Source organism: Cibotium barometz, chromosome 60 (assembly GCF_041138505.1).
Source record: "Cibotium barometz isolate CiBa-2024 chromosome 60, ASM4113850v1, whole genome shotgun sequence".
Classification (NCBI taxonomy): Eukaryota; Viridiplantae; Streptophyta; class Polypodiopsida; order Cyatheales; family Cibotiaceae; genus Cibotium; species Cibotium barometz.
This window is the reverse complement of record NC_141105.1, coordinates 38,145,116-38,205,096: the sequence shown is the minus strand read 5'-3', so window position 1 is coordinate 38,205,096 and position 59,981 is coordinate 38,145,116. Positions and strand designations below refer to the sequence as shown.

The 59,981-nt window shown below is 40.2% G+C and overlaps 1 protein-coding gene and 1 pseudogene across 1 annotated transcript; one reads left to right on the top strand and one right to left on the bottom strand.

Moving 5' to 3' along the window:
* Positions 1–24,917: 24,917 nt before the first annotated feature.
* On the bottom strand, positions 24,918–27,781 carry LOC147605325 (uncharacterized). The gene is made up of 7 exons (XM_086794309.1): positions 27,336–27,781; positions 26,919–27,165; positions 26,655–26,833; positions 26,434–26,547; positions 25,847–26,177; positions 25,143–25,340; positions 24,918–25,013 (listed from the first exon to the last, which is right to left on the bottom strand). The coding sequence occupies exons 1-7, from the start codon at positions 27,779–27,781 to the stop codon at positions 24,918–24,920; spliced, it is 1,611 nt and encodes a 536-aa protein (XP_086650435.1).
* A 28,577-nt stretch (positions 27,782–56,358) lies between these two features.
* Positions 56,359–57,515, top strand: LOC147605324 (protein ANTAGONIST OF LIKE HETEROCHROMATIN PROTEIN 1-like; annotated as a pseudogene).
* Positions 57,516–59,981: the final 2,466 nt, after the last annotated feature.

Here is a 59,981-nt window from a genome sequence, read left to right as displayed (position 1 = left end):
CCTGAAGTAAAGTTCTTTTGTAAAAGCTTGGATCCAACTGGTAAAGCCACTAAACATACTCTCCATAGAAAGGCCTGAAACTTTAGTGGTAGGTTGGATTCCCAAATAAGCCTCCATCTCTTTCTCCAGGTTCCAGCTTTCCATTTTACCTTCCAAGCTTTTTTGCAGTATACCACATTCAAATCTGTTTTTCTCAATTCTATGTATAAGACTTTGGTTGAACCACCTCCAATCTTTGAGTCATCCAATGCAGTGGAAACCCAACCTTTCTGAAGCTCCCCCAAGATCTAATTGACTAAAGTTCTTTCTGTAGGCTTTAATCCAAATTCGGTGACTAGCTTGTCAAGTTCTTTCTAGCCAACTAGGGTCCACCAATCCTAGCAATCTGCTAGAATTCTTAGCCCTTTGCTGTTCAAATTCTTTGCCACATTGATGTCTATCAAGGCTCAAGGTGGGTTGAAGTTGTGGGACCACCAAATTCCAAGGTTAAAGAAGGAGTTGCCTATGACTCTTTTGCACAACCATCCCACTGTAATAGATATAATATCTCTTTCCATTTTCCATAAAGAAACCTACAAAGTGAGGAATTTGTGATCTTAAGGGGAGTAGAGGAAAACAACTTGTTTCTCTAGTTGAGTCCCATCCACATCCCTCTCTGATATTATACAGGAGAATCTTCAACAATCTCTCTAAACATTCTGGCCTAGACTTCTTCTTGAGATAAGCATTTGGGTAAGAACAAAGCAATCTTGGCAAAAGTGTGAGTGGGAAGATGCAGAATACCCAAGCCCCCATCAACTTTAGGTAAGCTTGTTTTTTCCCATGCTAACCAAGCAGGTACCTTCTTTGCATTGAATTTATTCTTCCAAAGGAAGTCCCTAATGGGGCTCATAATCCTCTTCCATTAATCTTTTCCAAAGTTAACCACTAGAGCCAAGAACATGATGTAAGCATTCAGAACTGTGTTGTAGATAGCAAGTCTATCATGGAGGGGATTCTCACTCCTTCCCACTTCTTGAGTTTCACGAGAAATCTTTCAATGGCCCACTCAGAGAGTTGTTTATTAGTGAAATCCACACCAAAGGGTACTCCTAGATGTCTGACAATCTAACCCCTCCTAATCACCTCACACCCCCATCTATGTATATCAAAGTCATTGTCCTCTATTAGGCTGATTATCTTAGTTTTTTGGATATTACACTTGGACCCACAGGCATCAACAAACTCTTGAACAATAGATAAGGCTTGTCTCATGTTATCCCCATTAGCTCTAAGGAAAAGCAGAGAGTAGCAAAACATTGGGTGATGAGTTGCTCCCCATTTTTAAACTTAAGACTAGTAACCCAGCCTTTCTCATTGGCCTCTTCTAGGGAAACTATTAGGGGATGGGAGGCAATGGCAAAAAGAAGAGGGGCTAAGGGGCATCCTTGTCTAACAGATCTTCTAATTAAAACACCCCCAACTATCCTACCATTTAGAAGAAGACTAGAGTAGCCTCCTAGAGACAGAGTGAATATGCAAGAAGCAATCCTGGGGCCAAATCCCAATTTCTCCATGACTCTTGCCACATAAGACCAATGAATCCCATCATAAGCTTTTTCCAAATCTAGCTGAAGCATAATGCATTTTTTATTAGTTCTTATAGCTATATCTCTCCCTACCATTGCAGCCAGAATGTTATCATAAGTGGATCTGCCCTTTATAAACCCATGTTGTTTCCTAGATATCACCTTATGAATCATTGGGGTAATCCTTAAGGCTATGAATTTAGCCAGGATTTTATATACCACTGTTAAGAGGGTAATGGGTCTCTAATGATTAAACCTACAGCAAACAACTTGTTTAGGAATGAGTTTCACCACCCCCTCCTTCAAGTCTTTATCCAAAATCCCATAGCTAAAAGCATGGCTGCACATTTTCCAAATTATATCCTTCATAGAGGGCCAAAATGAGATGAAAAATTCTACAGAAAGACCATTCCACCCTGGAGGCTTTTCCTTGCCCAGTTTAGTAATAGCTTCCCAGCATTCATCCTGTTCTATATTCCTTTCCAGCCAATTGGTGTCTCCTGCATCTATACTTTGCTTAAGCAATCTAAGCATGTTTCTTTCTACCCTATATCTTGATCTAGAATCATATTCCTTGAGACTCAAAGCGGCACTTAGATAGTCTACCCATTTCCTGGTGGCCACTTCCTCTATATCCTAAATCACTAACCCATTTTCATCCCTAATTGTCACGTAGGCTGTAATGCCTGTGTGACCGACGGAGACCGGATGGCCATATCCGGGGTTCAATGGGAGAGGACGCCCATGCGGAGTCATGGGCGGCCAGGCTAGTGTGGACGGCAGGCCACACACTATATAGCCTGGGGGATGAGGGGCAATCCTCATTCTTCCTCTATGGCTGGGTGGTGAGCCAGAGGCCGTCCCCTCTTGTGGTAATGCCCGTAGCGGCGTTATGTTAATGTATGGATTCCAGCCGAGATCTCCGATGGCTGTAGGCCTAGAAAAGGAGAAGATTCAATCTGTCAAGGATTCCCTTGAAGATATGAATGATATGCTCAAAGCTGCACGCGAGAGCATTCGTAGCGCCAGGATCGCGCTAAAACATTTGTCGATAAAGGACGCAGACAAGTGACCTTTGCAGAAGGTGACTTTGTATTTTTAAAGGTTCCTGCGCAGTCAGCAACCATGAAAACGGGAAAGTGTGATAAACTTTCTCCTAGATATTGCGGTCCTTTCAAGGTCCTTAAGAAATTGGGGACGTAGCCTACAAACTTGAGTTACCGGAGAGTTCTAAAGTTCATCCTGTCTTCCATGTTAGTAAACTGAAGAAATCAGTTCACGGGTTAGAGAACGTAGTTTCTCTAGATATTTTGGTGAAATTAATCACTCCACCAAAGATACCACATGAACCAGAAAGGATTCTTGGGTATCGAGACAGACAAACCCGACATAGAGTGTACCAGGAGGTACTTGTTAAATGGACAGATAGGGATGAGGAAGTGGCAACCTGGGAACACCGTAGTGCAATTTCCAAAAGGTTTCCCCAGTTTGTTTTCGAGGACGAAAACACTTCTTAAGGGGGGGGTAATGTCACGTAGGCTGTAATGCCTGTGAACCGACGGCAGACCGGATGGCCATATCCGGGGTTCAGTGGGAGAGGATGCCCATGCGGAGTCATGGGCGGCCAGGCTAGTGTGGATGGCAGGCCACACACTATATAGCCTGGGGGATGAGGGGCAATCCTCATTCTTCCTCTATGGCTGGGTGGTGAGCCAGAGGCCGTCCCCTCTTGTGGTAATGCCCGTAGTAGCGGCGTTACGGGAATGTGACACTAATAATGCCAACTATCTCCCTATTGTCCCTCTCTAGGGTTAGCTTAAATAAATGTCTATCAGGTCTCTTGTTGGAGAAAAAGACATTCCTTTTGATAGCACCCAAACTGTACATTGCTAGTTTGTCATCCTCTTCTTTGAGGCTCAGTTGTTGACAACTTGTGTATAGGATGATTTCTTCATCTGAGAGTTTCCCCAGTTGTCTTTTCCTTTGAAGTGCTTCTAGTTGATCACTCCACCTTTTCCTCTTCTCTTTCCTCTCATAAGCTCTTAATTTTCCTATTCTCCTTATGACATCTTGCATTTCAATAGCAAAAGCCATCCAGGCTCCTTCCCCAATGCCTCTTCTCCTTAGTCTACTAATAGCTTCTTCAGTACATTTTATGAACAGTTCATCTTTCAATAAGGAGTTGTTTATCCTTAATTTCCTCGTTGGAAAATGGCAGTAGAAGAATTATATATCCTAATCTCTAAGGTATGAGGCACACAAACGGCTTGACTAAAAAAACTATAGCCATCCTGGAAGAAGAGCCGAAATATTGTAAGCTAAAGTATGCGTGTCCCAGATCATATCTCCATTCCCCAAGACTCTAACCATCTCCCAACTTTCCACTAAGTTCCCCCCATTTCTTTTTCTCTTGCCCCATTAGAATGGTGCTTCCTCCACATCTATCAGCTAGAGTCTCTACCATATTAAAATCCCCCATAAGAATCTTGGGACATTGCATGTTAAGCCCACAAAGCCAGTCCCATATCCTTCCCCTTTCTTTGTAATTATGAGCTCCATAGATATTAATAACCCAAAATCTCTCTCCACCAACCTGGAATTCTAGCGCTATACTATTGGGATGGTTAGCAATAAGGTAGGGCTTCATGGATTCCTTTATGATGGTCATAACCCCACTATATCCTTTATCAGTACCCCCATAATACACTACCCAATACTTAAATCTCTCCCTTCTATTCCCTTTTCCCCAAAAAGGTTATGCTCGTGGATGGCCAACAAGGACAACTTCCACTCTTTCACTGGACTCCAAAAAGTTACATTTTTCTTTTTATCATTAATGCCTTTTACATTCCATGTACATCCCCTTATCTTAGCCTTAATGATCATTGAACAGTTGTATGAACAGTTGTATCAGGGACCATCTCCACCTCTTGACTATCTTCTTGATCAGGATCAGGGTTCTGGACCCCATCTTCTCGGCAGTTTCTACTTGCCAGTTAAAATTTTCCATGGAAGAAGTTTCATTGTCCAACTGAATGGATTAGAATATATTAAGTGGCTGGGATTCTCGGGAGAGTTAACTATGCACTTCCCCTTTTCAGGAGATTTATTTTGTAGTCTTCTAGCTTATTCTTTGGTTGTTCTAAGGTTGGTTTTACTCTGGGTTTTTCAACCACTTTAGTCCAACCCTCTTCTGTATGCCTACTCCCTTATGGAGCCTATACCCCTTTCCCCTTGTCCTCTTTGGCCTTGCTAGCTTCCTTTTATGTATTATTTAGTCCCTTATCTCCCTCAAGGTCCATATCCTCCTTACTATCTTCCCTCATTATTTTTGGATTGAGGTTCACAGAATCTGGCTATGTGTCCGAGATCCCCACATTTAAAACAGGCTCTAGGAAAAGGATCAAACTTGAGGGCTAATTCAATTTTGCCAATATCCCCAAGATCTACCTCTAAGGATTTTGGAGTTTTGAAACTTGTTAGTGTTCCATGATATGCAAATACTGTTCGCTTGGCGGCCAGAATCCTCCACCTTAGGGATAAACAGAGGTGGGCCCAATGATTTTGCCAACTCCCCCAGAGCCAGATGGAGCCAGGGAGGGAGACCTACCAGCTCTACCCGGACAAGACATGCTTTTTTTAAATTGTGGTTTTTAAATTGTGGTTGACATAAAAAAAAGGGGATCAAATGGGATCGCATGAACCATCTTGGGGCCCATAAATAGAGGAGCTTTGGAGAAAATATAAAAACCAACCTATCTTTTAGAGAAAAGGACGTTAAAGAATCCTTTCCCTAGACAAAAAGTCTGAAGCACTATCTTTCATGCAGAACAAAAAGTCTGAAGCACTACCTTTCATGCAGAACATCATCTAGCCATTTTCCAAGTTCAGCTTTGGAAGGGGGCCTACCAAAACAAAACAAAATAATACTACAGAAGGAGAACAAATTCACCTGCTTCTTTATGAGGTCTACAGAGACCTTGGTACATACCATGGGAGCCGACGGTTGTACTAGCGAGGGGTGTAGTCTGCTTGTTACCTAGTCTGCCTGCAGTCTGCTTGTTACCTAGTCTGCCTGTAGTCTGCTTGTTACCTAGTCTGCCTGCAGTCTCTTCTTCTCTTGAGCCTCCTCAACTTTCTCGCAAGCCCTCTTCATTTCATCCAAGTCCTTAGCGACCCAATCGCCCCAACTTTGGGCATCTTGCTCCCCTCTGTTCCCCATACCGTGTATCCATTCTGCCATGCAAGCAATTAGACTCCCTCCATGTGCGACGTACGCTGCCCACGCACGCCACTACACCCACTTGAGTGCCGTCGGCCATGTACCCACAGCCCGTTACCATGCAATGATATTCGATCTTACGTCAGATCCTAGCTCTCTCTTCTCTCGCTGCCTGCATTGTAGCTTTAACACTAAAGCTTTTGTAAAAAATAAAAAAAGGAGTAAAACGGCTAGTACAACGCACATGGGCAAAGCAGTGAGAAGACAAGAAGCGGTAGCATGCATACGAAGAGCGAGAGGCAAGAAGCATGTAGGGAGAAAAAATAAACGATGAAATGGGAAAAAATTTGGAGTCCTTGAATATGAAATTTGTCAATGTGATAGCCTTAGCAATTCAGAGATTAGGGAGATGAAGCTCTTGGCCTGCTGATTTCATCCATACTGCTTGATCTTTGAGGGGTTAAAGATTGAGGAAGGTGGTTTTGTGCAAGAGGAAGAGTGGTTTCTGTTTAATGTTTAAACAATGGTGGTTTTTGAAAAAGGTGGCCTTAATCTCTAGCCCTTGATCTTATTCTTCATCCAATGGCCCATAACATTCCCATAAACTTTCCAACCTTTGCTCAAAGGTTTTTATGTCTTTCTTCTCTTTACCCTTTGGATTTTTGGTGAGCTCCCCTCTTTGTGTCCAAGCTCTTGTACCCTTGCTTGTCAGGCTTTTGTAGACCTTTCTTTTTCCCATGATAGTTCTCCTTTGATTTGTTGAAGCTTTAATAATTCCCGAAAATCAAACCTTGGCCTTCTTTGCACCAAATAAATTGCGTAAACCTTGATTTTTAAAATTTTCTTCAAAACTTCTTCTCCTTGAGTGGTCCCCAAAGCTTTGATACCACTATTAGGACCTTTAAGACCCTTGAAGAATAAACTCTAATTTCTCAATACCAAAATTAAAGCATAACATATATTTTTACAAATTAAAAGCATAAACCTTAATAAACCAAATTAAATAAATGAGATAGATAAAAAATAGAGTAGAGATCATCGTCGACACAAGATTGGGTTGAATTTATCCTAGATAAGTGTAGCCCTTGTACCACTCACCCATATTTATATGAATATGCCAAGTAGAAGGTAGCTCCAACTTATATGCATTATCATTGCTCTTTGCTATTATATTGAAAGGTCCATAAAATCTACGAGCTAACTTAACTACAAGGTTGGTCTCTAAAGATTTTAGTCTCCTTTTCTTAATACGAAGAAGTAGATCATTGCCTTCATTTGGTCAAAGTCTTTAACAAAGAAATCTGCAGCCTCTATAGAATGCGAAAGTCTAGTCGTATAGGAGTAGGCAAAGCCTTACCATAGACTATCTGAAATGGTGCTTTCTTAGTAGAGTGAGGACAATTATTATATGAAAATTGTAAAATATGCAAATATCTATCCCACTGCTTAGGCTGAGGTGAGACATAAGATCTAAGTAAATCAAGTATTGTGCTACTTGTTACTTCAGTTTGTCCATTAGATTCAGGGTGAAAAGTAGTAGAGAAATCAAGTTTTGTACCAAGATTATCAAACAATGTAGTTTAGAAATCAGTATAAAACTTTCTATCTCTATCTAAAACAATAATCTTTGGTAAACCATGATGTACAAACGCTTGTTTAATGAACATATGTGTAGCTTGATATGCAACCAATGTCTTTTTACAAGCAATAAAATAAGTATGCTTGCTAAATCTATTGATTATAGTCCAAATCATATCATTTTTATTAGAAGTCAAAGGAATTCCAGTTATAAAATCCATACTTATTTGTTCCTATGGTTCGTTTTAGGAATAGGCAAAGGCATAAGTAAACCAAACTTCTTTCCTTCATGACTCTTAATCTTTTGGCAAACAACATATTTAGAAATAAACTTAGCAGCATCTTTGTGCATAGTAGGCCAAAAGAAATCTTTGGCAACTATTTGCAAAGTAGATGATGCTCCTCTATGACTAACAAAATGAGGTTGATGAGATTCTTCAATAATAGTTTACCTAAATGGTTCAATAATGCATAATCTCTTTTAATAGAAAAGAAAACCATCATTAAAAGAATAATCAGAATGTGGTAACCAATCATTATCTTTCAATTTATCGTATGCATCAGAAAAATCAAAATCATTATCATATGTTTCCTTCATGTTATCCTTCAATAGCAGATATGTTATTAATGGTAGGTCTTTTACTCAAAGCATCAACCACAACATTTTCATATCCAGGGGTGTATTGGATAGGAGGATGAAAATTTTGAATAAAAAAATCCCACTTAATATGTCTCTGATATTAATGGTTGAGTGTTTAATAATTTGTTGATCAGTTGTTATTATGATAAACTCAGAACCCATAAGATAATGTTTCCAAATCTTTAATGCATGAACAATGACAATTAATTCTTTATCATAGGTACTGTATTTAAGTTCACTCCTACAGTAGGAACATAAACCAAGGAAAGATCTTAGTTTATGAATCCTTTGGTCTAGGTCATGATCTAATGGTCTCTATCTTTTTGGGATCGACTCGAATTCCTTCGATAGACACAATATTCTAAGGTATTCAATTTCTTTTTGAAATAATTCACTCTTGTCCAGATTGATATAGAGGTGATTTTGTTTTAAAAGATTGAATACGATTTTTAGATGTTTATTGTGCTCATCTTCATCTTTGCTAAAGACTAAGATGTCATCAAAGAAAACAACTACAAAATTTTGGTGCTTTAGGATTATATGGTTCATTATACAACTAAATGTAGGCATTGCATTAGTTTCATATGGCATTACTAAAAACTCAGAATGACCCATTCGTGTACGAAAAGAAGTCTTATAAACATTTCTTCAGCCATTCTGACTTAATGATAGTTGGAATTAAGGTCAATCTTTGAAAATATTTGGCTCCTCTCAACTTATCTAAGAGATGATCCACATGTGGAACATGATATCTATTATTGGCAGTGTTCTTATTTAAAGCTCGGTAGTCAAAACACATGCGAAACTTTCCATTCTTCTTTTTGACAAGAAGAACATGTCCTCCATATGGTGAACTACTAGGCCTAGTAAGTTTCTCATCTTTTATATTGGATCTCTTTTTGCTCTCGAAAATTGACTCTATAAGCCCTACAAGGAGAAATAATACCAGCAGGAATAATGTCTATCCTATGGTCTTCCGGTCTAGAATTATAGGTAATCTAGAGGGTAACTCATTCATAAAATAATCCAAAAATTATGAAATGAATGGTTGGTGCGAGGTATCCTTGGAAATTGGTTTAGAGGCAAAAACTGTAAGATTCCTCTCTCTAGCTTTTGAGGTGTAAAGGTGTAAAGATGTAAGAACCTCCCCTTCTTGTAATTATTTCCCTCTTTGAAATAGAAGAAAGATCTTGTTTTACCCTGTTTTGGCCTAGAGAGAGAAAATATCTAGAGAGAGATAATCTAAAATTGAGATATCTTTGGATATAAAAATCCTCCTAGTGTCTAAAATGGTTTCCCCTGAAACAGAAGTTCAAAATGAACTTTCTAATGTGCATTAGGAATTAATTGAAAATAGTATAAGGGACCTTAGCCTAAGGGTCTACATTTTCAGAAATTTTTGGATTATGGTTCAATTAAGGTTCCAACGGGCCAATTGGATTAATCCAAGTGTTGGGATGAGATAAATCCAAAGAATAAAAGAAAATACCCAAAAATGAGTAAATGCTCACATAAGATGAAGAGCTAACTGAGAACAAGGTTATTAGTTATAAATTATGAGATATTACTAAAAAATGAGATATTTTAGAATGATGATGCATTTTTGACACCTTGGTAAGGAAATGGGGACTCTTGAGGTAGGTGCCTCTTTCACATGTGTAGAAGGGTTTTTAATTCAAAAAAATTGTGATATTTTTATCTCTTCTCTCTCTTGGATCAAACCAAATCAAAGAGGGAGCCAAACTGGTCCAAATCTTGTCCAAATTGAGTCAAATTGAACCTGGAAAATTTTGAACCCAGTTGGACTCGGTTAGTGGCCTCCCTCACCTATAAATAGACCCTCAATCATTTGTAGCTATACTAAGCCATTATTATATTAAAATAATCATATTTTTTAATTATCTTTTAAATTTTCCTCTCTCTTGGGAGCTTGGAGCTCTCTCTCTCTCTCTCTCCAACAACTCTTGGAGTCTCTTCTCCTCTTGGTGGACCAATTGATTGGTCGGGGGCTTCACTGCTAATAGAGAATCAAGCCAAATTTGAAGGTAAAATCAAATTTTATGGTTTTTTTCCAATTTATCTCAATGACTTTCTTCTTCTCAACCCCTCTCAAGCTTGAGAAGCTTTCTAAATAATTTTTAAAATTCAAATCAAGCTTTTCCTTAAAGTCTTAATGGCCATCTTTATGGCTAAATCCCTTGAAAAAGGATGCTTCTCAATGATAGTCTCTTAATTCAAAGCTAAACTCTAGGCTTGATAAGCTAGAGATTAAGAAAATGGTATTTTTATGATTTTGTGTTAACAAAATAATGGTTATTTCTTTTAGATTATTTATAAGTAGTTAAAAACTACTTTGATCGATTCTAAATGAGAAATAGATTATCCTATTAATTTGGAAAAAGAGAAATAATGGAATTAGCTTAATCTAGTGGGATAATCATATTTAAGTTTATGATTATGGTTAAAATTATGATTTAAATTCATAGTTTGATTTTAAGCATAAAAGAGGAACTAATATCATATTTTCATTACAAGCTTTTATTCTTTAGAAAAAATTAAGAATTATCAGTAATAGCAGCAAAGTTATGATAAAATTTTTAGAAAATAATACATATCTTATTTTTATGCATGATGCTAAAAGAGGACTTCCTGCTATATTCTAGGATTGGACATCCTATGCAAAAAGAATGATTTTCATCATATTCATGAGAAATATTTTTTTGGTAATTATGCATAATTAATTGATTATGAGAAAAGAGTAAATTTTGGTAAATTTATTTTTATACAAAAAGAGGAATTTCCATGATATTTGAGATCCAAGTAATTAAATGGTAAAAGATGAATTTTTGATAAATTTATTTTTATGCAAAAAGAGAAATTTTTGGTAAATTTATTTTTATGCAAAAAGAGGAATTCCCATGATAATTGAGATCCAAGTAATTAAATGGTAAAAGAGAAATTTTTGGCATAATTCAAATTATGAGTATTTATCAAAAGTGGAATTTTGAGCATTATTAATTTTATTGGAAAATATGGGTAAAATTGATTTTTGTAAATCCCATGAATCTTTTACTCAAAAGAAGAATATTGAATATATTTCACTTCAGAAATTTGAGAAAGAATATGAAAATATCCATCGAGAAAAAGTACCTTTAACTAGGCTAAGCAATTGGCAGAAACTTAGAAAAGTTCTATCGGTATCGAAAGTAGAAAACGGTACTAAATGTGAATGCGATGTGATAAGATGTGAATGCGATGTGATAAGATGTGAGTGGATGTGATGAGATGTGGACGAGATGTGATGTAATGTAAATGGATGTGGATGTGATGAGATGTGGATGAGATGTGATGTGATGTAAATGGATGTGGATGTGATGAGATGTAAATGGATGTGGATGTGGATGTGATGAGATGTGGATGAGATGTGATGTGATGTAAATGGATGTGGATGTGGATGAGATGTGATGTGATGTAAATGGATGTAGATGTGGATGTGATAAGATGTGTATACGAAGATACCCACGCGTGCGTTAGGGAAGAAAAATGGAACAAGGTGTTAGAGTTGTTTTCTGAACTCGGGCATGGATCTGGTTGATTGTCCTTGTTGGTCCTCAACGGATGAGTCCATGGATCTTTTATATGGATCTGTTGGTTGATCTTGTTGATCTTGTTGATCTTGGTTGATCTTGTTGATCTTCAACGGAGAGACCATCTCGAGCGATAAGTGCCCATGTTTCCTACCATCTGCTCTCTATTGTTCCACCAACACATGGTAACAACAATTAAGAGAGCACGTAGAACAAGACAACACTACACAGGGTATGTGAACATAGAGTCCGGTTCCTCCCCCTGGCCCCCTACGGAGGGACTGCACTTTGTAACTTGTTTGATTTTGTGTTGCCTTCAAGGGATATACCCAAGCAAATCTGGAGTAGTCATTGATAAAGACTACAAAGTATTCATGTGTCCCAATCGATGGTGTCCGCATATGACCACACATTGTTGTGTACAAGCTGTAATTTCCAGATAGTCCTTGTTGATCCATCTCTTGGGAATGCATTTTTGTGCATTTTACCCAATATGCATGTGATCATATTGCCGGGTACTATGAGGTATGAACTATTGAAAAGGCCTCTGAGTGAACAGGTGGTGAGCGTTCTGGTTGCCAATGATGCTATAGATACACCGATGAAGGAATGATTAGAAATTAGAATTCAAGTTAGATATTTTAGAGGATTATGATCAGTGATACTATGGTTTCATTAAAAGATTGTTTTAAAGACAGCTGAATCTGTGAAACATGCAATTTGATATTGGAAGTGTAAGTGGTGTGACTATCTTGAAGTTTGCTTGAAGCGCTGGCTAGGGGGCCTGGGAACTCTTTTCTCGTCCCTGGTACCCGGGGCAAAACATAACCAAATTTCTAAATGAATCCTATCACTACAATGGTTTGTTGGCTAACCCATGGAAATGGATGGGATTATGCTGGACTTATGGATCCCTAAAATGAGACTCAATTCTGTTAAGTTACGATAGTTGAAGTAAATCCCGGATAACCCTTGTTTTATGAAAAAGAATCAATGGCTGTGCCTCTTGATGAGGAAAAAAGCGTTGGACTCTATGATCCAAGTGCAAGACTCTTCCTTGATCTGACCATGAGACTTATGGGTTCGGTCAGATCAGTTTTGTTAGTGATGACCTTGACTATGTTAGAATAAAATATCGTGGAGGAATCGCCTATGTCTGCTGGGCGACGGAAGTTTTTTCGGGTTCGATTTTGGAAGAACTGAGGGATTAGTCTCTTGTCTGGATATCCATGGGCGAGGCCCTGAGTGAGAAGCTCTTCCGCCCTCCTGCGCAAGAAGTGCTACTTTCGCTGCTAGTACCCCAGAATTTGTTGCACGGAGGGGACAGGGATCTTTCAACTGGTATTAGAGCGAATTGGCTAAAGTGGATCAACCGGAAGTAAGAAATGTCAAAAATTTATGTACCAGTAAAAGATTGTAATTGTGATGAAATTCATACAAATTGATATTCAGAATGAAGATTCATAAATTGGAAGTTGGCTCTTCAAATGGAAGTAGTACAATTGTATGGACCGTGACTACCCGTATACACCGTGGGTATAACTGCACTCTTTATTGACAATATATATGAGTAAATCTAAGACCTTGAAATTATAAGCAAAAATGCTATCCTGAGGATGAATTCGAATGCTGGTTGATATGATTTTTGAATTCTGGTTGAAAGAATATAAGTTGAACAAAGCCACAATGAGGATGAATGGGACGAATCCCAGTGATGATGTTAGTAACTGGAATGACGATTATGACTTCAGCAAATCACTATGAGATTAGTGGATTGTGCTGACAGATTGTTGCTATTTGACCTTTGACCCAGTGGATCTAATTAAGGAATGACAAATTGAGAACATGCATAACTGAAATTCCCATCATGGAGGAATGCTCAGATGGAATTTTCGATTTGATGGACCATTATTGTGATAAGAATATAAATGAATTATTCTCTGGTAATGAGTTATGTATGTTCTTCTTGTAGAAAGGATCTTTATCCTAGGATTCTGTGGGGGGTTGACCAATTTAAAGAACCCCATAATCAGTTGGATCTAAAGTCGGATTTGAATTATAAATAAAGTGGTCTTTTCACCTGAGTGTCTTGGTTAATTTGGAAAAAAGGGACTTAACAAGAATTTTCATATTGATAGGATCATGGATCGAGGTCATCGTGATAGAAATGTTAATCCCCAACTCGATGAACACCCAGACATGGAATGATCTCAAGATTTACCTAAGGAAGAGATTTTGTCCTCTTGGTTTTTTGGAAACCAGGATGAATGAATTCTTAGAGTTAACCTAGGGGAGCAGAACTATTGAAGTGTATCACCAAGCGTTCGCTCTCCTCCTCAAGTACTCGCCACCGTTGGATGAAGAACAGCTCATGGTCAGGTTCAGAATAAACCTTTCAATATCCTAGTGAAGAATGCCAAGCCAGTTTCTATGACCAAAGCAGTGCGGATGACGAAGGATTTTGCCAAGGCCTTTGATGTCAAGGTCCAGTACCATCATCTTTTAAAAGATTTCTAGCTCCGGAAGGTGATTCCAACTTTCCACCACCTAAGGGACAACAAGGTCAAACTTAGGATATGGGAAGTTCTAGAATGGAAGAAATGTCTTTTTCCCAGATTGCAATCACCTGGAATTCAACTCCAGAAGTTCCACCCTTGAACAAAGAAGTGAAATGCTATATATGTCAAGGATTTGGACATCAAAGTATGGATTGCCCAACTCCTTTTGGATCAAGGTCTTCACGGTAGGGAAGTCAGGGAGAGTAATCAGGTTCCTTTTCGTCAAAATTAGGGAAATACCAGATGTAGACCCTCTAACCAACCCTCAGTTTCAATCCAAAGCAATGTAAGACCTCCGCCTCAAAATAGAGAAAGTCAAAGAGAGATGTTCCCAAATCGACCGTCCACTTCCAAGGCAGTAACGCTGGAAGTCATTGAAGAGAAAGAAGATGAAAGAGATTATACTCCACCTGCGAGACGAGGACATCTCGCGTTTTTTAAGTGGGGTAGGATGTAAGATTCCTCCCTCTAGCTTTTGAGGTGTAAAGGTGTAAGAACCTCCCCTTCTGTTCTTGTAATTATTCCCCTCTCTGAAATAGAAGAAAGATCTTGTTTTACTCTGCTTTGGCCTAGAGAGAGATAATCCAAAATTAAGATATGTTTGGATATAAAAATCCTCCTAGTGTCTAAATGGTTTCCCCTGAAACATAAGTTCAAAATGAACTTTTTGATGTGCATTAGGAATTAATTGAAAATAGTATAAGGGACCTTAGCCTAAGGGTCTACATTTTCAGAAATTTTTGGATTATGGTTCAATAAGGTTCCAATGGGCCAATGTCCAATTAAGGTTCCAATTGGATTAATCCAAGTGTTGGGATGAGATAAATCCAAAGAATAAAAGAAAATACCCAAAAATGAGTAAATGCTCACATAAGATGAAGAGCTTACTGAACAAGGTTTATAAGTTATAAATTATGAGATATTACTAAAAAAAGAGATATTTTAGAATAATGATGCATTTTGGACACCTTGGTAAGGAAAGGGGGACTCTTGAGGTAGGCGCCTCTTTCACATGTGTGGAAGGGTTTTTAATTCAAAAAAATTATGATATTTTATCTCTCCTCTCTCTTGGATCAAACCAAATAAAAAAGGGAGCCAAACTGGTCCAAATCTTGTTCAAACTGAGTCAAACTGAACCTAGAAAATTCTAGAATCCAATTGGACTTGGTTAGTGGCCTCCCTCACTAAATAGAACCTTAGTCATTTGTAATTGAATATTGGAGCTATACTATGCCAGTATTATATTAAAATAATCATATTTTCTATTATCCTTTAAATTTTCCTCTCTCTTGGGAGCTCGGAGCTCTCTCTCTCTACAACAACTCTTGGAGTTGCTCTTCTCCTCTTGGTGGACCAAGTGATTGGTCGGGGGACTTCACTGCTAATAGAGAATCAAGCCAAACTTGGAGGTAAAATCAAATTTTATGGTTTTTTTCTAATTTATCTCAATGACTTTCTTCTTCTCAACCCCTCTCAAGCTTGAGAAGCTTTCTAAATAATTGTTTTAATTCAAATCAAGCTTTCCCTTAAAGTCTTAACACTTAATTAAGAGAAAGTTAATCTTTATGCTTATTTGTAATGCTTTTTTAAGTAAATCTCTCTCTCTAAAAGAATAGCCATCTTTATGGCTAAATCCCTTGAAAAAGGATGCTTCTCAATGATAGTCTCTTAATTCAAAGAGCTAAACTCTAGGCTTAATAAGCTAGAGATTAAGAAAATGGTATTTTTATGATTTTGTGTTAACAAAATAATGGTTATTTCTTTTAGATTATTTATAAGTAGTTAAAAACTACTTTGATTGATTCTAAATGAGAAATAGATTATCCTATCAATTTGGAAAATTCTCATGATATTTGAGATCCAAGTAATTAAATGGTAAAAGAGGATTTTTTGATAAATTTATTTTTATGCAAAAAGAGAAATTTTTGGTAAATTTATTTTTATGCAAAAAGAGGAATTTCCATGATAATTGAGATCCAAGTAATTAAATGGTAAAAGAAAATTTTTTGGCATAATTCAAATTTTGAGTATTTATCAAAAGTGAAATTTTGAGCATTATTAATTTTATTGAGAAATATGGGTAGAATTGATTTTTGTAAATCCCATGAATCTTTTACTCAAAAGAAGAATATTGAATATATTTCACTTGAGAAATTTAAGAAAGAATATGAAAATATCCATCGAGAAAAAGTACCTTTAACTAGGCTAAGCAATTGGCAGAAACTTAGAAAAGTCCTATCGGTATCGAAAGTAGAAAATGGTACTAAATGTGAATGCTATGTGAATAATATGTGAATGCGATGTAATAAGATGTGAATGCGATGTGATAAGATGTGAGTGGATGTGATGAGATGTGATGTGATGTAAATGGATGTGGATGTGCATGTGATGAGATGTGGATGAGATGTAAATGGATGTGGATGTGGATGTGATGAGATGTGAATAAGATGTAATGATATGTGAAAGGATATGATATGATGTAAATGGATGGGAATGAGATGTGAAAGGATGTGATGTGATGTAAATAGATGAGAATGAGATGTGATGTGATGTAAATAGATGAGAATGAGATGTGATGTGATAGATATGCATGTGAATGAATGTGGGATGTGAATGGGTGTGATGGATGTGATGAGATGTGGTAAGGTGTGAATGTGATGTAATGGATGTGATGTGATGTGGATCTGGTTAGATATGAATGGATGAGATATGATGTGGATAGATGAGATGTGATGTGATGTGGACTTGGGCAGATGTGAATGGACTTAAAGTAATGTAAATAGATGTGAACGTGATGTGATGATATGTGGATGTGATGTGGATCCGAATGAATGTAGATGGATGTGATGTGATATGACTGGATGAGATGCAATGTGGATATGTTGTGATGTGATGTGATCATGATAGATGTGATGAGATGTAATATGATGTGATTGGATGAGAATGGATGAAGGACGATGGGAATACATATGACTGGATGTGGAATAAGCAATGTGAATTGATGTGGAAGAATGTGGAATAACGAGAAATGATGTGGAACAATGTGGAAAGATGAGAGTTCGTTAGAAACTGTATTTATGAAACCTGTTTTTAAATGAATATTTTATGTCAAGAATGCTGGGAAAGCATTTCGACCATCTTGTGATGAGGTCATGGGTGGAGACTATCTTGTGATGAGGTCATGGAGACCTAAGTGATAAAGTTGCAACAGCTGACGGAGAGTCAATGGAGGACATCTCGCGTAGCAAGGTCGGCCGAGGTCTTGACCAGCCTCGGTTCGATTATTTAAATGGTGAGCTTTCAGTAAGTATGGTGGATGAGGAACCAAGGAAGCGGTCTATGAGTGAAGCGCTAGGTGACCTGCGAAGGAGCCTAGAGGGTGCTGACCATACGGTGCTCGCGCTTTGGGTCACCAAATATACCCACGCGTGCATCGGGGAAGAAAAATGGAACAAGGTGTTAGAGTTGTTTTCTGAACTCGGGCATGAATCTGGTTGATTGTCCTTGCTGGTCCTCAACGGATGAGTCCATGGCTCTTTTATATGGATCTGTTGGTTGATCTTGCTTTCAATGGAAAGTCCATCTGGATTTTCTTATGTGATCATATTGCCGGGTACTATAAGCTAGGAACAGTTAAAAAGGCCCCTAAGTGAACAGGTGGTGAGCGTTCTGGTTGCCAATGATGCTATAGGTACACTAATGAAAGAATGATTAGAAATTAGAATTCAAGCTAGATATTTTGGAGGATTATGATCAATGATATTATGGTTTCATTAAAAGATTGTTTTAAAGACAGTTGAATTTGTGAAACAGGCAATTTCATATTGGGTGTGTAAGTGGTGTGACTATCTTGAAGTTTGCTTGAAGCGCCAGCTAGGGGGCATGGGAACTCTTTTCCCTGGTACCGGGGCAAAACATAACCAAATTTCTAAATGGATTCTATCACTACAGTGGTTGGGCGGTTGACTAACCCATGGGATTGGATGGGGTTAGGCTAGACTGATGATGGATCCCTAAACAAAGACTTAATCTGTTAAGTTACGATAGTTGAAGTAAATCCTGAATAACCCTTGTTCTATGGAAAAGAATCAACGGATGTGCCTCTTGATGAGGAAAAAGCATTGGACTCTATGATCCAAGTGCAAGACTCTTCCTTGATCTGACCATGAGACTTATGGGCTCGATTGGATCATTTTGGTTAGTGATGACCTTGACTACGTTAGAATAAAATATCCTGGAGGAACGCCTATGTCTGCTGTGGGCTAGGGAAGTTTTTTCAGGTTCGGTTTTGGAAGAACCGAGGGATTAGTCTCTTGCCGGATATCCGTGGTGGGCGAGACCCTGAGTGAGAGGCTCTGCCTTGTGTAAGAAGTGCTACTTCCACTGCTAGCACCCCAGAATTCGTTGCGTGGAGGGAGCAGGGATCTTTAAAAAACCTCATTAAGCATGACTAGATATGTCTTTTCCTTTTTCCTCATGGCTCGCTTAGCTTGGGTATGGCTAAGGAGTGCAATTCACTAGATTCTCTTAATCCTTTTAATTATACATTCTCACCATTGAATACAAAATCTTGATATGATAGATGAATCATAATCAATATGAGGGTTATGCTCATGTCTCCATGGCATTCCAAGAATAACATCTTACGAATGCAAAGGTGTAACTAGGAAAGTACAGGGTTGAGAATATGGTGCAATGGATAAAACGATATCTTGCACTTCCTTTGTGCAATTATATTATGTTCCTTAAAAAGAAGTTTTGATTTTATATTTTAAAGGAGTAGCATTCAATTTAAGAGCATGTACAAGCTTTTCAGAAATAAAATCATGTGTACTACCATCATCATACAATATATTTACTTCCTTACCCTTAATTTGTCCTTTTGTTTTTAAAAAGCAGATAAGGTGAACTTGCTTTTCAACAATAGGTTTAGGCATACCTGGATTATCTGAGAGATCTTCGTTTTTGAAATTACCCTCTTGCTTGAGAGAGAAGTCACCGTCTTTGCGTCTTCTTCACCATCAATCATGTTGACTTGTGTGGATGACTTCTTCTTCTTCTCTGGGAAATTGGGTGTAATGTGTCCTTGTTGTTGACAATTGTAGCATGTCACCACTCGAGGTACAAAATCTTACTTTTTCTTTGTGTCATCATTCTTCTTGTTATTGTTGTTAGTGCCACGATTGTTATTGTTGTTTGAAAAAACTTGGTATCATTAGTGTACCTGTCAAATTTACTGAGGTTGGAACATGTTGATCTTTGCTCGAAGAGTACGCTTTAATCTAGCAATGAATTTGCATCTTTGTTCCTTTGTTCTCACTCGTTCAACGGCTTGGAGTTGAATGAGAACTTGCCAAAAATTTTCCACATAAAGTTGTATAGTTTCTTTGTCAAGTTGACGAAGCATTTCTATCCTCTTAGCCCGTTATTCATTTAATTGAGCTTAGCCCGTTATTCATTTAATTGAGCTTGAAGAGATAGAAGTTGCTATGAAACAGAAGGAGATTATGGGTTTGGTGTGATAAGGGATAGGGAGAGAAAAATAAAATTGTGAAAGCTTGATAATAATTAAGATAAGCAAATAAAGAATATGTGAAGAGTAGTACTTACGATCCTTGCTTCGAATTTGTTGTTGAAGTCATATGTTGTCTCAATTTTGTGGAGTAAGAATTCCCAACTTCAAGTGTCATGAAGCGCGTAAGTGGTATTTGAAGCTTTCGAGATCCATTTGTTGAAGTAGCCCAATGTACTTTGAGATGGTTGCCTTTGTCCCCAAAAATCAATTTTGGTGAAACCCACGTTTGTAGTACTAATCCAAAATATCAAATTTATGTCTTTGGTCTTTGGAAGCATTTGAATTTAGCTTGAAGAGATGCTTGAAGAGATGCTTTTGTTGAGGAATTGTAAAAGCTTGCAATATAAAGCTTTATAGCTTTAAAGCTTTTATTAGAAGCTTTTTATAGCTTTAATGACAAAAGCTTTATAATGTTAAAGCTTTATAATTTTAAAGCCTAAGCTTTTACAAAAGCTAGTAACAAAGCTAATATATTGGTAGCGTGTAGCACACGGCGCCTTTGAAAAAGAATTAGTGAAGGCAATTTGGACACAAAGCTAAAAAACGCGGCCGTGGGCAGCTATGGTGAGAATGGAGAGAGATTGAAAGGGCAGCACAACAAATAAAAAACGTAATTTTTGAATGGAGAACAGGTGGTAGCGCAGTGTAAAAGGGAAGATTTTTGAAATTATTCTCTTCTTTTTTTGAAAAATTAATGAGATTGGTTATGGGTCCTTGATTATGCAAATTACCTGTAGGATGAGCTTAGTAAAACCAAGATTAGGAGGTTGGAGCCCTTGCCATGTTGATCACATCTATACTTGAGGGATTGAGATTTGGAAAAGGTGGGTTTACAAAAGAGGGGTGGTTTTTGGTTTTTGTAGAAGTGATTTTTGAGAAAGTTGGTATTAAAATCTAGCCGTTTAACTTGAACTTGATCCAATGGTTCATAAGATTCCCATAAACCACACAAGCTTTGCCCAAAGGTTTTTATAACCTTCTTCACTTTATCCTTTGGATCTTTGATGATAACCTCTTTTTGTCCAAGCACTTGTATCCTAATTGCATCTTTTGCAGGCTTTTCCTCTTCCCACGATATTTTCCCTTGATTTGTTTGAAGCTTTAGGAATTCTAAAAAATTAAACCTTTAGCCTTCTTTTGCACCAAGTAAATTGCGTAAACCTTGATTGTTGAATTTTCCTTCAAAAATCCTTCTCCTAGAGTGGTCCCCAAAGCTCTGATACCACTATCAAGACCTTAAGACACTTGGAGAAGAAAACTCTATTTTCTCAACAAAAAAATTAGAGCATAACATATACTTGCACAAATTGAAAGCATTAACATTAAATAAATCAATTTAAATAAATAAGAGAGAGAGAGAGAGAGAGAGAGAGATTGCGTAGAAGTCACCGTCGACACAAGAGTGGGCTGAATCTCCTGAGAATCTCCCCTGGGTAGAGTGTTGCCCTTGTACCACTCTCCCATATTTATATGTATTAAAAAAAAACGCTTGCTTTTCAAATAGATAATTCCAAAAATAAAGCAAAAGAAAGTGCTTTTGAGTTTATGAGCTTGCAAGCTCTCCAAAAATATACCAAGCATTAATATAAAGTCTTAGGCTTACCAAAAGTATAAAATACTATTTGGTATGTATAAAGGTATGAGGCCTTAATCTTACAAAAATATAGATGCCTAAATAATTTTTTAAAGATGATGTAGTGAGAGCTAGTGGGATAGGTTTAGTGTCAAACAAAGCTGGGGAAGACTTAAGGGAAAGAAGGTAGGCTATCAATTTCCCAACTAATATACTATTAGGGTTGTTTTTTAGAAACAATCCAAATTTATGGCAATTCCTAAATTGGTGAATGGATATATAAATGAGATCCCAATTGAGGAAGAAATGGATGTGATGATGTACATTGGATAAATGGTGGCAATGAATGCAATGCAAACCTTTGGAAGAGAGATTCTTCTAATGGAACCTTGCCTATGAAGCACAAAACTATCCAATATCTAATGGTGGCTCTAGAAAAAAATGTCATCATGGAGGACTTGCATCAAGGCTAACATCCATTGGAAAGGCTTGATTTTGTCATAAATTAGATAACGAATCAAGGATCCACCAACTTAGTCTAATAAGAGTATACAATCGCATTAGTATTTAAAAAATAATGATGATTCCCATCATGATTTAGTGTCAAGAACGGTAATGGTGGGTAAGAACAATTTAGGTTAATCCACACACTTGGGTTTTTAAGCTAAGGGCTCTTTGGGACTTTGATTCTGAGTCAAACACCAAAGAAAGGACTGATGCAACATACATAGTAAGAGCACACAAATTGGTTGCATAAATTAGTACTAATCCATTCTATTACGGATGGTGAGATCTAAGTATAAAGAGATTCAAATTTCCATTCTTAGAAAAAAAGCAAATTAAAGAGAAGATTGTTGTGATGAAACATCAAAGAGAAGAGATAATTCATGAAATTGGATTTAATTGTGGTGTTTTATAGGGATGAGTACACCACATAACTACACAAGTTCCAAGTGTTGATTTAGTACATGAAGATTTGTTGCACTAATTGTGGTGTTGTTAGGGATGAAACAACAAAAAGAAGAGATAAATCATGAAATAGGGTTGCATTTAATTGTGGTGTTGTTAGGGATGAGTACATCGCAATTACACAAGTTCCAAGTGTTGATTACTTGTTTTTCCCTCTTTTAAAAGTTTTATAAACAAAAATTAATACTTGTTCTAGCATTAAGTCCCTAATTACTTATCATGCCCTTGTTGCTCACTAACCCTAATCTTATCTAAGCATCCATGCAAGAAAATTGAGAAGAAGAATGTTACCCTCATCAGGCACATTCATGTAGTGTCATTAGCTAAGGAGAAAATAGAATTGCACAAAACACATTAACCACCTAGCCATTCATTATCAACCTTTCGGTGCCCAAAATATGAACAGCAAGCCCCTTTTCACACCATGTCAACTTTGCCTGGCATATGAACCTATCCTTGAGGTCCCTTGCTAGCTCCCCTTTGGCTCCATGTGAACCCACCCTTGGTCTCCATTTTTCATGCTACATCACTTCAAGGTGTCATGTCATCTTTAGCCCTTCCATCTCATTATTTTGATTTAGAGATAACATGCCACTTTGCCTCAAAAACGTGACACATCACTCAACATTGGAGTTGAAATGTTGACTTTTTCTCCCCTTTGCCATGTCACCTCGCTTTAAAGGCTTTACATCATCTTTGGCATCACTTCGTTTTGCCTCATCCTCTACATCTTGAAACTTCACCTTCACCTTAGAGCCACAAAGTTGCTAGGTCAATCTCATCGCCCTCCTTCTATGTCTTTATACACCAAACCACCACCAAATCTACACTATTCTTTTGCTCATTGTTACGCCTTGCTCTAGCCACAAAGTTGCTAGGTCAATATCTCACTGCCCTCCAGAAGTGTCTAAACCACCAACCTTTTTTCATTGTTTTATATTATAGGCAAATACACAATCACGCCTGTTAAGTGGATATATATGTCAAGCACACTGACTAGTCTCACAGGAATTTTACCATGAGAGGAGAATGCCTGTTAATGATCATGAGAACTTAGTCTAATACTAGTGGGGGATTGTATACACTAAATGATTATTCTCCTGAGAGGAGGAATTTGGCCCGAGATTGGGCTTCGGCAGTCTGACCCTTCACTGTCTCCAATATCCTCATGTTCTCTCCAGTTACAGACTCCAACGTCTTCTTAGCTCCGGTTAATTCATCTCCTGCAGCTGCAGCTTCTCCATCTGCTACTTTTCGGCTCCGCCTTCAAAACATCTGGCCAGATATTGGGCACACCTGCTTCCATCTCAAACTCCTCTGGCAGCAAAGTGGTTGCACTGTCTGCGAAACCTTCTCCCACAAGGTGACCTGAGTAAGTTTGCTTTTCTTCTCCGGAGCCTTGGCCAACAGACTTAACTTCCTGATACTCCTTCTGATTGTGATGGTTGGTCCACTTGCCTGGCGGACTCGGACACCTGCTCTTGTACTGCTGGCCGAGACGATTCAGGCTGAACAGACCGCTCCGGTTGTCTGGTCGATTCAGAATCAACTGGGTCTGATTTTCCTCCTCTTCCGCCATGCTGCGAGCCCGGCTTGAAGATGCACCCGCCGGCTCCTAAACTGACTCCCGGATTCAATGCCAGCTCTTCTCTAAACAGCACCGTAAATAACTAGCCGAGACAGGTGTGCATGCATATTAGGCTTTGTCAGGCGTGCCACCTCCTTCCTGAAACGAGCCATAAAAACTTGGGTCCAAGCAACCGATCGGTCCTGGTCTGCCTTGAGCAACCACGACATAGCCTGTCTAGAGATATTAATTGTCTTGTTCTGCAACTACAGGGTCTCCAACAAGAATTTGTAGCAGGTAACCTTGACGGCCTCCGGGTGGTGATTAGCCACCCGGTACTCGCCTGAGACCCTATCACCGAACAGGTTATTGAGGGTCGACGCCTCTATTACCTGTACTTCCGTCCGACCCTGCAGAGGCAAGTAGAGCCGCATACTGACAAGGGCATCACTCAGTTCATATCTGTTTCTTCTAAGCTGCACCACGTCCCCCTTTTAATCTCAGAGGCCGCGAGGTGCACCGGGATAACATGCTAGGCAATTCTGGGCAAACGTTGTTAGTCGTACTATGTCCAGCCAACTTCATCTGTAGTGGAGAATGGCGAGAAAAGCTCAAAGTGCACCATAGCTTGTTGTAGGAGAAATGGCCTAGCAGGCGCGATAGGAAGCAAGAGCAAGAACCGAAAGGTGAGCTGTACAAATGACCACCAGGCTCCAGCACTTAATCTCGGCAAAAACGCACCTCACCGCCTTGCATCATGCAATTATGAAAATTCGTGCCCGACTCCCATAATTAGAGATACTATTGAGGGAGTAATGAGCTCGCGGCCCCATGTAGCCGCCACAATCCCTCCTCTCATGAGAATCTTCCAAAAATTTCGCCCAAATCATTTGTGCACAATCTACCGTTGGGTCCTCATCATCATGAAACGGCCAAGGCGCCCCGAGTACGGATGAAGTCGGTACTACCCATTGATCGGCTTAAAAAAATTTTCGCCTTTGCAGAGTGCCCAATAGAAAGGTTCTATCATAAAATTTATCCACAATCCAATAGGGTCTCGCCTAGTGGAGCTTCAGTTTCCTAGGGTAGTGGCCGAGCCGGGAACAGTAAAACTGCATCCTTCTTTTTAAATGCCCGGGATTTGGAATGGCGATCAACCCACTTCTTCCTCTTAGCCTGCACCACACCAAAAATGTAGGAGCTGACAAACCTGTCCTCCCCTAGCCTGAGCAGTTGTTCCCATCTATGGTCCAGGGACTCCTCCGGTCCCAACTTCTCCGTTACTGCAATTCAGAGACTCGGAACCAGAAACTCCATTGGAACAACGGCTTCCACCCCATACACCAATTTAAACGGGGTCCATCGCATTGCCACCTTGTGAGCTGTTCTGAAAGCCCATATTGCCGAATAGAGCTTCTCATCCCAGTCAGTACGGTTTTCATTAACCAGCTTCTTCAGAATCTTTTGCAGCACTTTGTTACTGGACTCCTCCTGGCCATTGGCCTGTGGATAGTAAACAGTCGAAGTGCCGAGTCACCAATTCCCTAATTACTGCATTCAGAAAATGCCCTCCTTGGTCATTGATTAGTTCCACTGGACAACCAAACCTGGTCATAATCATCTCATACATGAATTTTGCCATCGATTGAGCTGAATTGTCCTTCAGTGCTTGAGCTTCCACCCACTTGGTTCAGTAATTTATCGCCACCAAAATGTACCTGTTTCTTGTCCATCTGGCTGGTGGCTTGAATGGCCCCACAAAATCCAATCCCCATTTCATAAATGGTTCCAGAGGTAGCACTAGGTTGTGCGGCATTCAGTCCCTCTTAGTCGACCTCTAACAAACATCACATTGTCTTGCAAACTTGTATGCATCTCTGACCACTGTTAGCCACCACAATCCGGCTTGGAGGATCTTCCGTCCCGTGACATCCCCAGCAAAGTGACCACCACTCACGCCTTGATGCGTCTCCTAAAGTACTGCTTCTTGCTCATAAGGTGGCACACACCATTGTAGCACCTGATCCAGCCCAAGATGGCACAATTGGCCGATAATAACCCAAAAACCCCGACTTCAAATTGCCAGCCGCTTTCATTGATCCTGTGTTACATTGATCCTGTGTTAGACTGTCTCCTAGTAAACTTGTGTCTACAAACTGTAGCATCTCATCATACCAAGTTTGTGGGGGATCCGGAGCCACTGCCTCCAGCTCGAACAAATCAGCATCCGAAAAGTCATCATGAACACCATCCGGAGGTTCCCCATTCTCCAACGTGGAAAGGTAGTCCGCCACCACTGCATGTGTCGATCCCGGCGTATGGAAAGGTAGTCCGCCACCACTGCATGTGTCGATCCCGGCATATGGATGACTGTAAACTCAAACTCCTGCAGAATGAGCATCCACCGAGCCAGCTTCCTTGTCAAATTAGGTTTATTCACCAAATAGAGCAATGCAGAATGATCCACATGAAAGGTGAACTTGCTGCGCGAAACTTCATCACATAATAGATCATCCCCAAAGCTTCCCGCTCGGTCGTGGAGTAGTTCCGTTCTGCTTTGGACAATCTCCGATTGGCATAATACACTGGTCAGAACCACTTCGGCTCACCCTGCTGCATCAGCACACTCTCGATGGCTACATCTGAAGCATCCACGCGAACACATGAAAAGGTAGGTCCCAATTGGGTGGCTGAACTACCAGAGCTACTGCTAACATAAGTTTCAAGCATCAAAATGCCAAATCACACTGCTCCGTCCATGCCAGTGGTACCTTGTTGATCTGCTCATTGAGTGGAGCGGCCACATCCGCTAAGTACCGAAGCAGACGACTATGCCACTGAACCTGCCCCAAGAACCGGCTTAACTGCTTACTATTAACCGGAACCCCTGCCTTCCGAATGACTTCCACTTTTGTTCGATCCACTGCAATCCCTTCCCTTGAAACAATGTGTGCAAGCAGCATTCCACTTTCCACGGGCGGCGAATGCACATTTAGCTGGATTCAGGCACAAACGGGCTTCCCGACATTTGGTTAGACACAGCAGCAAGTGGTGCAAATGCACACACCTCTGTCCAAACACACTGAAGTCATCCAAAAAGGCCCTCATAAATGAAGTCAGATATTCTTCAAAAATTTCCTGCATCATCTGCTTAAAGGTGGTCGGGGCATTCTTCAAGCCGAATGTCATCACATTCGAAGTAAAAACCCCCCATTCAGTGATAAAAGCCATCTTCTCCCAGTCCTTCGGTGCCATATGGACCTGATTATACCCGTTGAATCCATCCAAAAAAGAATACATCTCATGTCCCACCCCACTGCATCCAATACTGCATCCGTAAATGGCAACAAGAATGGACCTGATTATACCCGCTGAATCCATCCAAAAAAGAATACAACTCATGTCCCACCCCACTGCATCCAATACTGCATTCGTAAATGGCAACAAGAACGGATCAGTAATGGTTGCTGAATTCAGCTTCCGGTAATCCACACATACCCCACTGCATCCAATACTGCATCCGTAAATGGCAACAAGAACGGATCGGTAATGGTTGCTGCATTCAGCTTCCGGTAATCCACACATACCCGCAACTTCTGATTCTTCTTCAGACCTATCAGTATGGGTGACAACCAAGTCGCCCGATCAATCAGATAGATGAATCCGATCTGAAGCAACTTATCCAACTCTTCCTTCACCCTCTTGGCGTAATTCGGATTCATTCGATATCGTTGTTGCTGGCGAACAAGAACAACATCCTCCTTGAGATTGATCCGGTGGTGCTGGTAAAACTGAGGATCAATTCCTTGCAGGTCCATATAACTCCAGGCAAACACATCCGCAAAGGAGACTAGTAACTCCTGCAGCAGCTGCAATCGAAATGTCAAATCTAGACGGGCACTAACTATGACCACCTTTGGTTCCTCCTCCGTGCCCAGATTCATATCCACCACCAATTCATCTTCTTTCACCCGCCTGAGACATCTGCAGTTCCCGCTCAAAGGCCTCCTCGGCTGCAATCACCCCTTGGATATCCGAAGTGTCTACTTCGCCAAGATCATCCTCACCACTGTCCGGGTCATCCCCTTGGCCTACACTTGGTTTTGTCCCCCGGACTTTAGATGCCTCCATTGACTGCTGCTTTGACCGATATTTATTCAGAATGGATACCGCATCCACTTCAAACAAACTCACTAAGTCTGTATTCTGACGGGTACTCTTCCTCTTCATCCAGATCCAGTCCTTCCACCATGTTGACACCTTGGATGGGCTGGTGTCGCCACCCTTTGTTTGGTTACCACTAACAACTTTAGTTTCTTCTTCCCCTTCTGAACCGTGATCACGTCGGAATGCCAATCCTGCTTTATTCGAGCGTGAGGCAGCCATGGGAGGCCTAATAGCATAGGGTAAGCCCCTTTTATATCCTCCATCCACAGTACTACCACCGCCACCTGGAATGAGAATCCAGAAACCTCCATAACAGACCTTGGATCGGGCCCAAGGGTTGCACCCTCCACTAGTTTGCCATCTTAACCGCCGCAAACAGTGTCGGCTCCCATGTCTTCAGACCACACATCATGTGGGATATAATGTTGACTCTGGACCCTCCGTCCAATAAAACCCCCGAAATAGGTTGACCTGCCAACTTCACATTGATCACCGGAACTGTGTCATCAAACAATGGGGCGTCCATATTAGAAGCGAAAACATCTGCCTCCGTGGAACGTACTTGTGCTTCCGGCTTATCCTCCCCTGTGCTTCCACCACCCTTGAGCAGCTGCTCCACTGACATGTGAATCAGCTGTCCCTTCAAATCCTCCCACAGATCATACCATCCTTAACAGCTTCCGGATCAGCTCTCCGAATCGGTGTCTCCTTCGGCTCCACCCGGACCGGTGGTACAACTGGATCAGGACCCCTCGTCTCCCCAGAGGACTCGAACTGCGGATGATCCTGAACCCATTCTGTGACCTGAGCCCGAATTCTATCCTTCTCCCGCCAATCCATTACTGGCTGTTTCCCTTTCTTGTTCCGAGGCCCCACTAGCCGTTGGCTGCATGGGCGATATTCCGAATGAGTGATAGCCATCACCGAAGTCTCCTTGGAGAGCTGCTTCTTGCCCCTTTCCTAGAGCCACAATTTCCACCACATTCACAGTCGGCTGCTTGGTTGAAGAGGAAGACTCGCCTGTTCCCTGGCTCTTCTCCTTCTCCGCATTATCGCGCTTCCACAGCTCACATTCTAACTTGCGGTGGCCCGAGGTTTCACAATAAAAGCAGACGATCTTCCATTCCGCTGACTGACCATCCGGTCTTGAGCCCATTGCAAAGCTCACCCTTGGGCGAAAGGGGCAGCGTGCCGGCTCACCGGAGCCATCGGCACCATTGGCACGGTAGCGGCCAGTGCCCCCACAACAGGTTGTGGAGCCCTTCGTCCATTGTATCTGCAAGCATTGGTTAAGTGCATCGCCGTTTGGCAAATCACACACCACAGATCATTCAAGTCACATTCCTCCGCTATATGGCCGTCATTCCGACACCGAGTACACCATGCGCCAGAGCGAAGCCGCTGAGAAGTCCCTGCAACCACTTTCGGGAGCCCGAGCACCGATCACTGACCCATCCTGGGCCAACTTTCCGACCTTCTTGCTTGCCTTCTTCCGCTCGTGGCGTCTTCCTTCCTCATCGTCTGACTCATCTCGCTGGTCTCTGATTCATCCGAATCCTGATCCTCCTCATCATTCGAGGAATCCGTCGAGTAAGACTTGGACTTGCTTTTACTCTTCTGCTTCATTGACTTAACAAGAACCCGCTTCGCACGAACAGCAGCCTCCACCAGATCTTCTAGGGTTGCCGCCGCCAAATCCACGGTAACAACTGCCCGCTTCACAGGTGTGCGAAGACCTTTAATAAAATAAGAATTGAGGATTTCCACCGCCGACCGATTTACCTGATATCCGGCTGCCTAGTACCTTCCAAAATTTAGCGGCCACTGTTAAATGCTTCTGATTCATCCGACCAACTTGTCCACACATGAACAGATCTGTCTTTTCCTCCCGATATTGGGCCAGGAAGGCATCACGCAAAGCATCATAAGTCGGGAAATGACCAGCCCGCGATTCAAACCGTCGCCTTCTTATTACAGAGGATTGGAACACGCCTTCTTCAACTATTGATCCACCGGGCCCGGAACATTTACCCAGCATGCACTATCAAACAAGAGAATGTGGGCATCGGCATCATCATCCGATGATCACCGTGAGAACTTCGGGTAGTTGACTGTCATGATGGTGGCAGGCTGGTTCACCGGCCCAAATTGAAGGCGACGCTATCCCAAGGGAATGTACCGATGAAAACGGAGCGGCGGTGGGGGTACCGGAGGGAAGGCCGGGGTGTTCGTCAGTGTTCCAGTGGTGTGTCGGTCAGTTGAGTGCAGAACAACTACCGCTTCCTCCCCTAGCTCTTCCAACCCCTCCCGTACCTCTTCATCATGGGGGTGGCTCCACCTCTACTTCCTCCCCTAGCTCTTCCAACCCCTCCCGTACCTCTTCATCATGGGGTGGCTCCACCTCTACTTCCTCTTCCATTGGTGCTACTGCCTCCGGTTGTAGGCGATCCGTTCCATCACCGTCCACCACTGAGGAACCACTAGAACTTGAAATATAACCAAACAGCACCGCATCCCGGTGTGCCGCATAGCATTGATGACGCTAGTCCCTTTCGGACACGAACCCATCCGGTCCACCGCCACACAAGGCTTATCCAGCCATCAAGAAACGTGTCTTAAACTTCGTCACCCTTCCAGTTCATCGTGGTCGTTAAAGTGTTAACGGCACACAGCTATTAATAGAAAAACATTATACTTAAAGAGATTTAGGAGACAATCACTCAGAACCTCGATCAAAGAATCACTCGTACTTAAAGAACACAGATAGATATATTAAGTCATCCTTATATAAACAACAGATGCCGAAGAGTTATAGGCGAAAGTTACAAAGGACACAACGCTTCAATGACAACGCTTCATATTCAGGCGCACAGAACAGTCGGAAGTTGGATAATTGGATGGGTGGATATCGAATGGGCGGATAGTATGGGTTCCGCCTAACAATGCCAACCACCAACTGCATCTTTCTAGCAGATACACATCCAAGGGACTAGATGTGAGTAAAGAAGGAGGTGATTGTAACTAGTTAATGCTATCCAGATGTTGACAAAAGATTATTAACTCTCAAAATACCTAGAACCCAAAAATTATAGTGGATGATGATAGTGCCACCAAGAATGCAAGAAGTTGTAGTGAAAGTGGTGTGTGTGTAAGATACAAAGCAATGGTATAAGGATTTAAGCTCATAGGGAATCATCTTATCGATGGAAAAGCTTTTGGGATACTTGTATACTACACAAGGTGCTAATAATGCAAAAGGTAGTGATGTAAGGTGGATTAAAAGGTCGCAAACCACTAAAGATAAGATCACAATACCTAAAAGACTAGAACCTAAGAAGCCAAATTCGCTTAGCTGTTCAAGATAGCAAGTGATTGTAATATTAAAAGCCCATGATGGCAATAGGGTATGCCGAATGATATGCCTAGGATAATACTTTACAAATTAGGTGTTAAAGAATAAATAATTAGAGGATATATTAAGGTTTAACTAGGTTATGGGTAGAAGAATCATAACTAACTTATGGGCATGTATAAATACTTTACAAATTAGGTGTTAAAGAATAAAGAATTAGAGGATATATTAAGGTTTAACTAGGTTATGGTGGGTAGAAGAATAATAACTAACTTAAAAATTAGGTGTTAAAGACTAAAGATTTAGAGGATATATTAAGGTTTAACTAGGTTATGGGTAGAAGAATCATAACTAACTTAAAAATTAGGTGTTAAAAGAATAAAGAATTAGAGGATATATTAAGGTTTAACTAGGTTATGGGTAGAAGAATCATAACTAACTTATGGGCATGTATATAAGGCGATTTATGTACACTCTAATGGACTTTTATATTCTTACATTAACTTTATGAGATCTTCTTCTCCTCTTTTATATTCTTACATTAACTTTATGAGATCTTCTTCTCCTCTTTTATATTCTTACGTTAACTTTGAGAGATCTTCTTCTCCTCTTTCCTTTTGTGTGCACTTTTTACTACTCTTTTTGTGAAATGCTCTCTTAGAATTTTTCATTTCATGGCACTTATCTTTCACTCATATGAGCTCTAAATTAGTGGTTTTGTACATGTTTATGGTATCACTTAAGTTTTGAGGTTTATCTGAGAGTGGAAAGATTACATAAGTTTCTCTTTAGTGGGTTAAGCAATCTATTTTCTTGAAAGTTTATAGTTCTCATATGAGCTCATTTGGTGGTTTTGCACATGTTTGTGGTGTCACTTGGGATTTTAGGTTTGTGTGAATGTGGGAAGCCTTACGTTTCTATGTAGTGGAGAAGTAATCTCTTACTAAAAATCCCATGCTAGAGTAAAGTGAAGCTTGATCATGATAAGGGAATGGAACTAGGAAGATGAGAGGGAGAGATGAGCATGATAGATGAAGAGAAGTTAGCTCATGGATGTGCTAAATTTTGAGAAGTTAGCTCATGGATGTGCTAAATTTTGAGAGGGTTTGTAGCTATCCCAATGGTAGGGAAATCTTTCAATGTGCTCTTTATTACATAGCTTTGGGAAGGAATAAGAAAAACCAATCATGACTCTTATGGGATAAGGAAGGAAGAGAGTGCATAAGGTTGAGTACAGTAGTCCAGACTTGGTCTACTTGGTCTCCTCCAGGCCACCGCCTCCTTTGGACTTCACCTCTTCTCACTTCACTTCATTGCCATGCCACCTTCACTACTGCATTGCCACCTTATCTCATGGCCACATCATCCTTATCATGACAATATCCTCACACCACATCACACCTCTCTTCATCTCATTTACCACATCTAATTACTCAAGCAAGGAAGAAATAAATGCTATGGAGCTTGGATCTTGGATTATCCTAAGGATAGCAGTAGAAAAAATCCAAGAACGTGGATTAGAGTAGGTAGGTAGAGAAGAAGGAGTGCAAAAGTAAGAGTAGGAGTACATAGAAAAGTCACCATGTATGGTACAAGATCTAAGTATGATAGCTAGAAGATGGTGGAGGAATGGGTTGAGCTAGTTAGTCCCCTCAAGTCTTATCCAACCCTCCACAATAGTGTAGCCACCGATGCAGCTAGTGAAACTATATTGTGTACCTATAACAATTAGGTTAACATCAAACCTTGGAAAGGACATTTGTGTATTAGATTAACATCACCTATAACATCACTCATATTTTTAGTTTTTTCACCTCTGTGGACCTCTTTATTTTACATCAATAACTACTATTTAACAAATACAATTATACAAATAGGAGAACTCTTGTCCCATCAAGTATCATCTTCCATCAAGTATAAATTATGAAGAAAGAACATTCATTTATGCATACCCAAGTTGTGAGCCTCTTTGGTGATAGTGGGAGGAAGTATTGAATTGGGGAGGAAGGTCAAGACATGACCTCTATTACATGTGGATCTACCTTGGGACCTAAGATCCTAGGGTAGACTTAGGATGACAACCCTCGCAGAAGAAAAACTCATTATAATGATTGAGCTTAATGATAAAAAGGTTTCCAATGGGGAGTTGAGTCATTTGATGGGTATGATTAGGCTTATAGCTTTTAGGGAAATTAAAGGTTTTGGAGAGGGTGAGAATAGTATGCTAGGCAAGTCTTTGCTGGGGTGCAAAGGAAGATGAGTTCAATGGTGTGGCAAATGTTGTGAAGAAAGAAGGTAAGTGATGGGGAAATTAATGAAGTCAAAGAAGTGATGTTGATGATATGTAGCATGGTGAAGAGAGTGATGTAGGAAAGAAGAGGTGAATGACTAAAAGAAGCATGGTAAGAAGTGTGTGTAAAAAATGAGGGTTTTCAAGCTAGATGTGGAGGAAAAAGATGGTAGAAGGGCTAGAGTAAGTGCAACACAGGTGGACAATGAGGAGAAAAAAAACCCAAAAATGTAGAAGAGGTGGACAAATGAGGAGCAATAAACCCCAAAAAGTGTAAGAGAAGGGATGGAGCTAATGATAAGTGTGAATATTTCAAATGTGTGGTGACACTTCCACCTATAAGGTGGTATCACTAGTAAAACCAAAGCATTTGGGAGGTTGGCAAGGATGCACTTGAGGTTTAGGATAATGGTGAGGTTCCACCTTGATGTCCACCAATGACACATAAGCCACATACAATACATAACATGGAGGAAGATTGGGTACCCTATGCTATGCTTTATGTGTTGTTAACCACAATAGTTAACATTACTCCTACTATTTTTTGATCAAAAGTGTGGTTGCACCTCATGTAACATGTATTTATGCAACACCGTGCTAAATGCTTCGTGTAAAAGATATGGGATGACTAAGCTAACGACATGTGTAATGTTGTCCATGAGCTAGAAAGCTTAAGTGTACATAGAGCTAGATAACTAGTTTTGGGTCCCCAATTATCAAATGGCACCCGGTCATTGTAAAAAGTGAGCTCTTGTATATAAGTGACTTGAAAGAAATATGAAAGGATATACAATCCCATTATCACATCTCTTCTCTCTTGCTCTCTTGTGTGGTGATGGTTGTGAGCTTGTTTGCAAGCATGCTTGCTTGTTTGATTATGGGTGTATGCTTTTAGGTGATGCTCCCCATCTCCTCTATATTCCCTTCTCGTCTCTCTCTCTCTCTCTCTCTCTCTCTCTCTCTCTCTCTCTCTCTCTCTCTCTCACCCTCCTTGCACACATGAAGGTATTGAGGTAGAGGTTGAGCTTTTCATAACTTCTTCCCCCTTTGTTCTCTACCTAGCACATGGAATTTTCACTAACCCTCATAGGATTGTTGGCTAAGGCATGGCATGCCCCCAAATTTAACCTTGCATATTTTCTTCTCTTCTTCTATCCTCATGCAAGGTGAGGTTTCATTTTGGTGAACATCTTTAGTGCCACTGCCAGGGATAGTACTTAGCTTAGGGTCCTCCACAATTTCTTCCTAAGCTAGAGGTCTATATTTTCTCGGATGGAATGCAAATCCACTGGTTGTATGAGCTTTGCATGAGTTTGTTTGTTTGATGCTTGTTCTATTTTGTTTCTCTTTGATCAATGGAGTTTGCAAAATGGAGCTTGAGGAGCAACAAGAGCTTCTAAGGCTACATCAAATATAGGAGTAACAAGTAGGTGCTCTATTTGTGCTATTGGTTCCATTGATTTTTTAGTTTTCCTTCAAGTAGATAGGAAAGTGCATATTAGCTTAATTGCATTATTAATCATAATATACTAGGTTAAACTATCCATTCGTTGCATCATTAAGTACCTTAGGACTAGCTTAATCTAGGCATAAAAAGAAGACCACAAAAAATTGTCACGAAGGTGGAAAATCAAGAAAAAAACATGCGTAACTCACTCTCAGGTTGCTTTTCAGAGAAGTGAACGCCTGTTCCTTCATAGATGTATGGATGTTCTCTTGTTAGCCATGCCCATTCACTTCCTGATTTAGAATTTTACCAAATTCACTCCATAAATAGGTATAATGGGCATTGAAAGATCATGACAGTTGCATAGCTAATTGTGTTAGGAGAATATTTGATGATGGTTGTCAAATATATGCCATTTTGGCGCTATTAAGACACCTGATTTGTCAGTCTGAGTGAACGTCCGTACCTTCATAGACGAACGTTCATTCCTCCCCGAGTGAACATTTGTTCCTGAACCAAGTCACGACCATTCCTCTATGAGAAAATGCTCATTTCCCATGCTACCCATGGGCGCACTCAATTCAAAATCGAACATTTGTTCCTATATGAGAGAATGACCATTCCTCGACCTATCTATGGCTACTCCTATCCCACTTATGAATGCCCGTTTCCCAGTCTGCCCACATCTGCCCACATCCATACTGAGTTGCTTACAAATGCATGTTCCCCTCCTAGTGAACACTCACCCGTACCTCCACAAATGAACGACCGTTCCTCTATGGAATGGTCGTTCCTCTGTCAACAAATGGCTGTAATCTAACTTCTAGAGGTCAAAAATATCTCTATTCTAGATCATAATTCTGCACCTTCATGCAACACATTCATGTACCTTGGTGCAAAACAATCCACTATTGGACGATAATAAACCCTCCTATGCATAATCTCTTACTAGATCCAACCCATCAGCCAACACTGCATAGAGCCAAACAATATTGGTCTTCAATAGCACCAGTGCGAGTGAAGAGCACTTGAGCATAGGATAAACCACCCTTGACTTAGAGGTTGGTGGATTGAGCATGTAGTGCATGGACAGACCATTGTCTCGAGATCAAGCACCACGATCACCTACATGTTCATAAAGGAGTCTTGTGCCTGAGACTGAGGAATCCTGGGAAACATGGAAACATGCAATCACAAGAACCTCATCCCCAGGAGAAGCATGGACTATCAACTAGAAAGAATCGTCACACCACCAATAGACCCAAGATTGGAGGTGAGGGTTGGGGCCAAATAACCTAGTCCAACTTGATGCAGTAGTTTGGGGAGCTATATCGACTACCGTGTCAGCAAGTTCATTTCAAGAACCTAGACCAATACCAAGCCTAGGTAGAGAACTAGCTAACCCACAGAAACTTTATACCAAGGAGAGAGACGCCACCCTGAGCAACCAACCAACACATAACAGCCATACTCTTTCTTAATCACATTCACTCAAGCTAACAAGCATACAAACTCATCAACACACTTCAATCATGCACACAAGTATGCACACTATAATCAAGCACTATAATCAAGCAAGCAAAAAAGGTAAGAGCACAAGAGAAGAAGAAATCTTTGCGCTTGAGAAATGATTCATTCTCCCCATTCACATTATCAAAAGCCGTACACACACACACACACACACACACACACACACACACACAAGGGCTTTGCTTGGTCGCCCAACTTAAGTAGGTGACCATTGCCTATCTCTACTCATATGTACAAAGCTTATTGGCTAGCTTTTATTACATCATTGGGCCCAAGGCCATATATAATGGGAAATGTTCCTAAGGCTAGAGGTAGGTATTTCAGATGTACAGCATGTGTGAACAACCCCCCCTTCCTAGCCATCCTTAAAAGCTATGAATGATGGGCTTTGTCGATTATAGTAACTTTGATTTATCTGCACAATGACCTCATCATCATGTGGAAGTGTTGCACTACCTTTAATCATAGGAGTGGTTTCCCATTGTTGTTTTGCGGGTGAACATGAAGTTATAGCCCAAGAGAATAAACTCAAAGGAGAACATCTTTTCAAAGTCACATCCAAAAGGCTTCCAAACATTGGGGATGCCATGCAAACATCCCATATATTTGCCTAAGTGTGAACATGAAGTTATAGCCCAAGAGAATGAACTCAAAGGAGAACATCTCTTCAAAAACTCGCATCCAAAAGGCTTCCAAAAACTGGATGCCATGCAAACATCCCATATATTTGCCTGAGTGTGGGCCTGATGTTTGATGTTAAAGGCGAGGCCTTGCACATGGGATTCATCATACTTGTATTGTTGCATGTGTACTTTCCCTTCTTTGAAGTCTTGTAAGAACATTTTGATCGTATTGAGACGAACTCAATGGTTGCTTGGATCACGATGTTAGTGGCTTCTTGATAGGAAGTGATGAATTGCAAAATCAGCCTGCACATACACTCCTCTATTGGGACCATGCTAAAAGGTGGAGTTCTAGGAAGTTAACAAAGGGGTGATCTTATTTTTTGCCTCGTTCTCTTTCCACCTCATTTGCGTGCATAGTGGCATGTACATGGGATTGATCCATTAGTTTGACGGGGATCGCATAGTATGTTATCCAACAATCCGGGTTCCGAAGGTAGCGGAGCTACCATTTGGGTTGGTTCTTTTTATCGCCATAGTTGAAGGCTCTATCATCAATTGGCCTCCTGCTGTCCACCTTTCTCTTCTACAAGGGTGCTCAACCATGTTTCAAAGGTTTCTCTAGGTATAGTCATTAATGGGACCATTGATTGGGTGTGCAGCAACATGGAAGGTAATTACAAACCTTTAAATTGTATCACCATAATCCTAGATGGTAGGTAGGTGTGAGAGGTCCCTAGGTATGTCCTCTTGCAACCTCTCTTCTACTTCAAAAAATTAAGCTAGGGGGATTGAAAGAGAATGGTAGGGGGTCACGCAACCATTTTCATGTGATTCTCTGAACAAGGTTTGGAGAGACCTTACCTCCTTCCTGCAAAACTGTGGTGGCTCATTCGACATTGGCGTTGAGATTGGGAAAGTCTGTATCTTGGGGCTTCTCACATTGTTAAATTTTAGCTCTCTGGGATATGTCAGCATCTTTCTGTTGTTCTTCAGTGAGACAATGCCAAAGGGTAGCTCCGTGTGTTCCTTCTACATTATTCTTGCCTATATCCTTCACATCCTTTCTTTGCACGTGGTAAAGTTGTTCTTGAGGAGTTGGCTTCCTTCCTATTGTGTGCTTCTAAGGTTCCTTCTACATTATTCTTGCCTATATCCTTCACATCCTTTCTTTGCAAGTGGTAAAGTTGTTCTTGAGGAGTTGGCTTCCTTCCTATTGTGTGCTTCTGAGGAGCTTGAGTGAAGGTTTGCCCTTTAGCTGGCCTCTCCATGGGTTTTGGCAACTGTTGGATGAATTCTAGATCCAAATATATAATTTGTGTGACTAATAGGCTACACCCATAGGCTACACCCAAGGTATTGCCCTCCTAATGTTAAGAGCTTTTCTAGTTCTCTATAGACAATTTCAACAAAGTTTTGAATTACAACCTCGGCATCTTGTTCTTTGTAACCACCCATGTGCATCTTCAAGAATACTTTTGAGCTAGCTTTAGTAAAACTATTTGGCTTGTAGAAAGAGAAGTAGGTGCAAATGGCCTTGCCAAGTCTAATGAGATACCATAGTCTCACATCTGTTTGGTGGGGCTTTGTGATTTTTGCTGAGCCGGACTCTTAATGGTCTCAAGGCATTCTGCCCCCTGGCCTTGGATAGATTCTACTTGAAAGACTTTTGTGGTTCTGCCATAGGAGTTTCTTGCCTGGTTGGTGTCTACATCCTCCAAGATAAGGTGGTTACACTTAGGTTGATGGAACCATGGCATAGTAAGGCTTATTAGTGTGTCCGTCCTTTACATGGAGCTTCAACATGTATCCCCTTACCCTTCCTAGCTCTTTAGTGCAAAATTAACCTACTCTATCATAACGGAGGCCTGGTATGGAATGTAGGGGGAAACAACCTCCTTGGGTGTTGTAGCCTTTGCCTTTTCAGTCTTGTAGGACCCATTTATGCCTAATAATTTATTGTATATTTCAATGGAATTTACAGTGGTGTGCCCTCGAAATCTCTATAACCAGCTATTACATAGTAATGAAAATGGCACTCACTACCTTTGGCCTTCTCTTCATAAATTTTGGTAAGAGTTTTGGCTGTGGGACTAACCTTTGTAAAAGGCACTTGCACAATCCCTAGACATGCCCAGAACAATCTCCAACCATGCTATTCGTGGGAGCTATGCCAATGTTGCAATTTGCAAAGTGAAGGTGTGAGTATCTTCTAAAGTGATCTCAAATCAAACTGACACGCACAGTTATTTTGATATAGATCTGTGCCCCATTACTAGATGCCATTGGTGATCTCGATAATTTTATCATTTGGTGCTGTTGATCTTATTGGTTTATAATTTCACCAGCATTTGGGCTCTTCTTAGCTTTGGATCGTCGACGATAAAGTGAATGCACAGAGTGCTCTCTAGAATATATAGACATCCCAATCAGATCGTCCATGTGGCAATTAGGTCAGGTTTGGAGATTCGGACTTGGGCAATTAAAAAATCTGGACAATTTAGAATTAGACGATCCAAAAATGAGGCGCTCTAAGATTTGAGATTGATGATCAAAAGTTATAACAATCTGAAATGAGAATCGACGATCCAACTTATGTATTAAATTGAGACTTTGGATCGACATCGAAATGGTGAAGTTTGGGATTGGCAATCGGACTGAACGGCAATTTGAGATTTACAATTGCCTGAAATTAGGATTATAAATCTGAACCAATGAGTTGGAATCGATAATCACAAAAATAGATTTTTGGACTAGTGATCCAAAACATAGCAGTACTGATTTTCTTTTTCGGTTTCTTCTACCTTGACTAGGGTGTCAATGTGAGGTTCCCAACAATTCAAAGGTGCCTAACACATGTGTTTGTGTAATATATGTGCAACTAGGAGTGCATTTGGAAGCATAATACATGTAATACAAGATGAGAGTCCATGGGCTATTTGATGATGAGGTTTTTACTATACAAGAACACTGTTATAATAGAAGAAAGGATTTAACAAGGAATTCTCAAGCGATGGGTTGTACACTAGGCTAAACAGAGAAAGGTTTCCCTTCCATCACCTTGCTAGTTCCCCTTCATCGAGGAATGTACGTGAGAGGTTCTTGAAGAAGTCAAGGTTTTACTTAAGGGGTCTCTGTGATTATTGCATGAGTGGAACATCTTTCTTCACTTCTTCAATCTAACTTGGACTTGACCTTTTTGCTTATAGAATCATCTTGCATAGGGGACTCAACTTGTCAATCGTGCTCGCCTCCCCAGCACAAGTGTCTCGACTTTAAAGACATTGTGAATGACTTGACCTTTTTGCTCATAGCATCATCCCGCATAGGAAACTCAACTTGACAATTATGCTTGCCTCCCTAGCATGAGCAACTTGACTTTGAAGACATTGTGAATGACATAATGTGTTGTGCTTACAATTTATAATTAGGCACTTTTTCCTTTCATACTTGACTCTTATGTCTTTGGCATGTTTTGGCCTTCGATGACTTGACATTTTGTCCACTATCTTTTATTTCTTCTTTGTTTCACTATTGGGTAAGCAACAACTTCTTCTGTCATGTGATTCGACATGTAGTCGACGTCATCCTCCTCTTTATGTTGAACAAGGTTTCTGCCTACGTAAGGATTAAAGGCTTGAGGGTCTTAGGACTAGTCATAGGTAAGGTTTGCTTGTCAACCAGATCTTTTATTAGGATCTGAGGAATCTCCTTCAGGCTAGTGGTCAAAGGGAGGTCTTGAATTTATCTCTCAAGTTGTTCTCTTTATTCTTTAGTATATAGCCTATCTACCTTAGCCTTGCCTTTGTTGGTCTACTTAGGTATCCATACCTGCTTCGACATGTGTATTCTCTTTGAGCATGATGATGATTTTTGATGTACCATAGTTCATGTGTCTTATTGTTGGTGGTGACTTTAAGTTGGTTTCATCCATGGCACCCAAATTAACCTTTATCCTTGATAGTGTCCTTGGGATTTTCAAGATCCTTTTGTAGTTATCTAACCTTGTATGGCTAGATCATTCTTTAGTTTGTTGTTTCTCCTTCTCTTTGGAATCCATACTAGCTTGTCACATGCTATTCATTTGCAAGCTTGGTATACTGGCTTTTGGGATCCATACCTATTTTGGTTTTTTTGACCTTGGTTTTGTAGGAGGGAGAAGTATAGCTAGAATGAGTGAGACTTTTGGTATCCATACTTGCCAAATTTTACCTTTGGGGATTGATTGTGAAAATTGAGGTAGCAGCTACCCATAGTTGTGGGGATTGGTTGTGAAGTGGCAATATTAGGGATTGGAGTATCCTTGATTGTTTTTTCTGTTTTTTCTTATGCAGTTCCCTCTTAGTTTTGGCTTGGGCTTCACCTCCTTAGGTTCGGTTTTTGGCTAAATTTGGTCTCCTTTTGGTCCCCTGCTCTAGGTAAGTTTGGGAAGGGTTGTGGTTATTTTGAGACGAGGCTTGGAGTTAAAGTTTGATTGGACCTGCTTGATTGGATGTATTTATAATAGGTAATAAATTTCTAGTTCTTCGAGGAGACTTTTCCTTCAGCGAGAACGAAAAGAAAATCAATGGTTCGTTGCTCAAATTTGATAGTCGTGGTCGTTGCTCTCGAGCAGATAACGTTGCAGTCATGTTTTGTAATCCATCCTCTTCCAAGGGATGATTTCTTCTAGCATAGTCCCTACAATGACAAAGAAACTACCTTCCACAAGATAAGAGTTATATTGAAATAAAGCTTTCCAACACTTCAACATTCATTATAGAGTCTTGAAATGGTTTACACTAATGCCTTTGTAGGCTCAAGGTCTGGTTTGCCTAATGAGATCCAAGTCTCATAGGACATTAAATTCCTACCTACCCATATATCTGACAGAGTAAATTTGGCTATACTATTTGCACTTGTTGGGTGAAAGTCCAAGCAAAGCCTTGTGGGCTTTACTTCTTCTTCTCCACCATCACTCTCTATTATTATAGCCATGTGGATATGCAAAATGCCTTTTTTCTATTTAGCTTTTTCCTTGCAAACCTTGGGTTCTCATCGATCTTGTTTCTCCTTTTCAACTTCCTTCTTGTTTCCTTAGCCAAGTGGATGGCTTGAATTACTGATAGGAGAGAGGTTCTTATAACTTTCTAAGTTTACTTTTGTTAAGGGATCCTTCCATGTGGGCTTCATCCAATGTTTCTAAGTGGAGTGTTTCTCCCATGGTCATTGCATCAATCCTAATTCCTCTTAGCTTGAGTTTTCTTTTGTTTTTCTTGAGGATATAGATTGGGACTAAGTCCCCTACCTTAAACCTCTTGGTTTTGATATTCAAATTGAACCAATTTTCCTTCTCTTCTTTTCGGCGGTGTACATGCCCTAGCCTCATCTAGTTTTTCAAGCTCAATGAGTCATTCAAACAACCACTGGTTGATACCTTGGAGCTAGCCTCCACCCCCTCATCCCCAAATTGATATGCCACTTGGTTAGGTGTAGAGGTTACAATCAAAGCCAAACCCCTGAAGTAATTAGTCTTGTTGCCTATTAAGCTAGTGGTGGATTTAGCGTTTTAATGTTTGAGTGGGGATTTCTCCCCCATGGTCTGATACCCCTTCCATCGATTCCAGATCAGAGAAAGTGTCAATGCTCGTTGTTTGAGAGTCTCAGGTCCTGTACTACACTGAATCTCGTTCCTAAAGAGGGTCCTGAAATAAAGGTTGGTTGATAAGAGCCTACTTGGGTCGACGTAGTTTCCTCTAAATCCATTTTTAAAATACACCAAGATTGCAACCACATATTACAGGCGATTTTAGGGCTAGGGGATGTTTCAGGTAGTTTTCGTTTTCTTTTTTTTTTTTTTGGTGTTAGAGAAACTTATCCAAAATGGGTTTCAAGACAGTTCTAAACACTTTTTGCATGCACGTTTTTGGGCCAGCTAGAGAATCCTATAGTTGAGAGTCTATGGTAAATTCTAAATTTTTTTGGGCCAGCTAGAGAATCCTATAGTTGAGGGTCTATGGTAAATTCTAAAATTTTTGGGTCTTGTATCAAGTGCACCAAACTGACCGCACGGCCTAAAACATATAATAGGCAAACTTGTGCATGCATTTTTCTTAAAAAAAATTATATTTATATTTTATTTATTCCCATGGGCCTTTTACCTTTACCTTTTTTTTTTTTTGCCCACGGGCCTTTTACCTTTTCCCTTTTCCTTTTTTCCTTTTCTCTTTTTTAATCTTTTTTAATCTTTTTTTTAAAACTTTAAACTTTAAACTTTTTTACTTTTTCCCCCCTTTTTTACTTTTTTCTTTTTTCGTTTGTGGTTTACGATTTTTGGTTTGTAGTTTAGGGTTTGCGATCTCACCACAACTACCTGAAAAAGGGTGGTTAGGGTTTTTCAAGATTCCCTTTTTGACTTGGGGCCTACGCATTAAATGTGGCCAGCCAAAAGACTTGCAACTTGTGGCCCAAATTACTAGTGGATTAAGTTATGTTAATCTATGTAATTTACAGTAATGCAAAAACACAAAAAACTTGCAAACACAAAAATTAATATGGTTTGTAAATTCTATCCCAAATCGTTGTTTCCAACCTCATTTCTCCATGTAAGGAGTCCAAACCTATGTCCTAAAACCAATTTTAAGGTATATTTCAGCTAATTCTTTAAATTCAAAGCCCAATTTACTGTTTTTTATGTGTGAAATTTAAAAATGCAGAAAACAAAAAATGTAAAAATTGAACAAAAAGCTTGAATTGCAAGAATCAAAGAACACACAATTTCTTAACAACATAAAAAACTAAACAAAGAATTCCTATGATAATAAAAGAGTGCAAGAAAGCAAGAATATGCAGCAAAATCAAAGTTCTTTTGACTCTTTTCTTGCAAACAACCAGAAATTTGATCAATTTAACCATTCACTAGCTCTCAAAATGCATTGTTGCTATGCAATGGGGTTATTTCCTGCCATAGAAAGAACGCACAAAACAATCCAATGTCGTGGGGTCTTTTCCCAACCACACTTGGGAGCACAAACAGCTCAACTGAGAATCCAAATTACCATGGCCTAGCGCATAAGTGCATAATCAGGGTGTGTCACTCACCTCGTGAAAGCTTGTTGCATGGGATTCTCGAGGAGACGATGTTGCCGCATAGCCACACCTGAAAGCTCCACTGCACTGCCGCCATTGCCACCACCACCGCACTCCAAAGGAAGGTTGACCCTCCTCACAACTTAATCTCTCACACTCACTCTCTCATATGCAAGCAAGCAAGCACACATAAGAGCTCAAGGCAAGCAAGCAAATAATAGCATAAGATAGTAGATAGAGAAGAAGAGCACTCTATTGAATTAGCATAAAAGAATCCACTGTGAGAGTTACATTTTGCTTATGTGTGGCTACCAGGGTTTACACTCTTAGATGGCTAAAGTTAAAAATAAGGTCTTAGGGCTCATTTGGCCACTCTAGCTTGTGTAACACCTAATCCACAAATAGTAATTTCTACTTGAAATCCGGTGGCGCGCCTTTAATAGACAAGCAGTAAGCACACACATAAAATATACAATACATAGTTTTCAAGTGAACTCTGGTCATTTTGGTGCTTGTGGGGCCCAAAGGTGGTAAAAATGATACGATGGCCAGCATCAATGCCATAGAGGTCTTTGGTAAGGGTTAATAGACTCCACCCTCAGGCAAAGTTTGGTCACCACCATTAGAGCATATTTGGTTACAATGTGTAGACCAAAGTGCCACCAAACAAATAGAGGCAAAAAGAGACAAAACATTAGGTGCAAGAAAAAGAGATGCTTGGATAAGATTGTGTATTTGTGTGCATGAGAATGTTTGTATGTATTATATAGGTGCATGTGAGTGAGTGAGTGAGTGTGTGTGTGTGTGTGTGTGTGTGTGAATGTTTGTTTGTGTGTGTGTGTGTGTGTGCGCCTTGGAGAGAGAGAGAGAGAGAGAGAAATGATACACTTCTACGAGACTAAAATGGATGATGTATGAATATAAGAGAATAATACATAGGACAAATCATGAACTACAACATAAGGGTGCTAGCCCAGCTAGCCACCAGACAATAGTAAAAAAACATCATATAATGACTACAAAAGTGATTGCTAACCTAGCTACTCTAGGTTTAGTCAGTATCACTATTCAAAACTAGCCAATTTGGATCATCATTTCTATTGCTGAGGAGCCTCTATGACTTGCAATGGGTAGTAGTAGTATCCTGTTGTGGTGGAGACTCGACCCTCGATGTACGTAGTACGACTATCTACATCACCTTAAGAGCCCTATGGGCCTCTTTATTTGTTTCCTGTAGTCTCGCTTGTCTCTCTAGGCAAAGAGTGAAGTCATCATACACTTGTCTCCCACTCAACACTTGTAATCTGCTCAATAGTTAAGACTCTATGTTGATAAGTCTTAGTAGATTTGCCACTAGGACCAACACTGCCAATACGCTCAAGTGTTGTGTGCCTTCTCTGGACCTGTAGAACAATGTGTATTTGCTAGAACTCTGTCTCACTCCACTCCAACTCTGTTGGCTCCCCAAGGCCCTCTGGGAAGGGTCTCAATGCATGACTCACAAAAGACTCACGACACGAGTAATAGCTAGCGAATCCTCTTGCGTCATGTGAGAGACCAGCCTCCTTGTCTGTGGATCAATCTTTGTTATACATGGGAAAAGATCATCAATGCCCAAAACTCAATAGGTAGCTAGGTCAATGTCATATTTGCACACTGGGCATTTACCCCGTCTCACACACCAATTGGAGGAAGATGTAAGAGATGAGGAACAAATGACCACATCCCAGTGTGTATGTCCCTATCACACATCTAGAGACTAAAAACAAACTGAGCACTCTCCCTCGCATAGAATCTACAGGGCTTATGCAGCAAATGGTCACTGTGCTAGAATGTTGGATGGATGTCGAGGATATAGAGTAAGATAAGGGTCATTGCGCACTCCTCAATTGTGAGCAATCTATCGGGACTGCTACTGAAAAAGTGCTTGGCTATGTGACCTCCTTATAGAGCCTTTGTCTTTGGTTCCCCATCCGTACTCTCATTACTCTCATCTGCTCCTTCTTCAACCTCACTGTCTCTAATAATGCTAGCTCCATAGTAGTATGTGTAGGTGGTGTCTACATGAAAGAGCAAACATGAATAAGATACATAGCAAAAATACATGAGACATTAATGTACATGTAAGTGAACAAATCAAAGACAAGTACTAACCTCAATCGTTATAGGCACTATGTGTGAAAATAGCCACACCACATGTTGGATGCTCTTTGTGGCAAGTCGTACATCGACCCCAACCTATGATTCAAGAGTCTCAACACTCAAAAGTGGCATAAAGATTGGGTCTGCCTCTACAACTCGAAGGGCAAGGGGGGTCACAACCTACCCTCTCGCCCAAACAACCTCTACTCGCACCACCGCCAAAACAGGCCATTAGTCCCAATACAAACTTTGCATTATTGCTTTGCAAAGTATAAGGGAATATAGCTTTATGGGAATTTTTTTGAGAAACATGATTTTTTTTGTTGAGTAGGAATTAATTTGACAATAAAGATCTAGCTTTATGGGAATTTTGGCATTTTCTTTCCCATTTAGTCCATGGAGTTCTTTTTAAAAACTCTTTATAAAAACAATGGTGCATATTTATAAATACTTAAGAGAGGTCAAAGAAAAGTATCTAAGCAAGATGAGCTTAGTCTTGGGTTTTAATAAATCTCACGCTTACACAATTTTGAATACTCATCATATCCTATCGATCTCCCCTATCCAAGCCCCACTTGCTCCACTCACTAAGGGTTGACCCCTGTGATTTTTTGGTTTTTTAATGGGGCTCTTAGATTTTGCTACAAACCCATGTGCCATATGAGGGTTGACCCCTATGATATTTTGGTTATTTTATGGGGCTTTTATATTTTGCTACAAACCCATGTGTCATATGCATAAGCTCCTTAAAATCTTCAAACAATCTCTAGGTATTTACATGGCAATTATAATTTTCTGACACATTGTGTCCCCCCTCATAATAATACATTTACATTGACAATAATATAATTTACATAGTTATAGCACAACAGAAGGGCACTCAATCCCTTTGTTCAAACTATCATCTACATTGTTAAAGGTTCCCTTGGGTGATTGAACCCCTTGTTATACCTTAGTTGACTAGTTATCCCTCCCATTTAAACTAAACTAATAATTAGTTAGATTGGATGAATAATTGGGCTTGTGATTTTAGTTCTCCGATGTTCATAGACATAGGTATCATCTTTTAGTTTTTAAAAATTCAAGTTTTCTCACATGAATCTCAAGGGGTAAAAATTATATTTCACATATTCTTATAGGTACTTACATGGCCATTATAATTTCCCCCCACATTGTGTTCCCCATGATAATAATACATTTACATTGACAGTAATATAATTTACATGGTTACATCACAATAGAAGGGCACTCAATCGCTTTTTTCAAACTACCATCTACATTGTTAAAGGTTCCCTTTGGGTGATTAAACCCCTTGTTATACCTTAGTTGACTAGTTATCCCTCCCATTTAAACTAAACTAGTAATTAGTTAGATTGGATGAATAATTGGGCTTGTGATTTTAGTTTTCCAATGTTCATAAACATAGGTATCATCTTTTAGTTTTTAAAATTTCAAGTTTTCACATCAATCTCAAGAGATAAAAATTATATTTCAAGTTTTCTTACAATCACAAGGGAGTAAAATTATATTTGTATTATCTAAACTAGTTTGTATGAGGAGGTATGCTCCATAAAAGGAGGCTTTGCAAGTAACAAATCGTCATTAATTTGGTACTTTTCATCATACCACTAGTCTAACAAAGTTGTCCTGATGAAAGCATAGTACTCCTCGATGATGTCTTGTCATGCAAGTTGTTCAAAAAATGGAGCAAGTATATAAAGTCAAGATCATCTATGCAATTTGTTTATGCATGTAAATGTGTGTGTGTGTGTGTGTGTGTGTGTGTGTGAGAGAGAGAGAGAGAGAGAGAGAGAGAGAGAGAGAGAGAGAGAGAGAGAGGATAAAAGTCTAAGCACTTGCAAACAAATACATAGGTGCAAAATTGATTGTATTTGTGCAAAGATGCATGCATGAGAAGTGGGCACAAAAAAATTTGTTGAGTAGGTGACAATCCATCTTTTTGGGAGTATTGACATTCTTCTTTGGATGTCTTTTCCATCAAGTCCAAGGAAGCCTTTATGAAATTTTGGCCCATTTGCATACTCAAAAAAATTCAGATTTTCTTTTTGAAGAGAAAAATGATAACAAGTGACATTGTATCTAGAAGAAAAAACATTATCATTATCCAATGTCATGTTCCAATCTGATGCCATCTTTTCAATGATAATAAGTGACATTGTATCTAGAAGAAAAAACATTATCGTTATCCAATGTCATGTTTCAATCCGATGCCATCTTTTCTTTTATCGATGATGTCAATCGAGGATTTTTCCTTGTAGTAGAATTTTCATCCTTGGGATCTTTGTTATGGCATGGGTTTGACCATTTTAGTGATTGGGAATTGTTTCTAGAAGTGATTACGACATTTTGTGGTTTAGATCTTGCTACTTCGTTGTTGGTGATACTTGTAGAAGAGGTTCTTTAGATATAGTGGATATATCCTAGGCATCTCTTCCTTCAAAAGACTTTGAGCCTTGGATAAATGGAATGGTCACCTTCATGGAGATTTGCAATTTGAGGACTTTGAATATGACGATTTGTGATTGGTTTCTTGTTTGGGGATATGGTTGATTTAGAGAGTCCATCACAAAGGATCTTTGATGGAGAGGTTGGGTCTTCAACAAGAGTGGTTTTTGATTTAGAAGCTAGTTATTTGTTTCAAACAAGGTTATAAATAGTGTTGAGTGTTATTTCATCTTTGTCACAAAATGGCACCACCACTTCTTTGTTGGAAATCTTCATGGTATACGGTCGGTTGATGAAGTTTGGTATAGCTTGCACCAAGGTAGCCCAATCCCTTCCTATGATAAAATCTACTTCTAACACATAGTCTAACACATAAATGTCACATTTCAAGGGGTTAGACTCTACTTAAACTATGCGCTCAAAGGATCCTAGACATGGCATGCCTTGAATGTCAGTCCACGGAATCCCTTCATGATCCTGTAAGCTTGGGTCGCCTATACAAACGATATAGCTCATATGTCATAAGATTGTTTTGCCTATAAAGATAGATTTGAGATTGGATACTTTTAACGTCCAAGATTGTTTCAAAGCCAATTTCTATTCTAGGAATCCATTGGAATGGTTCAGGTTCTAGAGTCTTAGGTTCTAAAGCGTCAACATGTTGAGCTTCCAATTGTTTTGAATTTGGTAAGATGAGTTTAGGCTCTATGGTCTCACTTTCAAGGAAGGCTTCCTTTGGTTGTATAAGAGGAATGCCAAGGATGTTTCAAGGCTTGAGTCTCCAAGAGGATAGTTTGCTTGCTTTCATCAATGGGGTACCAAATATTGACCAACTAATCACCAGCAAGGACAACCTCATCTAGCTCCTCAGGGATAGCTTGAAATTCGTATTCGATGTTATCATCCTTAGTGAGAATTGTGTCTGAGAATTAGTTTAGAATTCAAGGTCTTGGCCTTCCTCATCTAGCAGATTCATTTTTCTAAGAGTGAGCACGGGTTGGCCTAAACATGCCCAAATTCTTCCAGAAATAGTACTATTCTGAGTAGCGTTGAGACTAATCACTTCTTGTCTTCATTAAACGTTTTTGCCCACTAGGAAATCTAGACAAATGTTGATTGGATCTTCAAGAGGTAGCATAGATGTCTTGGGGCGAATGATTCCCATTCACTTCCAGATTCATTTGATTTTCGCTAGCTTATACAATTTTGAATATTCATGATATCCTATCGATCTCCCCTATCCAAACCCCACTTGCTCCACTGGCTAAGGGTTGACCGCTATGATATTTTGGTTTTTTAATGGGACTCTTAGATTTTGCTACAAACCCATGTGCTGTATGAGGGTTGAGCAGCCATGTGATATTTTGGTTATTTTATGGGGCTTTTAGATTTTGCTACAAACCCATGTGTCATATGCATAAGCTTCTTAAAAGCTTCAAACAATCTCTTATAGGTGCTTATATGTTCGTTATAATTTTCCCACACATTGTGTACCCCTTGATAATAATACATATACATCGATAATAATATGATTTACACGATTATAGCACAATGGCAAAAAGGCATTCAATCCCTTTGTTCAAACTACCATCTTATGTATGCATCGTTAAAGGTAGAGGGTGATTGTACTACTTGCACTAAAGGGTGATTGAACCTGTTCTTGTACCTTGGTTTACTAGCTATCCCTCCCATTTAAACCAAACTAGTAATTAGCTCGATCGGGGCTGATATTTTGGTTATTTTATGGGGCTTTTAGATTTTGCTACAAACCCATGTGTCATATGCATAAGCTTCTTAAAAGCTTCAAACGATCTCTTATAGATGCTTATATGTTCGTTATAATTTTCCCACACATTGTGTCCCCCTGATAATAATATAATTTACATGATTATAGCACAATGGCAAAAAGGAACTCAATCCCTTTGTTCAAACTACCATCTTATGTATGCATCGTTAAAGGTAGAGGGTGATTGCACTACTTGCACTACTTGCACTAAAGGGTGATTGAACCTCTTGTTGTACCTTGGCTTACTAGAGCTATCCCTCCCATTTAAACTAGTAATAATTAGCTCGATCGACTGAATAATTGGGCTTACGATTTTAGTTTTCTGATGTTCATGGACATTGAATTTTAGGTTTTTAAAATTCCAGTTTTCTCACATCAATCTCAAGGGATTAAAATTATGTTCCAAGTTTTCTTACAATCACAATGGAGTAAAATTACATTTGTATTGGCTAGACTAATTTTATGATGAGTAGAATTATATTTGTGCTAGACTAATTTGTATGATGAGTTACGCTTCATAAAAGGATGCTTTGCATGTAGCAAATTGTTATTAATTTGGTACTTTTCATCATACTACTAATCTGACAAAGTTGTCTTGATGAAAGCCTAGTACTCCTTTGATGCTGTCATGCTATGCAAGTTGTTTAAAAAATAGAGCAAGTACATAAATTCAAGGTCATATAAAAGTTTGATTATGCATGCATTTTGTTTGGAAAGGACAAAAGTAGTGCTTGTTGCAACAAATGTATAGGTACAAAATTGATTGGATTTGTGCAAAGATGCATGCATGAGAAGTGGGCACAAAAAATTTTGTTGAGTAGGTGTCCATGTTACAAAGATCCATCTTTATGGGAGTATCGACATTCTTCTTTGGATGTCTTTTCCATCAAGTCCAAGGAAGTCTTTGTGAAAATTTGGCCCATTCGCATACTCACAAGAGGGCAATTTTTCTTTTTGAAGAGAAAAATAATAATTAGCTACATTGTATCTAGAAGAAAAAACATTATTATTGTCCAACGTCATTTTTCAATCATCACATTATTATTGTCCAATGTCATGTATCTAGAAGAAAAAACATTATTATTGTCCAATGTCATGCTTCAATCATAAGGAAACTTTGAAAAGCAAATTCATCACTGTTAGAATGAGCTGGAGTTTGGTTTGGAGAGTGACAAAAAGGATGAAATGAAGGAGGTTAAAGAGAAGCTTGAACACTAAAAAAAAAATCATATGTGCACCTTGGACAAAACATCATGATAGTGGTGGAGTTTTCTTTCATTCCCAAAGAAGATGGATTAAGTTGGACTTTAGGTTTGTAAGGACAATGGGAGACGTGAGTGGCTACTAAGTATATTTAATAAAAAACAAAAGCTTTTGATGTAGGCATGCCATCCTAGAAACATAAAGAAGAGGCTAGAAATTGATTTTAGTGTCACTCACACATAGGAATAATTAGCAAGAAAGATGATGGTTCGAGAGACTCATCATTTGCTATCATGTCACATTAAGGGATAAACACCTAAGGTGTTATACACTTAATCTTGTTACAAATGAGAGGTTTACATTTTGAATGGAGAATCAATTCCATTATTAGAAAATAAAGGTTATTTGAAAGTTCTATTTTTCCTATTTATAGTCTTATAAACAAGAAGTCAATCCCATTTACATTAATTTGCCCACATGTTAGCACACTCCAACCCAAGCATGGAAAAGCAATCTCTCTCACTCAAGATGGCAAGTGGAGAAACATGTGTGAAGGGTTTGGGCAAGACGAGCCTTAGGCTTGGGTTGCAATTAATCACACGTTGTTTACACAATACTGAACATCCATAGAACATGGAGTATCTGACCACCCAATCGGAATTTCTTGTGTCCGAGCTCCCGGCTATTGGATGGGGAATCTCTTTATGTCCAAGCCCCCAACTATTGGATTGAGTGGGCAGTTACCCTCATGATATTGGGATTGTTTTATGGGGCTCTCATATTTTGTGACAAACCCACATGGCTACCATGCTTCTTGAAAGCTTCAAACAATCTATTATAGATAGTTGTTATAGTTGTATGATATTTATAGTTTCCTTTGTTCTGAAAGCTTATAAGCTTCTTCTTCTTTTTTTTTTCTTTTTTTTTTTGCAAGATTGTTACAAAGACACCCTAGGCAACTGCCCCCTGCCCCCATGTATTCACACCAACTCACAAGCGTAGTGAGAGGGCATCTTAAATGGAATTCGAAAGCCCTATTTGTTCTCGTGATTTGAGGCACGATAGTTGAAACATAGTCCATAAAATCTAAGATGGACTCTAAAAAACACTGCACACCTTCTTGGGTGGTTGAAGTCCTAGCATTAATAAACGCTGCCAAAAATTCAAGAGAATGCACATGTAACCAAAAAAAGAGAGGAAAGGCTTCAACCTCACGTGGGATGTTCCTTTTTGTTGTACTCGGTCTTCTACCTAGCTTCTTTGAGAGGAAGACCTGGCAACCCAAGGATGATTTTTGACAGGCTGGCAAAATGACGGGTTTAGTAGAAATAATGCCTCTTTTTTCACAATTCACCTTCTTTTTTGATGGTCACTCAAATAAGTGGTTGTACTTTACGACCGAAATGCCCTAAACCGGGCATGATGCCTTTCAAAAAGCAACCTTGTGTGGCAACCTCTTTCTCTTTTACATGTTGGAAAACCTCTCTTAAATTGCTTGGGATATGAGCGAAAAGCAGATATTGGAAAACCTCTCTTAAATTGCGTGGGATATGAGTAATTTTTCTCCAAAAAAAAAGGAAAAAAAAGAAAATTCCGTGCCATTCACGAGGAGTCGAGTGACGTGTGCTAATGTCTTTAGTGACCTGCCACCATGTCACGGACTTGTTACGTGTCTTTTCATGAAGCAACCCGTGCTTGGAGATTCCATGTCATCGACACTTGTACAAAGAGCCGATGACCGGCACGCGCGGTGGAATGGAAGGCAGTGCGGGCACGTGTCAATGGCTGAGCTTGAAAATGGCCAGAGCTTTGCACCAAACAAGATTGTGCTTCTCTCCTCTCCAAAGCTTCCCCCCCCGCCATAGCCAGGGTTTCTCTGCTCTTCGCGAGGGGCCCTCTTTGCGAGCTTCTCCTCCGTCTCCATATACCCACGGTCTCGCAAAAGAGAGCTTCTCCGCAATAGCTGGTGTCTGCGTTTCTCCATCTACATAGCTTGGGTTACGCAGAACACAAGCCCCTCTTCATCGCCATAGTCTGCGTCCGCATAAGAACACCTTCATCGTCATAGCCATGGCTCACAGAAGATTAACCTCATGACAAGCTTCTCAGCGCTATAGCCCCTGCCTCGCCTAAGCAAGTTCCTCCGTCTCATAGCTGCATTACAAGCTTCTCTATCGCGAAAGCTAGGATTCCCAACCGCATCCAGTCATTCCGTTTCTCCTTCACCATTTCTTTCACAAATTTTCTGCCACAGCCAGAGCTTCATCCTCGAAACCGCAAAGGTGTCGCACAAGGCTTCATCTGCAGGCCCTCCGCTAGCTCTTCATCTTTTGCCATCGCCAGAACCTTACAAAGCTTTACACCTTCAGATTAAGAAGGTCGCTGTAGCCAGGATCTCGGCAACCTTTCTTCTGCCATAGTCGGCAGCTCTTTTGAAGCTGTCTTCTGCCATAGCTACTTGAACCTAGCAAGCGTTTTCATCTCCACAGCCGAAAACTCATTGTGCAACAGCAGCAAGCTTGAAATCGCCATAGCCGAGACGTAATGCCGAGCGGTTTGGATTCCTGTGATGGACAATCTGTTGTGTCTGCTATTGTGATGAAGAATCACGAGCCAGTGATGCAAGCGGAGATACGTCTATCATCGGGAGTTCGATGGGGCCCCTCCGCGGGGCGTACGGCAATTTCTTCTAGGGCAGCAAGCTATGGCAGCAGCAGGAGGAGGGGGAATGGAGGGCGGCCGGCGGTTCCTCTTCTTGGTCCTCCCTTGCCGCCGCAGACCTTCTTTCAGCGTTTCGTGTGCTTGCTGCTATCGGTCCTGCTGAGGCGCCATGGGATGCTTCTTCTGGTCCCCCTCTTTTACGTCTCCGGCATGCTCCTCTACATGGGCAACGGTACCTTCTTTGACTCCACTCCCTGCGCCCTGCCTCCGCCTGGCTCGCTCTACCGCAACCCCTATGCCTTCGCCTGCTTTTGGCCAGAAATGCAGCAGTACCATAACGTCTACAACACCTCTACTTTCTCACTGCATTAGCAGCCGCGCTCAGTGCTGTCTATACTTTTGTATCTTGTTTCTATTCGCTGCCAAGAGCAGGCCTGTTGCATTTCTACTTTTCAGTTTTTGGCCTGTGTCAATTGTATAGTTTGAATTTGGCGTGTGATAGTTTCAAATATGTATAGTTTTTGGCCTGTGTCAATTCTATAGTTTGAATTTGGCTTGTGATAGTTTCAAATGTGTGCAACGGAGCTTTTCTTTTTGGAAGCACCTTCCACACTCCCATTTTCATTTTTAGGTTGGGTCACACCATGTGGCTGCTTTTAATTTCCTCATTATTAGAGGACCGACCACACAAGGCAGAAGTAATTTGCATCTGGCTATTGAAGGCCCGACACGTATTCACACAAAAGATTTGTAATGTATCAATTTATGCCATTGACGTGCATAAATTAATACATACACATCGCCATCTGCTCCACGCTCACCCCCTTCCTTATCCTCGCCATCACCCCCTCCATCTCCTTCTCCTCTCTCTCCTCCTCGCCATTTGCTTGGCGGCTTCCCTCTCCTCCTTAGTCCCGAGCGCTCTCCCTGTCGTTCCCTGTCGTCTTCTGCATAGGTAGGTGGGTGGCCCTTTAGCTTGTACAGAATAGATACGCTTGGTCTTTATTCTTCTCTGCTCGTGTGCGTGTGCATTGAAAATCCTGTTGTTTTGAGTGTATTAAATATCCTCCTCTTCTCTCTATTTGAGTATGCTGAGAGAGAGAGAGAGGGGATCATGGAATCGTGAAGAAGGGTTTTGAGGAGCAAGTGAGAGGCAGAGTGCCTGTGCCATGATGGGTACGTGCCTGTGCCATGATACCCATCAGCTGTCGAGAATTGCCATCAGCAGTTGCCTTGCCATTTTCGACGGCCATCCGCTTTTCCCCTGTGTGCCACGATACCCATCAGCTATCCCAGAACTGCCAACAGCAATTACCCTTGCACTTAGCACACGGTAGGAACCAACTGGCCAGCTTGCGTTTCAACAAGCGTGTATACTTACGTGGCAGCCCAAAAAAAGAAAGCGTCCATGTGCCGGCTGGTTGAAGGATTCAAGGCGAATTACTCCAGCCAGTCGAGATTCTTCTCTATCGGCCTCCAATCAACGTCGAGCACTATTCAACGGGCAGGTCCTCTCCGCTCACCTTCGTGTTGCGTTGTGCTGTTGTTGATTTCTGCAAAGGCGCACTGCAAGAGCACGTCTAGGTTAGTTCTCATTTGCAATACTGTTCGTTTTTTTTTTAAATATTTCGCTGTCATTTTCAATACAGTTCGTTTTTTCCTAAAATATAGGATAATATTTCGCCCATCTTCTCCTCTTTTGCCCATCTTCTCATTGTGTTTGTAATGGAACTCGTCATTTTCAATACAGTTAGTTTGTCTCCTTGTATGTTGCCAGAAAAAAAAACCGCATTGTTGTCCGTGCACCACCATTGCCATAACCACACAACAGCCTTCTGTCCACATTTTTGCATTTTTTGATACAGTATCTATTCTAATGCATGCATAATGCATAAATACATTTTGCAATTTTTATACATTTACATTTACACGAAGTGCAGCACAAACATACATTAAAAAAACAATTGGAGGATCATTCGTTGTTGATTTTTTATCTACATGTCCGGACCATAACGTGTAATGCAAGTGTGGTGTTGAGTATATCTCACCATGAGTTATTTTAATGTTCGCATTCCCAAATGGCAAGGGGAAAATTGAAAACTAGGACACTGAAAACCTTCCTCATTGGGAGGATGAGAGTGTAGTGTGCACTCAATTGTACAAAAACAGTTCGTTCACCGCAATGCTAATTGAACCTTGGGAGGGGCTTACGAATGATACACAATCCCAAATGCAAGAGGAACGCCTAGCAAGCATCATTTTTGAATTCGAGGCCATTACCACCTTGCCAAATTTGTGTGGGGCTATTAATGGTTCACTTTAAACTTCAAAGGAAACCAAGAACAGAGTACTTTCCGGCACACAATGTGTGCTTTCAGAGTCTTCTTTTGCAAGGAATTGTAGATGCAAAGATTTTTTTTTGGAATATTGTATGTAGTGCAACTGGGGCCATTCATGATTCCACAAACTTCAAAGGTTCATGGCTGTATAGGAAACTTAAATCTTGTGAAGTTCTTGATAGACCTCTTAGTGTTTCTTGGAGGCTTGCGTGTCAGGCCATATTTGGTTGGAGACTCAGCGTACAAGCCAACTAGCTTTTTAATGAAAGCATTCAAGTCAAAATCTAGACAAGCCCTTGCTAAAAAGAATGAGTTCGACAAGCTAATTGCCAAGGGGAGGATGATAGTGGAGAATGCTTTTGGAATCCTAAAGAACCGTTGGCGTATTTTAAGAGATTTGAATGTTGAACTACCTTTTGCACCATCTGTGGTAGTAGCTTGTTATATCTTGCATGATTATGTTTAACTAAGAGGGGAGATCGAACCTATTGATCAACGAGATCCGCACCCTAATGATGATGAGGCCCTTAGATGGAGGGCTATGACCTGCCACAACGGGCCATGGGTCTGCGAATGCGCATCGCATTGTTCAATGACTATGTAAGGCGATCCAACGAGGTATACAAGACTTGCATTTTCAAATTTCCAAGTGTTGCAACATGGTGTGACATACGAGTAAGTGCCTTCTTTCTTGTATTATTGCAAGGTCTTCCATAACATGCTGTGTGTTTTACTAGTGGCCGAGCGGCGTGCATGTGTTGGCGCAAGCAGAAACTCTCTGGTCGGCCCTTGATCAGGCTGCCCGACCTGCCTGAACCAAGCATTGGTTGGCAAACATGTGCTCAAGATGGCGGACCTGTAGGAGAATATTCCCGAAATCAATCGACCTATTTTCAGTTGGACGGAGGTGGTCGATCGCCCCATGTGCTAAGGCTACCTGCCATTTTTAGCAGCCGGCAGTCCCTCCCCCTACGTGTTTCATGACCCTCAGTAAGATCTGTCACGCGAACGCGAACTTGGACGACTTGTAGGAAACAACCTTTTAGCCCCCATATACTTCGTCGACAAGCATGCAAAAGAACCCAGACACACGAACATGTGTCTAATCGAATCAGATCAAATCCTTACTAAATTAAAACTTTAATTAGATATTCAACTTGATAATTTCATGTGTTGTTCATACTGTATGGAGGTTCAATTAATTAATAAACGAAAAAAACATTTTGGTACCTTATTAGACATTGGGGTAGGGTGAGCTATGCAGCAATCTTTGGCCCAAAAAAAAATTGCTAGACCTTGCATCTACCCTTTTCACCATGGGCTTAACTAGGAGAAAACTTCAAAATTTTAAGGGGGTGATTGAGAATACACACTAGACGAACTATTAGCAAAATTAATTCATCAAAACTCGCGGAATATATTAAACTCAATGGAATATAGTACTCTTAATCAGACCCTCCATATTCTTCACAAGGCTACAAAAACCTGCTAGAAAATGTGGTGGCATGGTCTGTTCCAAAGGATAATGGCAGCGACGCTTCTCCCCAAGGCGATGGAATACCACGCATACCACTGGAGACCAAAGCTAGAACCTGTGTCAATCCATGGTTGCTATGTAGGAAAGTGTATAAATATGCGACGTTAGCGCAGGATTCTACGGCACAAAGAGCAAGTGTTCGGCTGGCGCCCCTACCAACCGAACCACGTCGAACGTGAGCGGGGAGGGGGAGGGGGAGGGGAACAAAGCACATTGAACCCCATTGCACACCTGAAAGTTCTTGTGGCGCGATTGAAGAGCGATGAAGGAAGATTCATATCCAAGACTACCTTAAAATAATTATTTTAATGCTAATTAATGAATTAGCATTTTTCTTCATTGAAGGCCCCTATTGGCATCTTTAAGCTACAGATCTTCTTTTCTTTTATATATACTAGTATTGCACCCGCGCGTTGCTGCCGTCGACCAAGGTTCCAGAAAAGAACTATTCCTCTCTACAACCATCTCTCTCTCTCTCTCTCTCTCTCTCTCACACACACACACACATGCCCTCTCCCTCTCTCTGTCACGTACACACTCTCAAATGTTGAAACTCTCTATCTCTCTCTCTCAAACACACACACACACACATGCACACACTTCCTCTCTCTTCTTACACTCTCCCACACATAGAAGCGCGCTCTCTCTCTCTCTCTCTCTCTCTCACGCACACATACACATGTAAATATATAGTATATACAATATTATGTTTTAGATACATAAACCTATACATAGACACATATACTTATACATATATACATGTATTTAAAAATATAAATACAAACATCGACATAATTTAATTAATTTTGATTAAATTTTAATGTGGGGAGATGGGTGATAAGTTGTGGTCACTTTTAAATATATAGATAGATATATCATACACACATCTAAACACACACACACACAAACATATATATATATATACATATATACATATATATACATACATACATACATACATACATACATATATATATATATATATATATATATATATATATATACATATGTATGTATGTATATATAAATGTAAATAAAAACACACACACACACACACATGTATACACACATATACATATATGTTTTCTATTTAATTTATATTTTATTAAAAGATACTTTTTATTCTCTATCTCTCACTCTCTTTCTCTCTCTTTTCACCCTCCCTCATTACATCTCTCTCTCTCTCTCTCTCTCTCTCTCTCTCTCTAGGTCTGTCCCATCGCACTCTCTCTCTCTCTCTCTCTCTCTCTCTCGCACATTCTACACATAGATGCAGATATATGCACATGCATGCATATACTCTCTCTCTCTCTCTCTCTCTCTCACACACACACACACACACACATGTATACACCGCACATACACTAATCTAAACGCACACTCTCTCCTCCCACACAAACTATCTCCTAAGTAGAAATTATCTGTCGTCTCTCTCTCTCTCTCTCTCTCTCTCTCTCTCTCACACACACACACACACACACACACACATGCACGCACGCACACACACACACACACACATGTACACACCGCACA

What these genes read in the sequence shown, in the direction of transcription:
- LOC147605325 (XM_086794309.1), bottom strand. Translation starts at nt 27,781, where the DNA reads ATGAATCTGGGCACGGAGGAGGAACCAAAGGTGGTCATAGTTAGTGCC. An exon ending in TGGCATAGTCGTCTGCTTCG is followed by an intron (nt 26,548 to 26,654) that starts GTACTTAGCGGA and finishes AACTTATGTTAG; the next exon opens with CAGTAGCTCTGGTAGTTCAG. An exon ending in CAGCAGGGTGAGCCGAAGTG is followed by an intron (nt 26,178 to 26,433) that starts GTTCTGACCAGT and finishes CGACACATGCAG; the next exon opens with TGGTGGCGGACTACCTTTCC.